Source organism: Saccopteryx leptura, chromosome 6 (genome assembly GCF_036850995.1).
Source record: "Saccopteryx leptura isolate mSacLep1 chromosome 6, mSacLep1_pri_phased_curated, whole genome shotgun sequence".
In the NCBI taxonomy this organism is placed as follows: Eukaryota; Metazoa; Chordata; class Mammalia; order Chiroptera; family Emballonuridae; genus Saccopteryx; species Saccopteryx leptura.
In genome coordinates, this window is record NC_089508.1 from 15,564,508 (window position 1) to 15,636,596 (window position 72,089).

Genomic DNA, 72,089 nt, shown 5'->3' on the forward strand with positions numbered 1-72,089 from the left:
TCCAAATTTGCAATTACATTGTTGGGTCTGGAGCCTAATTTCTCTGGGTTCAGATGTGAATATCTAAGTGTGTGCAATCATGCTGACCTGTGTGATTGAATCGTTTACCTTTATCTAATGCATTGGTGTTTGGTTTTGCATTTGTACAAGCCTGCAAGCTATTAAATGAAGAATTCTACCTCATTCCCTAAGATGTCTTAAAAGGTTGTTCCTTAAGGGACAAAAGTACAAAATAAAGAGAGAGAAGCGAATGGACTTAGAGACTGATAGATCTGTACTCAGTGCTTGGCTGGGTCACTAACCAGCTGTGTGATTTTGGGAAAGTCATGCAACCTCTCTGAGTTTCACTATCTTCTATGTGGGCAATACGGGAGCTATTCAGTAGAATTTTATGAGGATGTGAGATTATAGATCAGTGTCCAGCACAGTCATCAGCTTATAATAGACATTCGATAAATAGCAATTATTCATAATTTTTTTTTTTTTTGTATTTTTCTGAAGCTAGAAACGGGGAGAGACAGTCAGACAGACTCCCACATGCCCCCGACCGGGATCCACCCGGCACGCCCACCAGGGGGCGACGCTCTGCCCACCAGGGGGCGATGCTCTGCCCCTCCGGGGCGCCGCTCTGTTGCGACCAGAGCCACCCCAGCACCTGGGGCAGAGGCCAAGGAGCCATCCCCAGCGCCTGGGCCATCTTTGCTCCAATGGAGCCTTGGCTGCAGGAGGGGAAGAGAGAGACAGAGAGGAAGGAGAGGGGGAGGGGTGGAGAAGCAGATGGGCACCTCTCCTGTGTGCCCTGTCCGGGAATCGAACCCGAGACCTCTGCACGCCAGGCCGACGCTCCACCACTGAGCCAACCGGCCAGGGCCTATTCATATTTTTAGTTGATTATAAGGAACAAGGAAAAAATGAGAAATACCCTTTTAGGATTGTTGTGTTCTCTTTAACTTTAAATTCTGTCATTTAATACCTTAACAATGAAACGATTAGTAGCCATTGTGTGAGTCCTGCTAAGGGCAGAGTTTGTTCAGTCTTTCTCCTACCACACTTCTCTTTACTTTTAAGCAAATATTATTTTCTTCAGAATCAATGGGAATCACAGGCATAAAACAAAAGGTACAATTAGGCTCAAAAATTTTCTTCACTAGTAATCTCAGATTAATGTTATCCCAAGATGAGGCCATCTTGAGGTTTTGTCATTCAGAGTATGAACAATTAAGTCAGTAACAATTTACTCCATTTTGCCTTGGCCACCCAAAGATATCACGAAGGGTAGTTTCAGCTCCTGATGTCTTATGAAGTCCATAGAGACAGACACTAGTTAGCCCTAAGTCAGTACTCCTAATCTCTCTTTTTTTTTCTTTTTTGCATTTTTCTGAAGTGAGAAGCAGAAGGCAGACAGACAGACTCCCACATGTGCCCGACTGGGATCCACCCTGCATGCCCATTAAGGGGCAATGCTCTTCCCATCTGGGGTGTTGCTCCATTGCAACCGGAGTCATTTTAGCACCTGAGGCAGAGGCCATGGAGCCATCCTCAGCGCCCGGGCCAACTTTGCTCCAATGGAGCCTTGGCTGCGGGAGGGGAAGAGAGATATAAGAGAGAAAGGAGAGTAGGAGAGGGTGGAGAAGCAGATGGGCGCTTCTCCTGTGTGCCCTGGCTGGGAATTGAACCCAGGACTTCCACATGCCAGTCCAACATTCTAGCACTGAGCCAACTGGCCAGGGCCAGTACTCCCAAATTATATATAAGGGTACCATTTTTGTGGTTGGACATGGGTGTCCATAGCGACTGTAATGATTGTCAGATTCAACCCCTTTGCCACCTGACACTTTCAGCTCTCCCTATGGTGGGCTTACTACTGGGTTAAGTCCTTACATGCATATTTGCTTTAATCCAAAGGACAACTCTGAGTTATCTGTGAGGCTGGTGGGGACCTGGGTTTCCCCAGGCCACCCAGCTAGAGAATGGCAGGGCAGGTCCCCAGGCAGCCTGGCCCAGAGCCCTGTTCAGTGTGGCACTGCCAAGATCAAACCTACACAAGGGTTTTTCTCTCCAGGACATGGTTAAGAGCGTCGGCTCAGCCAAATCACACTGCTCTGCATTTAAAAACAGGGTTTGAAAATGCCACGTACAGCAAATCCCTTATTCTCAACAAAGCAAGAAGCCTGGCCCCAAAGTCAACATGAGATCATAAGGGGAGGTGGGGAAGACAGGCTCCCCATTCCTGCCCTGACCTGCAGGCTGAGGCCGCCTCTCCTCCCCCTGGTGCTGACTGAGGTGCACGCTATCTGCACAGAATAATGGAGGACCCGTTGGCTTCTCTACTCCTATTACCACCAGCCAACCATTTCAGGCTAAATCACGTCTGTGGGCCGACTGTCTACGTGTCTCAGCCGCCTCTCCTTCCGGTGTGGGAGGAGGACCCGGGAGAAAGCCTCTGGCCTTTAAGTGTTTGCACAGACGCCTGAGTGGAGAGAGGTGGGTAGATAAGGGAGTATTTCAGGCTATTTCTTCTGCTTGTGTGAATAGCACATGATTGATTTCAGAAAAAGAAATTATTTCCCTGCAGACATATTTTTATCATTTGCTTGAATTCCTTGATGCCTTACTCACCGTGTGTACAGAAGGGCCAGGCCGCCTTCAGAGAAGGATAGAGGGAAAATGGCTAATACCTCCAACCTGCACAAAATACATAGGGAAGGCTCTGACAGAGAGAGTGTGCTGTGACCTATAAGCTTTGGAATGGGTCAGAGGGATTATGCCGAGGCTGACATTTAGAATGATGAGATCCGCTGGCTGCTGGCTGCCCGTTCACAAATCGCAATCCGAAATACCGCGGCCGCTCCCCTTCCCGGGGAGCCAGGGAGCCCATGGAATAGCAGGCACTTTATCCCGGGGACGCGAGCCAGACCCAGAGGGTCGCTTCGCACTGACTTTTACAGGGTGAGAGGACTTTATTGAAAGGAACATATTCAATTTAGTTACGCTCTCAAATTTATGTGCTCCTACAAAAGAAGGTTTAGGAGAGGCTATTATCAACGGGAATGATTTCAGAGGCAGTGGTGGGAAGGGAGGAGGGTTGTTGGAGAGGAGAGGAGCTGAATTGGTAGAGAAATAAGAATTTGGATGCAACGACTTTCTTAGAGATGAACTCTTTTTTTCCCCCCTCGGTGTTTGAGATTTAGGTGGGATGGGTTAGTTCTGTGAGATAGGACAGTTTGGGCCATGTTCACAGCCACTTTGTTCCCTGATGGAAAAATGTTAGCATCGTGGCATCCCCCCTTTGACCAGGCTGTTCTCAGACAATAGTTGTCTCATGGAGATTTGCACCGGTGGAGGTCGAGCAGAGGAGCAGAAAACCATTAGGACTTTGGGAAGGTGCTTTTGCACGTACTGTGAATACTGGACCAAGGAAGAGGGTGCTCTGGGAATGCACTGAGAAGCAAATTCTCCAGAGGAGCAGACCTGTCCCTGGAGTGGTTGGCGGCTGCCTCGTTTCCCCAGCTGGCTCCTTCCTCGATGGTTCTCTGCTTCTCTTCTCGGGTCCTGCTGGGGATGGACCATTCAGGACTGACCCATGGTGCATTCCCTCTCAGACTTCCTCAGGAAGAGCAGAGAGAGCCAGGATAGAAATTGCAACAGGCAGTTTCATTAAATAATTGAGAAGCCAATTATCAATCAATAAAGATGAGTGCAACCTTATGCTTTGAAGACCAATTTTGTTTATAAACAGGGATGATCTTAAAAAGTCTTTGAGGGTAAAATGCATGGGTCAGTTCAGCTAGCATGCTATTCAACCTGTCCCCTGGTTTTTTAATTTAAATCAAAGCGATTATTTTGCATCTTTGATTTTATTCAAAATATTTGCAATTTTCATATCTTTCAAGTCTTTCTTTCTGGCTTCAACTCCTTTATCTGTTTTATCATTTAATTTTTTGTGAATTTATTTTGCTTTCTCCTTCTAATTGCTCTGTTTGTTCTAGGTCTAGAGGACTAATTGTCTTGTCTCTTTCATCTGGGGACTGTCCCTTGTTGTGGATCATGTCTTTGGTCTCTCCTGGATTTCACCCTTGCATCTTTTTTTCTTTGCTGATTCTGGTCTGTATCTTTCTGCTGTAATAAACCACAACTGTGAATGTAATAGCTTTTCTGAGGTCTGTGACTTCTTCTAGCAAACCATGGAAACCACTGGTGGTCTTGGGGCCCCTGAGGCCGAGGGTAGTCGGCTCCTGCCCCACACCCTGCACAGGTCTCCCTGAGGTTGTAGCCTCCATGTTGAATCACAACGATTCAGTTATGTGGTCTGCGATCCCTCTCATGGCCAACTTTCTTTTCTGAGACACTTACAGCATTCTGCTTATGCTGGTTTGAAGGACATACGCCATGGGCTCACATATTATCTGGCTCTAGTTCTCCTCCCCATTTTTAGAGATAGAAGCAGGCATGTTGACAGTTGAGATGTAGATGTACCTCTATTGGCCTGTTTGCAGACCCTCTGATTTCTTTCTTGGAAGCCCCTGTGTCTATTTCAGATTAATCTAATTTTCTAAGAGATGATCCTTTTTGGCCAGTATTTACAATTTTTTAGACCACTCTGAGCCTAGTACACAGTAGGCTGCTAGTACATGTTTGGGTTTTGTTTACATAAAAACCCTTTGGCCATTCAGTCTTTCAAATTATCTTTCTTGTCTCTCTTGGCTATTGAAAAAAATTTTCTGATTTATTTTGTGGCTCCAAGCCCCAGACTTTGATGCTCAAAGGAAGGTACAATGTCTGTCTTTCTCTGTGTGACCAGGACCCAGCACAGGACCTGGCATGGAGCCAGATCATCAGTGAACTCAGATCATCATTAAACTGATCCAGAAACATGCTGTAGACACTCTCCTCCCTGTTGATATATCTGTAAAAGCAGAACAGTGTTTATCCTCTAAAACCACACTCCCTTGAAATGTTCCTAATGGATAAAACAGTTGCTTACTGTTTTCCAAGTCAACTCAAAGTAATCTTGCATCTCTCTTTTTTTTTTTCTTACAAATGAAAAGTTGTCACTCCTCACAGTCTTATGTCTGAATGTGTGGTCTTACTTAGCAGCCCTTTCTGAGTCTCCTAATCATCCTTTATTACACAAGAGGTACAGAGCTGGCATTCAGACACTTGGATAAGGAGCTGGCTACAATTGAATGGAGCAAGATTACCATTTATGGGGTAGTAATCCTCCCTGTTCTGGAAGCATGGGACAGGAACCAACCTTATTTATTTATTTATTTATTTATTTATTTATTTAATTTCAGCTTTATTGAGGTACAATTGACATATATAAAATTGTAGGATAAAGAATCCATTATGGTGATTTTATATATGTATATATTGTCCAAGGTCGCCCCCACCCTAGTTCACTAATATATCTATTATCTCACATATGTATCTCCCTTCCTTTTTTTGTGAGAACATTTAAATTCTACTCTCCTAGCAAATTTCAGTTACACAATACAGTGTTATCAACTATAGTACCATGTTTTACATTATATCTTCAGATCTTATGCATCTTACAGCTGCAAGTTTGTACTTAAGCAAAATAAAAAATCGGAAGATCTATTTGAAGAATATTATAAAGACTGATAGAATGGAAGGAAGACTGTGGAGAATTGGTGATAAACTTCTTCCACATAAAAAACACTGTTAGTTGCTCCAGATCTGTTTTTTAGCTCTCAAGAATTTGGGAGTCTTCCCCACTAGATTTGACTCAAATAATTTGGAGGAGGAGCTGAGTCATGTGCTGAGCTTGAGTCATGTGGTCACTCCTGAACCAATCATTCCAGCTAAAGATGTGGAACCTTTTGATTGGCCAACATTGGATCACATGTTCCTCTCATTGGACAATGCCTATTATTAAAGAGAAGGAATGTGAGAGGGAGTAAGGTGAACAGGCCATTGGTATATGGAAAAGGCTCTGGAAACATCTTGGGTGGGCCCACAAGTTTGGTGGAGCTGGATCTCAGGTAATGAGCAGGGTGAGGCAAGGAGTGACAGCCAGGTTGATGGGAACTCAGATATGGAGCGAACTGTCAGCTCTGTAAGGAGAGGGCTTATCAAAGGAACAATGGCCTCTGCCAGCACGTTTGTCTGAAAGAAAGCTGCCCCTCAGTTCTCGCTCGCTGGATGCTAGACAGTTCAGTTTCTCCCAGCCTGTCCCTGTTAACCTTTTGAGCTGCTGTCCCAGGGCTGGGACTCAGAAAGAGTGAGCCAGAGTAAGTCTATATACATGGGCCCTTTAAGAGGAACTGCCTAGGACTCCAGAAGAATCTGTCTCCCTCAGCCTCACTCTCTCCTGGTTTTTACAGCTCTGATGTGCTGAGCTTGAGCCATGTGCTCACTCTTCTCTTCCTGCCACATCCTACCACCGGAACCCTGGGCTGGGCTGCTTGGTGTGGGGCTGGGACCCTTCACTCCTCAAGAGGGACCTCCGTAGCGGAAGTATCCTTTATGATTTTAATCTGTCACATACGAGTATGAAATCAGCCCGTTCTGACATCTCAATATGGCTTCTTTAAATTTCTTGTTGTGGGGTTTCCGTTCTGCTAGGTTACAGGTAGTTCTGAATGACGGTTGTTTCGAAAGGTTGTAGGTAGAGGTGAGTACTGTGTTTATCTGTGCTGCCATCTTGACAAGAAGTCCTATTTTTAATTATTTAGAACAAGGTCACAGTAGATATTTTTATTCACAGTGCTGTGTTGCTAATGTAGAGATCTATGTCTCACAATAAATATTATCTCTTTCAAAGTTATGATTTGGCTTAGCCAGTTATTCTATATGTTATCTTGGCCAAGTCTTCTTTGAATCACTATTGAATTTCATTCTATTTTGTTTAATGAGTTTCTTTTAGCTCATCGAATGCTCCCCTAAAGAATTGAAAATGAAAAACAAAAAACAAAAACCCTACAGTTCCTTCAGGACGAGAATTTGATGGTCATTTAACATTCCCCAAGTCTATGTGTTCATGATAAATCCATTCTTAATGCCAGCACCCTATTTTCTAAGTTGGAGAAAACTCCCTGCCATTTTTCACAAGGACATTTGTGGGCGGGGGACTCAGTTAACACTCCTTTGCTTATCACATCACTTGATTTATATGAGGGGAGAGGGAGTGGGAGAGAAGGTTTGACAGGCAGTGATAGCTCAGCCAGTCAGGCTCAAATACCACGGCATGAGGATAAGACCCTTAGCCAAACAGATCTTCTAAATACCACCGAAAAGCAGGAATAAACCATGCAGACAGGAATAAGGCTCCCATCCAAGCATTACAGAACCTCTGTCACACTTGGGCAAACTCAAAAAACACCCACGTATATGTATATATCATTTCCCGTTATTACTGGTAACCAGAGAGCTAAGGGTGTAAGTTTAGCATCACACAAACTCAAGTGCTGACAACTTATTTTTACAGGGCAGCCTTGAGAAATCCAACGGGAGGTAAACCAAAGAAGAAGAAAAAAAAAAAAGAGAGAAAAAATGTGTATCTTTCTATATATATTAAGGAGGAGAGGGCGCAGAATTTAATCCTAGCTGTTGGGATTCACTGGCTTTTAGAAGTCACCTCCTCTGTGCTCCCCCCACAACCCCCATTTTCAACTCTATGCTTTTCTGATACAATGAGAGGTCAAAACAGCATCGGCTATGAGGACTGAAAGTGGTAGCACGATTTTGTGTGTGTGTGTCGGGCTGTGGGGGATGATCTGGGGACACTGAGGGAGACACTGGGGGAGCAGCACTCTTCATTCCCACGAGGCCACCTCTTTCTGCTGAGGAAAGCAATCAGGCTGCATTGCCAATGCCCTAGAGCGTGAACTTCCAGACTTTCTGTCAGGTTCAATTCCGTGAACTGGTTTAGGATTTTCCTCACCTACTACAAAGCTAATAACTCTTTTTGGCCTCACGTGGCAGCTCAGCATTGTGAAAAAAACACTGAACCTGGAGTAAAAAAAAAAAAAAAATCTGGATCTCGTTCTTGTTTTTTTCTTATTGGCCATGTGACTTAACATTTGGGAAGCCTTCCTTCCCTCATTTTTAAAATAGAGGGAATAAGGGCCCCTTTCATAAAATCGCTTCGAGAATTCGAGGCAACAGTGCACAGGAAATCACTTTTGAGGTGTCTAGTACTTTACAAACTCAGGTGGTGATTGTTATTATTTATGGTCTTTTCCTTATCTCATATTTCAAACTCTCCTAAGAAGATACTCTTAGCAGCAACTTCAGCTGAAATTCTGCTCAAAACTCTTATATTTTCTTTCTCCTGGTTAATTTGTTTTTCTATATTACACCTAAAACATTCTAGAAGCACATGGGAGAGCCCTCCAGAATGTGAGAATGGACAAAAAAATCCTTAGAGAGGTGAGGTGGGGAGAGTATTTATTCTACAAATTAGACCAAAAAAAAAAAAAAAAGAGTATTGGTTTATTCCAGTGGTTCATAACCAGGAAGGATTTGGCCTCCCCTTATGCAGAGCCCCTTTGGTGATATCTAGAGATACTTTTTTTGATTGACAAGACTGAAGGGCTGCTACTGGCTTCTGGTGCTATTGGTAAAAGCCAGGATGCTGCTAACATCCTGCAATGCACAGGACAGCCCAACAAAGAATTATCTGGCCCAAAATGTCAGGAATGCCGAAGCTGAGAAACACTGCTTTATTTGGGGGAGAATCTTCCTTCTCAGTGTTCCCAGGTGTGTTTTTGTCAATTGGTAAGCTTCTAGAAGGGAGATAGCTACAACCACATCTCTACTGCAATTCCTGTTTTCCCATCATCTCTGCTATAAGTACTTAGTGTTTTGAATGATATCCTAAACCAATGTACTGACATGCATTTCTCTCTCAACTATCTTGCTTAAAAATATTGTGGATAGCTAGGAAAAAGTAACTGCTTTAATAAATCTGTCTTGTTTGCAATGTCTCTTAGAATTTCTTTTGTAACTTACATGTCTTCTAAGAAGGAAGCCTTGAAAGTCAATATGCTCTCTGCTTTTTTAAAAAAAATTAATAAAAAGGTTCATTTTAAAATTAAAAATGGTAATATTAAAATTTTACATAAAGCTTATAAGATTATTCACCTATCCTGTATTGTTTCCTCAATTATTGTTGACATTTTTTAAGGTTTGCTTTGTCAACCTGTCTCTTCCTCATTCTCTCTGAATACACACACACACACACACACACACACACACACACATTTTTTTTTCTGGCAGGACCACTGGAGAGTAAGTTGAATACATGCTGCCTTAGAATCCTAAATACTTTAGTGTGTATTTCCTAAAAGCGAAGACACCACTTCATAACTATAGTACAGACAACAAATTCTGAAAATCAATGTTGACAGATTACAACTGTCTTATCTATAGACAATGCTGTCCTTTATCAAAACAAGGATCCCATTTAGAATCACACATTATACTTAGTTTTCATGTCTCTTTGGTTTCCTTCAGGCTGGAAAAGTTCCTTTAGTCTGTTATGGTCTTCATGACCTTTTCATTTTTTAAGAGTAGAGTATTGTGTATAATTTCCTTCAATGTGGTATTGTGTGCTATTTCCTCACGATTAATTTCAGGTTTACATTTTTGGCAAAAATATCACAGAAGTGATGTTGAATTCTGCTCAGAGACCCTTATCACGTGGCCCAATTTCCATTTGTTCTGTGATGGAGGATGTTAATTTTAGTCGCTTGGTGCAGATGGCTTCCTCTGGGTTTCTGTACCATAAAGTTACTATTTTCACCTTTATATATATATTAAGTGGGAGGCAAGGAGGCAGAGAGGCAGAGAGACAGACTCCCGCATGCACCCTGACCAGAACCCACCTGGCAACATACCTCTAGGGGGCAATGCTCTTCCCATCTGGGGAATTGCTCTGTTGCTCAGCAACTGAGCTATTTTAGTGCTTAAGGCAAGGCCAGGAGCCACCTTCAGTACCTGGGTCAACTTGCTTGAACCATTTGAGCCATGGCTGTGGGAAAGAAGAGAGAGAGAGAGAAAGAGAGAGAGCGAGAAGGGGTAGAGAAGCCAGTGGTTGTTTCTCCTGTGTTCCCTGATTGGGAATTGGACCTGGGACTTTCACACACCAGGCTGCTGATGCTCTACAACTGAGCCAATGGGTTAGGGTCAGGGCCACCCCTTCATATTTAATAAGTATTTTTCATGGATATAGTTTGAAACTATATGATTATATTTTTACATATTAAACATTTATTTGCCAGTTTTAGCATCCATTGAAGGCTTCTTGTTTCAGGCAAGAATTATTCATCTATTACTGCTATTACAGAGGTTGAAAGGTGTTCTGTCTCATCTGTTTATATTTATTAGTGGGCTGTAAGAGAGAGCTTTCTGTTCTCTTTCATTTACTCATTTATTTATACCAGTAAGGACTGATAGAGTTTTACTTTATTTAGTATGTGATACACAGTTATTTGCTTTCTTATTTTTAATCTTAAAATGTCTCTGAGTGGGTCTGGGAACCTTTTCAAGTTGACTTCTGTGTTCCTGTGACACTGTTTTGGAGAGCACTGTCTTACTTTCTGGACACCTGGGTGTTTTGGGGCATCTCCTGTACTTTCCCAGACCCAGCCTGGAATCAATCATGTCTCCAAGGATTCAGGCTTTCTTTTACAATGGTGTTTAGAACCATGGTTGGGGCACAAGCTGTGCTTATTGTCACTGCTTCGGGGCTCCAGCAGCAGAGACAGTGGGTCACGTACACACTATTTTTCACCCACCTATCTATCATCTATTTACCTATTATCTAGCCATGTAACCTGTCATTACAATGAGTAATTCACACCCATCCCTTCCATTTGTACTTAATCCCAAAGATTCCCCAAAATTCTTTCTGTTTTATTTCCTTTCCATAGTTGTAACTTTCTCTGCCGGTGAAAACCCGCCTTCTATTATTCTGAGTATATTTATTTGGTTTGCTCAATCTCCCAGGTCTTTCTGGCTGTTGTCTTCATAAGTTACCTTCTCCCTTGGCCCCCTCCTTCCTTAGTGGCAGTAACTTTTAAGAAGCAGGTCCTGATTTTAAGAGAGATTATAGGTGTTCCTTCCCTGTAGAACAGGAAGCCAATGTCCATGCTGAGAGTGTAGGAACTACGGTCACAGCCAGAGACCAGATGAATTGTTTTAGTTGGCCCTGGGCCTAAAGCATGTACCCACTTACAAATATTCCTTGTCTAAAGGAGACCAAAAGTACACAACACTTAAATGTAATGTTTGATCTTGCATTGGATCATAGATCAAAAATATTGTTATAAAGGATATTATTGGGACTGTTGGTGAAATTTAAACATGAACTATTATAGTATTATATAATAGTATTGTATTAATGTTAAAATGAGGAGTTATACTATGGGGTGTAAGTGAACGCCCTTGCTCTTAAGAAATACACACCAGATTATTTTAGGAGTACGTGGGGTGATATATGTGCACCTTATTTGGAAAGGGTTCTCAGCTCTATCACTCAGCAGCTGGATGAAGTCAGAAAAATGAATCAACTTTTCTGTTCTCAATTTCCTCATTTGTAAAATAGAGATATCAATAATTGCGTACTCCTGTGGTCACCTTGGGAGTTAGTGAAAGTGTATATAAAATGCATGGCACAATGCCAGACACCAAGTTGGTGCCCAATAAATATTTGTCATGTACATAAATGTGTGTATGCTTTAGTCTGCTATCCATGAATAATCATCATCATCATATCCATTTTCTTTTTGAGCTCTTGTTAACGGTGCTGGGACACATCTTTATGGTTATAAAATGTGCCTTCTGGCTTCCTGTTTGAAAGGTCCTGGGGCCTGGCTTGGGCTATGTCCACCTCTCTGGGCTGCAGATGAGGTCCCAGGAAGCTGTGGAATAGCCACCAGCGCCAGAGCTTCTGCCTGGGGTGGAAGGGGCGATTTGTGCTCCAACCAAGAAAGGAAATGAGCACACAAAATAACAATAGCCACCACCATTTGCAAAGCAGTCTTTAAGGAAGGTACAATCCCTCCAGTGGCACACAAGCAGGGGACACCTGGAGGGGATAATGACCCGCTCACAGTCAGTCTCGGGATAATGACCCGCCCACGGTCAGTCTCGGGCTTGCTGAGTAGCTGAGTACGGTCCAAACCTTTCTCAGAGTGGTCTCACATGCCATGCCGTCCATGGCTATACTATTCTTGAACTGGTTAATCCTTTCTATAGTCTGGTGTTTATTTCTGTTTATGGGCAGGAAATACTGCCAGTTTACCACCTGCTGCGCCACGTCCTGCCTCAGTGCTTTGAGCAGAATCCCTTATTCATAGAGTCCTGTGGTTTCAGTGTATCTGTTCTATTTTTTCCCCCAAAATATTATATGGATTATCTTCTAGATGCTGAAGTAAATGTTAGTGATAATTAATTACATGCATATGAAGACAGAGTGTATCTTTTTGTAATGGTATCTATCGGCTGCGCGAGTTTGTAGCTGTCTGAACTCGACTCGTGGGTTTATGGAGCCAAAGCTGAGCCTGCTCGCTCCCTTCTCCAGTCCACAGTGCATGCCCTTCTCTTTGCCCGGGACACTCCTCTCCGTCTCACTCTCTTCAAATGGAACCCCAAGACGACTTCCTTGATATTCTCTATCAGAAACACGACCATTTCTAGGTGTCAGTAGCCATTAGGAGACAAAGATAAATGCTATGTAGGGTCTACTTTAACAAGAACAAACAGACTTAATTAGACTAATTATTATACTGTGCTGTGCTATCATAGTTAGACTTGGCTTTTGGTTCCTGGACATGTCTTTATGTCCCATTGAAGAGAGTGGCAGTATTTGTTTTTCTTATCCTCTGACTTGGAGCATGGGATGATGTCCTAACTTTGCTTTCAGTTGGTTGAGTTGTGAAAGTCTCCCAGTCCCCAAAGTAATTAATCCACACAGTCAAGCATTTGCACCTTTAGTTTCTGTTTATTGAGATTTTGCACAATTCCCTATATTACCATTTACAGTAAAGGCTAGGAAAAGGGCTGCGTTACACGTGTCTCACTTTACAATAACATAATTAGTGGGTCTCCACTGGAGACTACTTTGTCCCCTGGGGACATCTGAAAATGGAGACATTTGATTGTTGTGACAGAAGGGACGCTACTGGCATCTAGTGGGTGGAGGCCAGGTGAGCTGCTGATGCTTCGACAGTGCTCAGGGAAGCCCCCGCCACAGAGAATTATCGGGCCCCATGTGTCAATAGCAACAAGGTTGAGAAACCTTGATATGGGTTTTATAATGCATAGGATTGGACAGAGTCCCACATTTTAATCTCAACAATCACCTTAAGTCTCTCTAGAAGATGGTAAGACAGAAGCAGGGACCCTTCCCATCGAGAAGCTGCAAAGCTTTGGCTGTTTGAGTTTCTCCTCACGGCCTCTTGGAGAGACGGAGGACATTTCTGTTTTACTGATGAGGAACTCTGGCTTGAAGAGGTTAAGTAACTGTCAGAAAAAGCGTTTGCTTTTCCTTTTTCATGAAGTATAGCAAAGAGGTTATTGAATTTTTACTGAAAGGCTTACTCTGGGCAGCTGGGTGTCAGCACTAGCATTTTTGGAGGAAATTCAAGTCCTCTCTCTATAGAGCTGTCAAGTTATGACTTGTTCTTAAAGGTGGACCCAAAGTTCCCCTATAGTTTTTCAATTATGTGAGAACAATAGTTGAGGCATTATCTCCAAGGCACCTGCTGGCACAAGGATGTAAGCATTCGCCAAGGAATAAGACAACCGTGGTTATTGGTCATATTTCCCGTTTCTGTGAGGCTTGCTTTGTACAAATCTGCCTGCTTTGGAACCTTCCCTCGTGTAACTTTCTCTGATCGTCTTAATCGGGTTCCAAGGTCTCCTTCCCTCCAGATCTCCAGGCACTTAGATAACTTGCTCACCCTTTGCCTTCTATGCTCATTTATATATGATATAGGATTTTGTAGTTTTATGTGTGCTTAATTTGTATTAACAACCTGATTATAAGCTTCTCTCTGGACTGGAGACTAATAAATGAGATCGAATAACCAATGTTCTGTTGCAAAAGAGACTCATTGTTTACTCCATTCCTTCCTTTACTCTCTCTATTCCAAAATCGCTTATCTAGTATTTTGTGTATACCAGATTTTGTGTGAAGGAGATATAGAAACAAAACTATTACACAATGAAAAATAAAAGATACTGAAAGATATTGTGAGAATTAAAGGAAACAAAGCAAAAATGTCCTGTGACATAATGTTTGGTTCCCAGATACACGATTATAGTTACTATTCCCTCCAACACTTAGAGGAGTGCTATGGAAATGGTAGGTGTTTTCTATGAGTTTGTTGTATGATTGAAGGAGTCTACACTGGGACCCAAAATGTGTGACGAGATGCTGACAAGTATATTTATAGCTCTCAGCAAAGGGTTGAAGTGAGCAAACATTTTTATGGATGCATCATCCACCAGTTAAGCTGGCTCTGGGAAAATTTGACAGGAAAATACATTTTTACAAGTGAAGTAAACCACTAGGTCAGCACTGTGAGGAGGAGTCAGATTCAAATACATGTCTCAGCTCTTGGTGTAAATGGCATTTAATTTCCTGGGAAATCTGTCTGTCGGCTGCTCTTTACCAAGCTCAGAATACATTGCAGGATTCTGCAGAGCTAGATTTACAGTGCCTTTTATCAGAGAACACCCTTGTAATAATAATAGTTCTAGTTATGTCCAGCGGGGTCAGAGAAGCCCAGTAAACAAGTCGAAAATGTCAAAACCCAGAGTGAAAGCAATAGATTGTTAAATTGGGAAGAAAAAACTGTTTCACGTGGACACCCACCTGAGATACGTTTACTCCAGGGTTTATCATGAATGCTGAGGGTTGGCAAAGAACAACACATGAGATTCCAGCTCTCCCTACCAGAAGGGTCTCTGAGGTAGCGTGCCGAGCCTCGTGGGGTCTGCCTTTGCAGAGAGGATATCATTTGCCAAGATGAGGCATTGCCGCGAGAGGTCTGCACACCCTGTGAAATGGAGACAAGTCTTGGTCTAATTCCAAATGACTGAACGGATGTTCAAGTCATATGATTGTGAAAATGCTATCACTCTCAAATTTATACTATTACATTTGAGCTTTTTTTTTTTTTTTTTTAATCAGTTTTAGACTCATATTTTCAACCTTGGCTCAACCTGACATGTCAGACACAAACTCAAACATGCTCTCCGTTTCCAACTCAGCTTTCCTTCAGTTCTTATATTGTCTGTTCAAAGCTTTGATATAATAAATTTTGTCAGAAGGTTATCTTCTTTTCTCCATTATGAAGCACACTCATTATTGGTTCCCATACTGTTTCTCGGTTTATCTATAGTACCTGGCACTTAATAGTTTCCCATCTACTATTTGTTAAGTCAGTAGATTGATGCCTCCAACTTGTTACTATTTCTGATTCTCCCCTCAGCAAGATCTCTTCATTGCATTGCTCCTTTTGCACTCCTACTGCTGCTGTATCCATTGAAGACATCATCACAACCCACCTCAATTTTTGGAACCATCCTCTACTAGCCTTCCTGTCACTGCTAGTGTATCCTTTCCTCCATCTGTAATAACCCTTCTTCTTAATTATCCACCTGCAAAACAATGTAGCCATATATCTCCTCTGCACAAAGATGCTAATGAGCTCCCACTGCCGAGAGGATGATGTTAGAATTCTCCTTATGCATACAGAGCCTACCTGGGCTGTGTAAGCAGGATAAGACTGCCTTAGGCTACAAATCTTGGCTCTCCATTTCTACCTCCCTGTCTCAGAAAGCCAGTCCCTTTGGCTTCTTGTTCCCCTTCTGCAATTCTATTTCAGGCTATTTCCTACCTCCTGACTGACAAACACTCCTATCTTTATTAAATTTCCCCCTTTCTCTTTATTTGGCAAATTCCTACTAACCCTATCAAACTGGGCTCAAATGTTATCCCCTTCCTAATCAGCTAGTAGACCAGTTACTCTTTTCTTTGGTTTATGATAAGGTTTTTGTTTACAGAACCACTTGCTATTTATTTCGACTGTTTTCTTCACAGTACATTAAGTCTTAATATTTAGGGCTCCATAATTTATCAGATTGTTTGCATTTTGACAAATTTCTTAACCTGTATCCCTGTTATAGCGATGAGGAAGCTTTTGGTTTTATTTAATCACCATGACAGCCCTGTTGGGCAGTGTTATCATTTTATAGCTGCAGAAACTAAGGTCCTGAGAACTGAAAGGATTTGATTAAAGGTACATAACAGGTAGGCGGAAGAGCCAAGGTTGGAAGTCAAGTCTGTCAAACTTTGGAAACCTGACTTCCCCCAGCATACTGCGCTGCTACTGCGGGCTGCCCAGTGTGGCTGAACCGCAGCTCTCTGTTTAAAAACCTTCCTCCTCTCCGGACTGGACACTGAGGAAGTGCTGGCTGTGTAATGTCACTGTCTAGTATAAGCATCCAGCACACAAGAGACGAACACGTGAATGACTACATAAGCATCGTTAAGGTGTATTTTGGCATTGGGGCTGGACAGCATCACTCACTCATGCTGGGAGCTCATTCCCCTCAGGAGTACAGTTGAGTCCCTTCATTTCTACTACGCACATCTTAAGTGAGAGCTGGACCACAAGGGGGACCAGGCAGGAGGGTGGAGCTGGGAAGGAGTTGTGAGCTTCTCTTCTTTATCCTATTTTCCTGATGGCTACGACCAGGAAAATGAGGAATTGTGCATTGTATAATTCCAAGGAGAAATAGTATATTGTATAAAAAAAAGATCAGCTTATGATTTTTAGTCCGTAACTCTAAAGTGCAAGAAATGTCACATTCTTTCTTTCTCTAAATCAATTCTATTTTCCTGCTCTTGCTCTTGGCTCCTTATCACCAGGCTAGCAGGAAATTCAATCTCGGTCGGTATTGTGATTCCCTTTCCTTCTGTGTGGGAGCGACACTAATCTCAGGCTTATAAGGTGTGGAGAACAGGGGGTATTGCCAGGTCCTTTGTCTCGGTTGCTCTTCTCTATGTTATTTCTGGCAACCTTTATTAAGAGGGAGGCCCACACAGAGATACCCTGCCTTACACATCTGTGTACGTGTCCCAACTCCTGTAAGCATTCCGATGCTTCTTCCACTATGGCTATGGTAATACCTGTGGGAGAAGCCTGGCTCTTTGCTGTCATAGAAATCCTCATCTACAGCCCTCCTGTCGCAAGCTCCAACCCGCCTGCTGGTCTGAAATTGTCCTTGACTCCTTTGAAAGTGCCTCCTTTCTGTCTCCCCTCTGGACTGCTCCCAAATACGAACCCTCTTTTGATGGGTCCCAGAAATCCACTACTGGGCTCTCTTCTTTCAGAATCCAGTATCAGAAAGAGATGCCGACAAGAGTTAGTGTTTTATTTTATAGCAGACCTGTCTATCCAGGTGGCTGTGTTGCTGCGGGTGGGCAGGTAGCAGTCAGTAGCAGAGGCAGGGATGGAAAACGGGGGCAGGAAACCTGTCCTGAGGGATCTCTGTATTTCCCTGTCTCTCTAAGTCTTCAGTGCCTTCTCCGTGTCTCATTCTCACATGATCATCTTCCTCATATTGCAGACCAAAGGTGTGAGTTTTCTTAGACTCTCATGCCAAGCCAGGTCTGAATCCTATTTCCTCGTCTGCAAAGGGCTTATTGAAAAGAATAAATCATTTTTGGTCCACCTGTTCCCTCTGAGTTTTCTTTTGAAATCCCCTGTGCAATTTTGCAAGCTCCATCTAAGCAAAGGGAGCCTCTGGCATTTCTTGGCAGCATCCTCGCCATTTCTTCTGTATGGGAATGCAGCAAATAATTTAATTTTATCTCTTTCTTTACATCGCTTTTAAGTTTTCTGCCAAAGGCGCATGTTGCCTTAGGTGAATTTTGTAGGGCTTAGCAGACCTGTTCATTTTTCATTTTATTCACCACACTAGGTGGTATAAACACCTTTGCTAATATTTGGTACTTAAATAATGAGTCTAGCGCTGTACCTATTTGGCCCAAGTCTTCTAATTTTATCCCATATAAAAATGATGGATGATATTAACGAGAACGTTTGCTCTTGATCGGAAGAAACACCGTCACCATCCAGTGAAGTCTGCATCTTGGGAGGAAGTTTTCTTTTTTCATACGACTTCTAGCTGTTAAGCATCTGATGTAAAAAAAATTTCCTCAGAAAAACAACCCAAAAGCCTGAAAAGAAAAGATCTCTTAAAAATGATAGAGCTGGGGAAGATGGAAGTAGGAGCCGCCTGATCAGTCCGGTCCATTTCTCAGTCATTGTGTTCTGTCTCAGCTCAGTCCAATGTAAGATCCTCAATAAGTACCAGAGCCTCAGGGTTGCCGGGGTTTATTGCTTTGGTGGCAGGAAGTTGCTGACTACACCAATAATGACATCTCACCTAATGGAACTGTCACCGACAGGGAAGACCTCTGGGTCGAGGCTGAATAATCAGAACGAGTGTGGGACACGGACTACTCCGTGTCATGTGTCGTTGGCCACCTGGTAGGAATCAGCACTGAGGGCACCTCTTTTTACTAGCAGCTGCCTACTTGGGATCTGGGTCACCCCTGATGAGAAGCCTCATGTTTTGAATATATGTTAAGTGACATATACTGGGCTAGGCCCTTGATAAACGTGAATTCTTCAGAATGACTTAATATTGTTAAGTGCCCAGAATAGTGCCTGGCACATAAGTGCTCAAGAAGTAGAGCTATCATGTTGTCATTCTTGTTTATTGCAATTCCTTGTAGCAGTATTAAATGATTGCCTTTATTGTTCCCATTCTGCTGGTGAGAATTCTGAGGTTCAGCATTGAAAACTTGCTAGACTCAAAAGCAAAGAATGTAATTTTCAAAAACAGAAGAGGATGATCTTTATGCAAATATAAAGTGAACCAATAAGATGCTAGAAGTGGTCCAAGGGATATTCAAAAAGTCATATATATATGAGATATATATATATATATATACATAATATGTATATGCTACATATGCATATTATATATGTCATATATATATGTAAGACAAAATATATATTTAGGATAAGATTGCTGAGTTAGAGTCAAAACTGACTAATATCTCAAAGGACAATGAACAGAACAATTGTGGTTTTCTGTTCTCATGGCCAGAAATTATTGGCACCTGTATCTGCAGAAATCTACAAGTTAACTTCTGGCCCAATGAAGCCATAAAATATCCCTGTCAAAGTCCAGCCTAGGACGGCACAGAAACATTGGCCGCTAATCCCTTTTGCTTATTGCCATATTTAAGGTATTTTTGTTGAGAGTCTCTCTTCCATCCCTGATGGTTATAAATATTCTCTAAAAATTATTCTTGATCCCACAGAGATGCTGATCTTCTATGTTTAGCCTAATTATTTACAAAGATACAACAAGATCGTTATTAAACCATGGAGGTCTCTTGAGTTTGCTTTGCAAATCCAGATCTATATAGTTTTGGGAATTTACTAATGCCTGAGAATTAATTATGACTGACAATTTTCATAATGAATCTCAGACTGGACTATTGAGGATCATGGTATGGAGTCTTCTATTCAGAGGTGAAAAATCAAAGTCTGAGTAAAAAATCTGCTCCAGCCAATTTTAGTTACTATAAATTAGAATGAATTCCTTTCTGTGAGGTGTCCCAAAGTGGCTAAGGTCCTCTGCTTGCCTAAAAGTGACCTTCTTTACCACTCTGGGATTGGGACCCTCTGTGCAGGTTGTAAGCTAGTTTTCTCAGAAGGACTATGCAGGCATTGGCCTCACATAGGAAGTCAAACCTTGTTCTTCAATTTGGGCTTGTTATATCTGATTTAAAAGAATCATTCACAAATATGACACTCTAGGTAAAGCCTGATTCCATAATCTATTTGTCCAATGACATTCTGGAAAAAGCAGGAGAGTTTCATATTGGATATATTCGAATAACTGTGTTGACATGAAAAGCAGAGAGATTTAGCAAAAGTTTGATTTTCTGAATTTTGAGGAGCCATGAGAATCAGATACCATTTAAAAATATTTCAATTTAGTTTCCAAAAGCAGAGTCTGCTAAATGGAGGGTCAGAGATGGTTTAAGAAGAAAGAGAACCTGCTTCCTCACATATCAAGAGAAGTCAAGCCTAGGCGGAGCAGAGCCGACCTGCACCTGCTATGCTGTCATTTGGCTTTCTCAGAGCTCTTTAAGGTCGGGTGGTAGGTCCCTGCCACACAGTGCCAGGGGCGCCACTCACATAGATGCAACTGGGGCTGTGCCATGTGGCAATTGATGTTTATTCGATCTGGAGAGTGCAACAGGAATTTTTTGGCTTCTTCATGGAAAAGTCAGCAGGGAGGTGAGAGAGGGTGAGGCAAAGCCAATTCCTCGAAATTCATTTAGTAAGTACATTGAAGGACATAGGACATGAAGTCTAATACTCTTCATGTTTGTGCCAGTGTTGTTGGAGGAAAGCCAAAGCACCGAGTGACTTTCTGTTCCCACCCTGAGGAGGTGAAGGTCAAGGCCAAGTGCTCCAAGGAAGACCCAAGGACATGAGTGATTAGCCCAACCAGAGCTTTCTGTAGGCTAGAGGGAATCAGACAGACAGATGGTGTTTTGTCTCAGAAAGGGCAAGAGAAATCTAATCAGTTTTGCAAAACTAAGTAATAAAATTGTACACTGTATTCTGCTTGTTAGTTTCTTATGTAAGATGACATATTTCTGCTTAACAAATTGGATAACTGATCTCTCCAAGGGATCTCAACCCTGGAGAGATTGGGGTCCTCCACTTGCAATATTGTTGTTGCTGTCTCCTTCCTTAGTGGCCCCTCTTCATGAAACCTTGAATGTTAACAAAATGTGTGATAAAAAAAATATGCAACAGAAATGTGTTTATTACCCAGCGATTCCACTTTTTGGACTGTATCTGAAGAATCCCTAAACACTAATTCAAAATAATATATGCACGCCTCCATTCACTGCAGCATTATTTACAATAACTAAGATTTGGAAGCAGCCTGAATGCCCATCAATAGACAAGTGGGTAAAAAAGCTGTGGTACATTTACAAAATGGAATGCTACTCAGCTGTAAAAAAGAAGAAAATCTTCTCTTTTGTGACAGCCTGGGTGGGTCGTCAGCCTGGAGAGGACTATGTTGTGTTAAAGTGAGAAAGACAAGTATTATATAATCTCACTTATATGTGAAATCTAATGAACAAAATAAATAAACAAACAAAAGAGAAACAGAAAAGAGACTGACAGCTATCAGAGGGGAGGTCGGATAGAGAGAGCTGGGTGAAAAAGATGAAGTATAATGCAAAAGCCCCCCAAAATCTCAGACACAGACAACAGTATGGTGATTACCGGAGGGAAGGGAGTGGGGGGGTAGAAGAGGGTAAAAGGGATACATGGTGATGGAAGGAGACTTGACTTGGGGTGCTGAACACACGATACAATACACAGATGATGAATCATAGAATTGTTCACTTGAGACCTATATAATTTTATTAACCAATGTCACTCTAATAAATGCAATAAATTTTTTAAAAAGTGTTTTATTTTTTTCTTTCTTTTTTAATATCTGCTACTGGTAAGGCTGCTGCAGAATCTTATGGAAAATGAGCTCACCTTAGTCATTCTACTCATCTTAGCCAGCTCATGGCCAAAGTTGAATCTTGTCAAGACAAATATCGCATATCCAGTGGCAGAAGGATATTTCTTTCTGTTCCCTTTATTTTTCATTGAGTTTCTAGGAATCAAAACTCACAGTGGAATTATTTCCTAAGTAATTTAGTTACTCACCTAACTCTGTAGCACATGTAAACATTATCAAAATTTAGAAGTGCTTTTAGAGAAATAAGGACATGTGAATAGAAAATCAATTGACAAGTGGAATTTACTAGAATGGAGGGCAATACTCTGGAGTATTCCCCTGGTGGCAGAATGTGGCCACCCTCAAAGTCACGGCTGGCATTTTAAGTGTAATTACTGTGGCTGTCTATACTCTGTATTGTCTAGACCAGAGGTCCCCAAACTATGGCCCACAGGCTGCATGCAGCCCCCTGAGGCCATTTATCCACCCCCCCCCCCGCACTTCCGGAAGGGGCACCTCTTTCATTGGTGGTCAGCTCCTGGAGTACTGTATGTGGCGATGCTGCAAAGCATGGCATTGCTCTGGTACAGTACTACTTCTGGTGACCTGGGATGCACGTGTCATGGCTCTGGAAGTGCGTCATATCACTTGTAACGGTTAGCAGTGACAAATATGGAACCAGACATTGACCATCTCATTAGCCAAAAGTAGGCTTATAGTTCCTATTGAAATACTGGTCAGTTTGTTGATTTAAATTTACTTGTTCTTTATTTTAAATACTGTATTTGTTCTCATTTTGTTTTTTACTTTAAAATAAGATATGTGCAGTGTGCATAGGGATTTGTTCATAGTTTTTTTTATAGTCCGGCCCTCCAACGGTCTGAGGGACAGTGAACTGGCCCCCTGTGTAAAAAGTTTGGGGACCCCTGGTCTAGACTGTCTATACAAGGAGCTGCTTAAATTCACTGGGTTTTGCTATTTTCTTTTCTTTTTTTTTTTTTTCTGTATTTTTCTGAAGCTGGAAACGGGGAGAGACAGTCAGACAGACTCCCACATGCGCCCGACCGGGATCCACCTGGCACGCCCACCAGGGGCGATGGTTTTGCTATTTTCTATGTACAATTTTTCCTGATCTATTTACTTTGTCTGCATTTACTGTTCGAAAATTAGCTCAACCCACTTTTTATTGTAAGCTGCTTTTTCTTTTGCAGGGTTCATTGAAATACAGGCTGACATTCATTTTTACAGAAGCACTATAGAGTCTGGGGCTTCATTTCCTAAGACTTTTATTTGGTGTGTATGGCCTACTCCATATCCATGTTCACAAATAGTAACCTATTTCTTTTTAACTCTGTCATTTTATTCCTCTTATTGTAAGGTAGGTGAGAAATCATTTTGGATTCTAGTATATGGTATTCTGCATTGAAATAAACAAAACTCTGTTTGCCCATAGAAAACCACATTCCCATCACTTTTAGTGCAACGACAATAAAAGTGAAGAATGCTTCTATTTTGTCCCTACAACATCTCTTTGCAGAATTGGAATAAGGCTTATATACCTGTGTCTTAGGCAATGTTGATGTATAAAAAATTTAAGGATTAGGTTTCCTACTTACTTGCCACTACCAAAGAAATAAAAACATCCTCCAACTCTTCAACTTTTCCTTTTCTGAAGTATCTCGGGCACAGTGAATAACGGAAACAGACCTCTCTGAAACCAAGTGTACTCCTGGTGGAAAAATATCTCTGTCGTATGGCAAAGCTGCACAATTAACCTCCACTTGGCACCTGCCCTGCACGCGATTTTCACCTCTTGCGTCTGGGAAGGACAGACGACAGAGCCTCCGACCCCGCTGCCCAGCGGGGAGGCACTCCATCTCTCTGCTGGTTCCACCCTCATTAAACGTGGACTTGATGTAGACCGCAACCCAGACTTTTTATGAATTCATAATGTGCTGGCTTCATTCTTCTTGTCAGGCAGCAAAACTAGACCATGACAGATGAGTTTCTGAGCATTTGCTGATCATTCATCTACAAAACATAATAGTTTGATTCTTTCACTTAGGGCTATTTACAGAAACAGAAGGTGATTAATTGGAGCTCCAGCCCTGGGTAAATTCTCATTCTTTCTCTGTCCTGAATCCACTCTGGATGTGTCTCAAGGAAATGGCCGTTAATAATCCATTACTGAAGGAGGAATACTGTGAGTCATCCCCTCTAGAAAAATTATAGGATTTCATTAATCTCAAATAAGTGTATAATGTTTCTTTAAGTCTAGTCTATCTTGGTTAAACAAACATTTAAACATATATTTTCATGTTATTAGAGATTGTACCAAGTTCCAAAAATGTGGATGTGATCATATTTAAAAGTATCACAAAACACGGAGGCTATCATAGTAATAATAATAATAATTTCTGATATTTACTTACTACCAAGTGTGGGATAAGTACTTTAGATTTGTTATTCCAAATTCTGACAACTTTGATAAATAAGCCTTCCTATCCCCATTTCACAGAGTATGAAACGAAGACACAGAAAGATTAAGTGATTTATGCATGGTCAAGGCATTGCTAAGTGACGAGGTCAGGATTTATATCCAAGTACAATTGACTCCAAAGCCTGTGCTCTTAATTACTGTCTATATTACACTGTGGGCAAACAGCAGAAGGGTAGGTTGAAGCCTGGGTAGCCGACAACCAGGTCTATTAACTGTGTTTGAAGTCTCTGCTATTATCACAGACACCCCGTGACTGAGCATTGCTTCCTGCTACTCCATGTTTGGAGAACAACAGACATCTCCGTTCTTGAGCCACGTCTTCCTCCCTCCGTTGCTTTTCAAGTTCCAGACTCGGAAAGCAACAGTGTGGCAGCCATAAAAAAGTACAGGACCTATGGCTGCAGCTCCCTGCTTTGTAAAATGACAGAAGGGGTTCTCGTTTATTCTTCTACCTATAACCATCGGTTCTTACTAACCAATGTCAATTTCTAATTCAAGGTTGTTTAGCGAGGACTGCCAGCATCCCCCGTAGTTCACAAAATACCACATTTACACAGAGCCAAGCCTGCAGTAAAATCCTCTGAGGAATTCTACTTGTGGCAAGTCAGTCTGTTTTAAAAGGCTACTCCTAGGACTAGGGAACCACAAGGGATGGCTGCAAACCTTCTTCCTTCCCTTCTTGAATCTGTTAGCACAAAGTGTGGTAAGGCGCAGCAGGTCCTGCAGAGCAAAGCAGGAGGAGGATGAAGGAGAGAGAGCCCTTTAGAAATTTGTTGCTCAAAGATCATTGTTTCATTCCACAGGGCTGTTGGTCTGTACTGCAGACCTTGTTCTGACAGCTTTTCCAGGGAGACAGCATGATAAGGGGAGAAAACCCACGGAATGAGTCAAAAAATCACAGAGTGTGCCTCTGACTCCTTCTAGCTTTGTGGCTATCAGGTTGTCGCTTTACCTGCTGAACTTCAGATTCTTCACCTGCCAGATGGGGTTCCTGCCTGGCAGGCTACCTGAGACCCGTTGATGTCACGTGTGATGTGCGTTCTGTTGTGTGATGGTGGTGTTCTGCTGGAAGGCCGGCCTACCGGCCAGAGGCCTTGTACTCTTGACATTGTAAGGCGACATGGCAGATTTTCAGAGCTTTTGACATTCCAGATTCTTGACTTTGTCATATTTATGTATAAGTGCTATGAAATCCACATCAGAGCATCCGCCTGGGCTGCCTGTCTTCTGGTTGGTAGCTTGGGCCAAATTTTTATCCTCTGAAGCTCTCTGATATATTTAGCAATGAGATAAGTGTGGCTTTATCAAGCTTTCAAGAAGAAAGCAATGCCACCATTTAATTTAGCATTTAATTACAATATCCTGCCTCGCTGACAAGTTGCTAGGTTCTGCCTAAGTGAATTGAATGGGAAATGTCTGTTACTGTTGTGCCTTGAATTTCAAAGCTCATGTCCTTAGGAGTGGTTTAGCTTGTAGCTCCCTACTTGGGTTTGAAGGGGGACAGAAGATGAGAATGAACAGAGAGGTGTAGTACAGGTCTTCATACACACAGAGCTCAGGTCCTGGACCTCAGCTCCCCTGGCTTAACTTCATGCTTCTGACTCTTCAGGCTGAGCCAGCGCTTGGGTTCCCTGCTTGTATTCGGTTCCCACTGCTGATGTAACAAGTCACACAGACTTAAACCAATACAAGTGTCTGTTTTTACATATCTGGTTATCAGGGCTCCATGCCTTCTAGAGACTTCAGGGAAAGATTTGTTTCCTTCTCCTTTTCAGCTTTTAGAGGCCACCTGCATTCCTTGACTTGTGGCCTCTTTCTCTGTCTTCAAAGAGCATCACTCCCAACTTCTGCTTCCTTCATCACCTTTAGCTCTCTCATTATGATTCTCCTGCTTCCCTTTTGTAAAGACTCTTATGATTACATTGGGTCCGCGTGATTACCCAGGGTAATGTCCTCACCTCAAATTTTTAAATTTATTTTTTCCTGAAGTGAGAAGCAGGGAGGCAGAGACACAGACCCTTGCATGTGCCCAAACAGGATCCACCCAGCATGCCCACCAGGGAGTGATGCTCTGCCCATCTGGGCCATTGCTCTGTTGCAACTGGAGCCATCGGAGCTATTCTAGTGCATGAGGCAGAGGCCATGGAGCTATCTTCAGCACCTGGGCCAACTTTGCTCCAATGGTGCCTTGGCTGCAGAAGGGAAAGAGAGAGGAAGAGAGAAAAAGAAAGGGGGAAGGGTGGAGAGCAGATGGGCACTTCTCTTGTGTGCTCTGGCTGGGAATCAAACCTGGGATTTCCACACGCCAGGCTGATGCTCTACTGCTGAGCCAACCAGCCAGGGCCAAAGACTTTATTATATCTACAAAGTCCCTTTTGCTATTAAAGTTACATATTTACAGGTTTCATAGATTAGGATGTGGACATCTTTGAGGAGGGACATTATTCTGTCTGCCACACCACCTGCCCAGGGCCATTGGATGCATTTAAGACTCAACTCAATGCTGCGACTCTCCAATTCACCATTCTCATTTAAGATTGCCTGACTTCTACCCTTCAGAGGACCTTATATCTCTGCAACTCCAGCCCCACCCCTCCTACACCAATCTATCCATTTTCTTCTTTGACTAGATCTTAAATATGCAGTTTCTTCAGGCCAGAAGAAAAGGTAGCTGTCCTATCAGTTGTCATGACAACTCAATGAGGTAGGTAACACTATAATTCTCTTTGGACATATGATGAAAGTTATATACAAAGACACTTACTTGGGACCTCACAGCTGGTTGATGGCAGAGCTGGGATTTGAAGCCAAGAGTCTGTGCTTTAACTGTTGAACATATGGCTTCTTCATCACTTAGAGTTACTTCCCGCTGCCTCAACAACGTTTGTAACCTCTGTCCCAGAGTAAGAGAGATCCCAGCTCCTTTCAGTCTTAGCCCTTAGCTCTAGATTTCATCTCTTTCCCCCTCTTCTGGGACCTTGGACCATCATTTGTTTCTTCTTTTTTTTAAATTCTCCATCACCCTTATTTCATCATCTTCAAGTTACATATGTGCTCATCTACAACATATATGTTTCAAAATTACTCCTACTTTTCTTTCACCTGTCCTCTGTTCTTTGTCATATTTCTTGATAAACGAGTACCCAATCTCCATTTCTCTACCTTGTTCCTTAGTTTCCTACAATCTAGTTTATGCAAAAAAGTCCCAAGCCACCCAGCCTTTTTGCAGAATGTCACTATGTTGGAGCATTTTCCTCTTGTTTTTTAGGGTTTTTTTTTTTCTTCAATATATTGCAATCTATTGGTTTTTCTCCTGCTGGTGAGTCAGATTTGTGGTTGGATTCTTTTCCTCTCAAATTTTCTCTCTTCTTTCAAAATTTCATCATCCTTAAAGAATACAGCCATCACCTCAATCTTAACGACTCCCCAAACTTGATTTCCTGGGCTGAACTTGAATTGTGTATCTTCCCCTGAAGTCCTACCAACTGTTCAAGATGACTGTATGCAAATCTGAGCTCATTCATCCAGCAGGGTTGCTTGAATGTTTACAGAGTGCCAAGTGCCATGTTGTGAATGAAATGCAAACTTCGAGCAATCTAGCAGGAGAGAGAGATGTGCCTACATCGTTGTAATTCAGTTTAGCATAATCAATAGTATAGATGCGTTTAGGGACACAAGGGGAGCCTAGAGGGGTGTCCTCACCCCCTGAGCAGAGCTTTAGAGGAGAAATGTTAGTCAAGAAGGTGATGAAAGAGGATGGATGGTGGAGGGGCCAGAAAAAATGATTCACGCAGGGGAGCCTGTTTAGAGGAGTTGAGTGTAGGAATAGCTAGTTGCTAACCCTAGACAAGCTCTTGTTCCCTGGTTAGGTTAGTGGATCCTTCCTTTCCTCTGGGAGGTGACCTGATGCAAGTGAAAACATTCAGAGCACTGTCTGGCTTAAAGTTAGGGCCCAATGAATATTTATTGAAAGGAAGAAGAGGTAGAGTTTAGAAATGACCATTTCACAGAGCAAGGGCCTGCCTGGACACGTGGACTGAGGGTCTCCCGGCGGGCTTAAGGGAGGCCTACTCTCCAGTAGGGGGAGCTCCAGAGGCACTTACTCCCAAGCTCAGGTAGTTGCAACCCCATCTGCTTGCCTTTCGTTTATGTCTGGCTTCATTTGTAACCTAGAATTCTCTTTTATAATCCATTTTTTTATTCAAATCAGCTCTGAACACAAATACTTACACCTGTGTGTCCACGCCTGTCGGTTTTTACTCGTAAAATCATCTGGGAATATTTACTGAAAGCATTATACCCTATTAGAGGGATCCATGCTTTTGAAGATGAAGAAAAGGGTATTTTTTTTAAAGAGACAGTGGCCCGACCCCCCTCCATGATCTGACTTGCCTACGCCTGTGTTTGCTTAGACTGGCTCAGGCGTGTCTATCTTGCCCTAGACTTGAAAGGCCTCAAAGGCTCTTCAATTAGTAAATGTCTATTTGACAGTTTATTCTGTGCCACGTGCTCTTTTACTTTTGGGAACACACAATGAACTATTGTTCATTTCTTGCACGCAATCCAGTGTGCAGTGGACACCACATTCCCGAGGGTCTGAGTGAAGCGGGGGCACAGAGGGCTGGGATCGGACCTGAGTGGACTGCAGCACGGAGGTTTCGTCTGCAAGTTCAAGGGGACAGTTTCCCCTTCCTTCCCCACGGGAGCTCTCCTTGGTGCTCTGGGATCTGTGTATATGTGTGCATGTGTATGAGTTATATGTGTGTATGTGTGTGGGTATATGAGTGTGGGTGTATGTGCGTGGAGGTTTGCGTGTGTGTATGGTTTGCATGTGGATGAGTGTGTGTGTAGTGTGTGTCAGGGGAGGGATGTGTCACACACGTGAGACTGAGCATGCACTTGCATCTGTGTTGCTCCAGGATGAGTCCTCCCCCCTCTCCCCACTGGGCTGTGAAGTACTTCAAGCAAAGACAGGCCTTGTTCATCTTTATGTCCCCCTACCCGCAGTGCCATCTACATAATGAGTGCTTTGTAAGTATCTCTGGGATAAATAAATGAATAATAAAGTGCAGATTGTAACTACTGTACTCACCTTGGAGGCATTGCAAGACATCCTTAGTTAATGTGTGCAAAGAGTTGCATGAGCCTTAATTATTAACATTAGTTTATCTGCCAACCACCCACGGCTTACTTTCTGTGTAAGATCGTGGCCGTCCGGCCGGAACTAAACTTCCTGCTGTCCACTCCCAGCGTCCCCGTTCTGGATTGAATCATTTGGGCGGAGAAGGTGCTGGAAGGGCAGCATCAGGGATGCTCTCCGGAGCTCGGGCGGAAGGAGGCCAAGGCTGCTGTCTTCGCGCCACCCCAGGGTGGGGTCATGACAAATCCTCTCGCCTCACCCTCACGGAGGACCAGAGGGGATGGCGCGGCTTTCCTCATTTGATTTGCCATTTCTCGAATCGGTGCAAGAACAAATCGATGTCTGTCTTTTTCTTTTATTCAGGGCTTTATTAGGAGGGAAGTAACTTCAGGCCTCATGTGACTTTTTCCTCTGCCTTTTAAATTTATTCAGCCTGATTCCTTTTCCACTCCACCAACCCCGCAAATGAGAAATGCTGAGAAACTCGCCCAGGAGCTTACAAAGTGGTCAGGAAAATCACAGAACATGCTGCCGTGACCTGGACTTCCCATCCCATCGATGAGAGAATTTTCTCCATTCATTAAGAAATTATTCTATTATAATGCATGGTTAAAATTTGTTCTCCAAATTCCTGATGACGAAATAATCCTATAGAGGAGTGTGTGTGTGTGTGTGTGTGTGTGTGTGTGTGTGTGTTGAGATCTTATCTCTAAGTGGGAATGGAAATTGGCCTCTTGAGTTTTTATTAAATTTCCCCAATTTTTTTTTATTTTTGAGGGAGAGAAAGTTGAAAGCAGTGTATACTATCTTTTAACAGACTGCCTCTCTCAATCACAAAATACTGCTTCTACACTCATTGGAATAGTAAGATCTATACAGTATAAGGACAAGTTAATAGTACAAGACCATGATAATAATGAGCAGATGACTGAAATGATGAAATTGTACTGGGAATTTATTCCCAGCATTAGGAGAATCACTGAAAAATCTTCCTGGGCAGCTGGGACACTTGCTCATGGAACTACATACACTAGGCTTCCCTTTCCTACTCTGTGGCTACATCGGTTTCCCCCCAATGCTTTTCTTTTCTTTTCTTTTTTTTTTTGTATTTTTCTGAAGCTGGAAACGGGGAGAGACAGTCAGACAGACTCCCGCATGCGCCCGACCGGGATCCACCTGGCACGCCCACCAGGGGCGACGCTCTTCCCACCAGGGGGCGATGCTCTGCCCCTCCGGGGGGTCGCTCTGCTGCAACCAGAGCCACTCTAGCGCCTCGGGCAGAGGCCAAGGAGCCATCCCCAGTGCCCGGGCCATCTTTGCTCCAATGGAGCCTTGGCTGCAGGAGGGGAAGAGAGAGACAGAGAGGAAGGAGAGGGGGAGGGGGGAGAAGCAAATGGGTGCTTCTCCTATGTGCCCTGGCCGGGAATCAAACCCGGGTCCCCCGCACGCCAGGCCGATGCTCTACCGCTGAGCCAACTGGCCAGGGCCCCCAATGCTTTTCTTCTTGGGCTCTCATCCTGGCTGAACCCTTGGGGGTACTGGTAACTGCCGTCTGGGCTTTGGTGAATGTCCCTGAATAGGCCAGTTTGTGCTCAAACATTTGATGTACACTATTCTAACTGTGCCACCGTTGGGGTCTGCCAACTCAGATGCCTACAGGGCCCAGTGGTAACATAACTGTCCCAGTCTCTGGGTCAGGAAAGTGTGTCTGTAAACTGTAATGTGAACATCTTGCCTACAGAGGGCAGCTTATTTTAGGCTCCTGCAGATTCAAGCTGAACCACGGGAGATAAAAATCAGAATGCGAGCCCAGCGTTGCTGGTGCATTAGCGATTTCATAATTCTGTTATCTACGTGAAATCTTCCCAATTTAGAGACGTTGGCATCTAAGTTACATTTGTAAGAATGCACTGTGTAGACCAAACAAGATACATTCTGGAAGGTCCTACCCCTAGGCCTCCATTTTGCAACCTCTGATCATTAGCAAAGTCTTGTAGCCCAAATAGAAGAGGGTCAGTGCAAAATCTGTTATGTTGCAACCACCAAGAGAGGGCGCAGTGGAGTTAAACAGGCAACAACGATAGGAACTTAGTCCTTGAGACAGAGCTTGACTCAGGAAGCTTGGCCAAAGTACCTGTGGAGTCACCCAGTGCTCTGAGACAACCCAGTACGCCCTCCCAGCATGAGAGAGAGGCTGGCACCCCGTCCAGAACCAGAGATGTGAGGAGTGAAGGCATGGTAGATTGAGGGGCAGCGGAAACAGGCAACACGTGGGACCTCAAACTTGTCTGAAAGCAACAATGTTTTCAGAGAGGCCTGGGAGTGCTTTCAAAAGATACCAAGAGCCAACCCAGATTAAAGTGTCCTCTTCCCAGAGTGGGGGCTACAGACGACAAGTTGAGCATAAAGCAAGGGTCCCCAAACTCCGGCCCCCTGAGGCCATTTATCTGGCCTGCCGCACTTCCAGAAGGGACACCTCTTTCATTGGTGGTCAGTGAGAGGAGCACAGGATGCAGATACTGGAGTACTGTATGTGGCGGTGCCACAAAGCACGGTGTCACTCACATACAGTACTACTTCCGGTGACACAGGATGCAGGCATCACAGCTCCGGAAGTGCGTCATATCACTTGTTACGGCTAGCAGTGATAAATATGGAACCAGACATTGACCATCTCATTAGCCAAAAGCAGGCCCATAGTTCCCATTGAAATACTGGTCAGTTTGTTGATTTAAATTTACTTGTTCTTTATTTTAAATATTGTATTTGTTCCCATTTTGTTTTTTTACTTTAAAATAAGATATGTGCAGTGTGCATAAGAATTTGTTCATAGTTTTTTTTTTATAGTCTGGCCCTCCAACGGTCTGAGGGACAGTGAACTGGCCCCCTGTGTAAAAAGTTTGGGGACCCCTGGCCTAAAGCGTCGTCACTGCAGGTTCACCGCAGCCGCTGATGGGACTTGCCACAGCGTGGCTGGATCTCCTGGTTCTGAAACATCTTTGCTATGCCAGTGCCTTGCTACAGTCTAGGTTTACATCCCTTTGGAAGAATTTACACTAAAAAATATGTTTTTTTATTTATGGAATTTTTTGAAGACAATGATTTTTGAAGCAAACTCAGAATGTGGAAGGTCCCACCCCTGTGGGCCTACAAACAGCAGGGTAGTGCCAGAGGCCCTGGGCGGTATCTCTGATCTCATGTTCAGGAGTCCCTGAAACTGATTTCCCCTGAATATTTTTTGACAGTTTCATAAAGCGCAGCTTATCTTTAAAGAGTAATTCCTCAAAATAGGGGCCCTGGAGCTGTCCTCTGGTGAAGTATGTCATTAAGCATAAATTATGCAAAAACCTTACTTTGGATGAAATAATTTGCCTTTCAGACATTCTTTCCCTATTTTTGCATGTCAAAAGCAACTTACATCTTTTTGAGCAATCAATGCAATTGGTTTGTTTAGGGAGATATAGGAATAATAGTGTTCCTTGTAGAACTGATCTTATTTCAAGGGGAAGGATGGCCTGTGACCTATAGTCAAGCTACCTTTGTTGAAATGTCAGCCCTGACTCAAATTAAATGAATCACAATGTATTTATTCAAAGAATCTTCCCAGCTAGACACTCGGGTCTTCTCTGTCGCATCCCCACCCCATTCTCCTCCGTGAACTTCAGCAGCCGCTCGAAGATTTTAACAAAGCTGTGAACTCAGACAAAGGACTTAGCTGTGGCTAACTTAAGCGGAAGGATTTGTGGATTTTTTGGCCGATTGTAATTTCAAAAGCCAATGGCAGGTCCTTGAGTGCTTAGTCCTTTGCAGAAAGCAGTCTTTCTCCTGCCCGGCATCAAAGCAGACATATACCAGATGAAAATGAGCGGAGACCCCCAAATCGAAGGGCTTTAAGACAGAACTAGAAATGAAACACCGCTTCTTTTCATAGCACATTTTATCCCTAATTTACCAAAAGGGCGTTCCCAGTCACCCCTGCTTTTGGAAACTTCTCCGATGTCTCTAGAATGGATTGCTAAGGACGCAAGGAGCCTTTACTGTGGCCCTGCCTCTCTTGTCAGGAGTTGTCAATCTTGCATCAAGACGCATCTGTGTTCCTACAGACCGGAAGTTCCTGGAGGGCAGGAATAAAACAAGGTCTTGAGGTATCCCCTCAGCATGAAGGGCACAGGTGCACAGTCAAAGCTCCACAAAGTTAAAGTTATATTGACTCACTTGATAGGTAGAAAGCAAATGCTTATGTTGGTAGATATGAGGCTACATGCTCTCAGTTTTGCCATTCTGTTAGTACCAGCCCCATGCTCAGCTGCAGTTCCTCAGGGACCCCTCTCCCCGAACTCTCATTCACCCCTCTGGCCAGTTGTATGTTTCCTGGGAGATGCTCAGTATATGTTGCTGTTCTCTGCAGCTCGGACCTGCTTTCGAACTTCACTGGCCACAGCCATTGGAAGCAGACAGGTCTCTCAAAATCGCACTTTCTGGGACCCAGCGCCCTTCACTGTTCCAGCAGGTGCCACACTCACCCTCTGGTCACCAGCCTGGACCCACAGGGTGGCTCGCTACACTGCAGGGAATGTTTCGGTAAAATGAGACATTGGAATCAAGCAAAAATGGGTCCAACATTAAAATTTGCTACTTACTGATTTTGGGCAAGTTTCTGTATCTTTTTAAGTCTCAGTTTACCCAGCTATAAAATGGGTCAGTGGTAGCACTGAAAAGGTAGCATGTTTATGAGAATAAAACAAGGAACATACATAAAAGACTTAGTAGGATGACTAGCCCATATCATGAACATTCAATCAATATTAGCCACCAGAATTATTATCAACAGCTATTAATGTCACTAGGGTTATTATAAAGAATTATTGATGTCATAGATACTACTATTTCCTCTTCTGTCTTATACTGAGTACGTTGTCCTACCAGTGGTCGGCAAACTCATTAGTCAGCAGAGCCAAATATCAACAGTACAACGACTGAAATTATTTTTGAGAGCCAAATTTTTTAAGCTTAAACTATATAGGTAGGTACATTCCTTATTGAGGTAGCACCTGCTCATGGTATTTTGTGGAAGAGCCACACTCAAGGGGCCAAAGAGCTGCATGTGGCTCGCGAGCCACGGTTTGCCGACCACTGTCCTAGACCAATAGTCGCACAATAGTAATTTTTATCCTAACACCTTAGTCTGTTTCGGTACTCACTGACTATTCCTGGTGACATTTATCTACTTGCACATGGGGCTCTGTGTTTACTGGTGAGAGTGATGGGCAGAAGGAAGGAAACTTGCTCATGTTCTTTTATTTGTATATTTATTTTCTTACTACTCAAACACTCATTTGTTTTGTTACTTTGATGTGAAGGTTCAGTGTGCTCTCTTCCTACTACTTGAAACATGTACAAGAAAAACTATTTCTCTGAAAATCTAAACCAGCCAAATCTAACCATGCTTTTTGCTGATATATTGTATCCGATAGCTTTTTTATTTTATTAAAAGGCTCAGGGTTTTAAACTGAAAAGCTGTAGCTGTCCATATTGCAGTGATTAGCATATAAATGCTCATCTCTGTCATGGATGTGTATAATCATGAAATATGCTACCATCCAAGTAAGAACGTGTAGTAGACTGTGTTGCAGAACATTATAGTGTCTTATAGTAATGTAACGTTTATGGTTGAATGGTCTTTTTCAATATCAGCAGGTATAATAATTTCCCGCAGGAACTGTCAGGATAAACTTTCTTAGCCTTGGTCAAGAGCCAGAAGGAGATCCGTTTACCAGCATATGTGGACAACCATAGTAATTCCTTACAAGTAGTAATATTCTTTATGTGTTTATACTTTAAAAATGATACTGACTTCAACATATAAAATGGTTTGGGTATTTTTGACTGATTAACAATTTTAGGATTTCCTTTTGAAACTTAGATTTTTGAAATCTACAGATGCACTCATTTTCATCTTGCCCTCAATGTCTGTAGACCTAAATGGCATCAGCCTGGAAATTCTCGGTGGTGTCTCATCGTGGATGCAGCCAAAATGGTCATGAAGGTGGAGTCTGTTTTGATCACCATTGTATCTTCAGTGCTGCAACTTTTCAACTCACTACTTATTGGAAGAATTCATGGCTTCGTGAACATTGTGCAGTGCTGCTGTTTATCTCTGATAACAGCAGACCCTTCTTTTTCCTCTGTGCTTACCTCCATGAGCCCCTGAACTTGGGCTTCGTTGCCAAGAACACTGTGCCTTACTGCACTCCCTTACTCAGCTGTTCCCACCCGGGTGGAGCATGCACATGCACAGAAGTACCTGTGCCTTGCAGATCTGCAATTAACACGAGGCGGAGAATAGAAGGGTGGGGCTCTCACTGGTAAACTTTCAGGCATCGGCCAGCCTGATACGCAGATACACAATGATGAATGTTGTAGGTAGAGCATTGACCTAGCAGCTGTGGCTGACACAGTGCTGTGAGAATACTCCACCTCCCAGAACCCTCCTGGGCATACCCAGGAAGGGAGCTCGCCCGCTATATGGAAATGACTCAGCGCTTACCAGGCAGCCTCCTAACCTTTTTTGGCCATTTGCCCTGCTTTAACATCCTATTGGCTGAACCCATGTATATAAACTAGTTTACTTCCTGAATAAAGTAGATCTGCATCACTGAACCTGGTCTCCAGAGTTGGGTCATTGTGTTTCCATCATCCTCACCCCTGGCAGGCCTTGTCCACAACTGCTGCCTGAACAGGGACCCAGCCAGCACTCAAAGGACGGGTGAGTGACCCTCTGCAATAGAAAATCTTCTCCCTACAGGCTCGAGCCCTACAGGCTCGAGCCCTACATGCCCTATTGCAGAGTAAGCGAGTTAAAGTTTGTGAAAAGGATCCCTTACTGGGAGATTCTCTCTGGTTAAAATCCCTGGATTGAGGATATGCCCCTTTGGGACCCAGATACTTGGGCCTGAGCTCTCCAATGCATTCATTCGGCCGAGGTACATGAGGGATGGGCCTTCCCTCTCGGCCTCACTCCTGCCTTATTGGCAATACACGCCTGCTTGGCTGGTGCTCCTGCTGAAGACCCTCCACTGGTCCCTAAGGTCCTACAGGCTGCTCCTCTTTCAGGGGAACCCCTACCTCTGTATTCGCCTCCCCCTGTAGAGGAAGAAAAGGGTTGGGCCACCGAGTTTGGTAGACTTGCAGCCGAGCGTGCAGAAACAAAATTAGATATATTAGAAACTGCACCATCAGCTCTGCCACCCGAAGTAGCGGAAGTTACTATTTCTGCATTTCCTGCCAGGGCTCAATGCCACACCCCATCCTCTCAGATACCATTTTCTATCCCAGCTTTAACTCCAACACGTGTTCCTGCTGTAGACCCATGGGCCAGCCTATATGCTCCATGTGTCTTTTTTCTTTTTTCCCCTTGTTTGTCTGTCATATAGGAACGGACAAAGAGGCGACCCTGGGAAGGCAAGGTTAGTGGGGCAGGCTCAGCTGTTGGTAGCTAGGAGGAGGAGGGTTTGTAGACCAAGTACTGAGCCTTGGTTGGTAGTACCATTTTCAGCAAAGTCTCCCGTAGTATGATCTGTCTTGTCTATTTTTCTGTATCTCTCGCTCTCTCTCTCCCTCTCCCCTCTCTTTAAAATGACATTTGAAGACCCAGCCATGGCACGGTGGCAGGGATCACACCCTCTTCTAACGTAAGAGAGAGGTTATGCTTGTGTTTTTCAGCCAATTTGGATCCCAGGAACCCCCAACCTGCTTGACAGGGTTTCTTGGGCACCCACTAAGTGGTTCAGTCTTCACCCATCCAAAGCCACAGCCCTGGCCTTCTCCACACTGACTACGTCTGAGGGAAGGAGGTCCTCAGCACTCCAGAAGAAGACCTCATGGCCGGTATGCACACCCCATCACCTGGGGGGATGTGGAGGCTTTGGCGGGGCAGGCCAAGAAAATGGCCCCTGATGGGCCCCCAGGCCCTGATACTCTGTTCCTCCTCATCTGTGCCATCATCACAGCAAACTCCCAGGCGCGAGGAGACCCTCATGTCTGGGCGACTGTTCCCCACCCTGGCATAATTATGCCTGTTGAAGTTTCCAGCATTATATTCCAGTAACTGCTCCCTTAGTCTCCCTTGTGATAATAGTGGCTGAGAATCCCAACAGTGGAACAGCACTATATGGGGTAACCTCAGTGACCCATTGCTACTTAAGTTTAGTCTGAATAATAACACCGTCCCCTCGGAGGGGTGGGTCCTCCTTCGAAATGATACTACGGGAGACTTTGCTGAAAACAGTACTACCAACCAAGGCTCAGTACTTGGTCTACAGACCCTCCTCCTCCTAGCTACCAACAGCTGAGCCTGCCCCACTAACCTTGCCTTCCCAGGGTCACCTCTTTGCCCGTTCCTGTATGACAAACATCTAAGAACACTCCCGAGAGAAGGAATTCCCTGGAGAGACTGCCGCATTGCCTCTGGCCCAGATGCGCAGACCATCAACCTCAGAGTTTGGCATTGGAAGCTGAGAGACAGAATGAAACCATATGCAGTATGCAGCCTGCAGCAAGCCATCCGTTCCATGTTTGGACGCTGGGACCTTTGTGGGAAGGGGGTGTGCATGGACCTACGTCCATTTTTTACAATCAAAATGGAACTGTGTTTAATGGCACCTGGAAGATCTTTGTAACACAATGGGAGGGAAGTGACATCCCGACTCCTAGGAGGAATCCCCTGTAGAAGACCCTTGTTCTATTTCCTAACTAGTCAAACATTACAGAAGCTTGCCTCATTGTCTAATTATAGTTGTTTTAGTTCTACTAGGGTTCTGTTGCATAATGCGTAGCATTCAGAAGCTACAACAGCAACAAGCAGTCATCAACTGGCCTTAATTAAAAGAGAAAGGGGATATGTAGGTAGAGCGCAGAGCATTTACCTAACAGTGGTGGCTGACGCAATGCTGTGAGAATCTCCAGCTCCCGGAATGCTCCTGGGCACACCCAGGAAGGGAGCTTGTCCGCTATACAGAAATGACTCAGTGCTAACCAGGCAGCCTTCTAATCTTTTTTGGCTATTTGCCCTGCTTTAACATCCTATTGGCTGAACCCATGTATATAAGCTAGCTTACTTCCTGAATAAAGTAGATCTGCATCACTGAACCTGGTCTCCAGAGTTGGGTCTTTGTGTCTTCATCATCCTTGCCCCTGGCAGGCCTTGTCCATGAATGTGACCATTGGGGCCTTTCCAGACCCCTAAAATCACACATATTTATGGTCACTTAATCTGTTTATGCCTAAGATTTCCCTGTTGTGTTCATAGAATAGCTGAATTAAACTTCCCAAATGGATTACTATCTTTAAAAAACTACTTTCAATTATGGACAGAATTGGGTGTTTTCATATTACAAAGTCATGGGTTAACCTGCGTATGATCATATACTACCTCTTCTTTTACATATTAACTATAGGTTACTTCTTAATGAAGAGCCTAATTTTTATTAGCTGTAGTAGTTCATGTCAGCATTTGGAGCAGCATAAAGCATTTATTAGTTTTTTGGTAAAATGCTGCTGAGAGTTGGAGTAAAATAAATCATGCTACTACTTTATTTTATATTTATGTGTTAAATAAATATACATTTTTAAAATAAAAAATTTTTGGAATTAGATTCCTTTATGAGTACTAAAGATTCCCAGAACAGTGACTTAAATGGATGTTTGCTTCTGTCTTACATAAATGAAGTCTAGAGATAGTATTACAGAACTAGTTTGGCAGCTCCATGAAATCAAGTCTATCTAATGCAAATTTGTCAGCTCACTGTCCCACCTAGCATGTAGCTCCTATACTCACAGTTTATGATGGCTGCTGGTGAGCCAGCCATCACATTCTCATTTTAGGTAGTAGAAAGAAGGGTTGAAGAAGACTGCAAATTCTCACTTAATGCTTCTGGAATATCCCAACATAATTTACACTTCTGTCTCACTGACCACAACTCAATCACACACCAAATTAACTGATATCTACACCCACTTCAGATAAGTTTGGAACATGTAGTTTTCAGCTGTGCAGCAAAGTTTCAGCTAGAACTACAGATTGCACTACAAAAAGGGAAACACTATTAGGTAATGCGTTTGTTTTATATTTCTGTATATCAAATTTTCACACATTTAGTGTCTTAGAACAACACCCATTAATTGTTTTACAGTTTCAGAAGTGCAGGTATGGGTTAACTGAGTTCTCTGCCCAGGGTCTCACTAGGCTAAGATCAAGAGTCAGTGGGGCTTCATTCTCATCTGGAATCTCAGCTGGGGAAGGATCTGCTTCGAAGCTCTCTTAGGTTGTTTGGCTGAATTCATTTCCTGTGGCTATGGATTCATAGATGCTTGCTTCTTCAAGTTGGCAACAGATAAAGTCTCTCAACCTCAGGGAAGGTCTGGACCCCTTTAACAAGGCTCACCTGATTAGTTCATGTCACCCAGGATAATCTCCCTTTTGATGAACTCAAAGTCAACTGATTATGGACCCAATGACAATATTTTATCTTTATTCTATTGGTTAGAAATGAGTCACAGTTCCTGTCCACACACAAAAGGAGGGATTATATAGGGAGTGACTCATTTAGTATCACCCTGGGGTGTGTATACCCCAGACAAGCAACTAGTTACCTTTGCCACACACTTGTATCTGGTTGTTCTTTTGGCTACAATCTTCCAGTAAACAATAGCATGTTAGACCCAAAAAAGCGTTGCCTGAGAAGTTATCTTATGGATTAATGCACCATCTTCCAGCTCATTGCTACATAAGCAAAATGTAGCAACTGTCAGTTAAACCACTGCCCATCATTTATTTAAGATATAGTTTGTCTTATAATTTCAACATATGTTTATGGTGTTTTATAAAATGATTTACCTTTCCAAATGTATTATTTCATAATGAAATTAAAAACTACTTTTGCTGTTTAAGAGCACATTGCCATTTAATAGTGCCAATTCATCATGCCATCCAAACCTTGTAATTAAATATTATCTCAATGTTGAAAAAAATTTGAGAAACACTAGCCTTGACAATACAGATGGATTTTTCTGTAGAGTTGAGGGTAAGAGTTTAACTATTTCCATCAAAGAAAATCTGTTCATAGCTCTTTCACTTCGAGAGGATGGTTGAATAAGACTGCTATGTCTGAAACAATAAGGTTACCATTAAAAATAAGCAGTGTATCCACAGGCCCCCCTGGCTCACATCTCTAGCCAACAAGAACAAGTACAAACAATAAAGGAGAATAAATAGAAACCTGGGTGGTCAGCATAGATTTTAAAAAGTTTAAATACTAATGACCATGTGTGTACTCAATGGAGAGATGTTCTCAGAGGCTTTCTCATTATCTTAGTAATTCTTTTCTGTCTTGGTTATCTCGCTTCTTTGTTCTTAGAAGAGATGTAATGGGAAGAAATAGACTACTGGAAGTCAAGACTCCAAGAGTGCCAAGAAGTAACCTCTTTGGATAAGATAGAAAAAAATGTAAAACAGAACCAGAAATTCAAAAAGCATAGAATTGTGTGGCTAAGTTCAGGGACATATAATAACAGATGTCACTACAACCATCTTTATAAAGTCTATATGGTTCACAGGTAATCATAATAATGACCTTGGATTATCAACATACTGAATACTGTTTTAAAAGTTTCCAAAGTTGAAGAGAACTTCCTTTCTCTTCACAATCTTTTCTCACAAGGAAATAATGGACTGATACAGTCAAGTGCATGACAGAGGAGCTGGTAGATCCTCACTCAGTGATGGTGGTTGTTATTCATGACTAGTTACTATTATATATAACCATTGTCATGGCTATTTCTGGTGCATGACAGAGGAGCTGGTAGATCCTCACTCAGTGATGGTGGTTGTTATTCATGACTAGTTACTATTCTATATAACCATTGTCATGGCTATTTCTGTTAATACTTGGCTTGCCTCAGCCTTAACTAACCTCAGTCCTAACCTTTTCCATTCCGTAGCAGGGATCCTGTTTTCATTCCTAAGCCATGTTTAACCTTGGAGATTAACAGCAGGTTTGAGTTCACATTGCCCCAGCTGAGTTCTTATCCTCTTATTTTTGTAGATAAAAGTCTTTCAGGTAGATTGCTCTAGATGTGGCGCCAAACCACTTCAACTCTGAAAGCCTTGCATGATCTCATTACTGGAGCTGCTTGGTGATCGAACTCTTATTTTTCCAGGTATGACAGAGCCCATGTGCAGACATACAATTCAACTAATAAGTGTGCAAGGACAATAAGTTGTTATAGAAGCCAGTATTACAAGATCCAAAGCCATGTAGCTCTATAACACAATGATACATTAATAAGATGTTTCAGCAGTCTGTGTGCTCTGGGAGTGTGTGTCAATGTAAATCTAGGGTATGTTCTCTTAATACTTTACATACGAATCCCATTTTATGGTAGTTACTTGTACATCATCATGTGAGATAAAATGACGGTGGATATTTTCATTGTGCGTTTTTTTAAAGTAGATATTGCAAATGCATCACTTTATTGTTCTTATTATATATCCTGTGGGTTTAAGAATAACGGTTCTATTAGAGTTTTATGTATCTCCTGAACCAGGGAATGGTCAATTATTGGCAACAATCACATTCCCCACACCTCCCTAATGGCTGGTGGCCCACATTGTAAATTAAGTAGGAAACATAAAGCAAACAGAAAATGTGGACCCCTGCTTTGGCTAATTTAAAAGGTGTTTCATAACATTAACCCTGCATGGAGAAATCCCTGCCAACTGCCATGGTACCATAGGAATATGTGTGGAGTGTGGATTTCAGTTCGGGGTGCTGCATTTTGAGGCCGCCATTAACTGTCTGGATGGTGACCAGGATAATGAAGGATGTGAAAACCATATTGAATGATTGAAGGAAATGGGATGATTTTCCTTGGAGAATGTGAAATTCAGGAAAGCTTAATAGCTGTTTTTAAATATTTGAAGGCCCGCATAAGGGAGTTGACATATTCTGTTTGAAGGGCTCATAATGACAGCCAAGTTTAGAAATTACTGGTGTTCAGGTTCAACATAAGAAGCTCTAAAATAATTAGAGATAGCTAACAAAAGAATGGCCCACTCTTCAAATAAGTACTTTTTTTTTTTTTTTTTTTAGAAATGTGCAGACAGACCCTGACAAATGTGGTTGTAAATGCATTTATTGTGTAGCAGGGTGAGTTGGACTAGATAATATCTTGAGTTCCTTCTCTCTCAGGAGTCACCCATTTTGTACGATATCTCTGCTGTCTTCCTGTTGCTTCATATTCTTAAATGGGAAGAACATTGAGCCCAGAAACCGAGAGAGAATGACGATAACACCTCATTCATTCAATAGTCATGATTGTGTGTCTGACATGCACAAGCCACTTCTATTTGGGAGAAATGCATAGAGGGCCTGGAAGCTTGTTTTTATAGGTTGTTTCTGCACTGAGATACTCAGGATTACTTTTTGTGCATCGCCTGATGGAAGATATATCAATAAAAGAATGCATTAGAATGATACCGAATGGTCTCTTAGAGTTGTTCAGGCCAAGGTGGCTATATATATATTTTTTTACCAGATAGTGCAGATTTACTGCTAGATGTAGCCTGAAGTTATCTACTCTGTTTTATGACACCCCTCATACACCCCCCCCGCCCCCGCTGCTGCCAACCTTGGATTAGCTCTGTACACCTGGTTGATAGCATGGTATACACCAATTCAACAAAAACAAACAACTGCCATTGCAAAGCATTGCATTTCAGAAATTAGCCTTTTAGTTCTGGTAGTTCAGTTTCAAACCTTTTGGGTCTTGGAAGTGTCAGATTGGTTTTAATCAGAAAGTTGATTCCAGCGTGCATTTCTTGGTGAGCTCCTATAATTGGAAGTGTCAGGGGTCACTTGTAAAAGAAAGTTGTAGAGCTGAGCAGCTCTGCTCAAACCTCTGCATAGATTTGCTGTTTGTAACTACATCTTCACATTCGGTGGAATCTCCACCCGTGGCCTCGGGCCAAGGGCTCTGTGAATACTCACTAATGTTCGTCGGCAGAAATGATTTTTCAGAGGCTGTTTCTGCATAGTAAGTTCAGACTCACTTACATATAATTGGCTTAGCAATTTTTCTGTTTGGGCACCAGAGATGCTCTCTTTAGGATAAAATGCTAACTTTGTGTTCCAGTCTTCATTATTTGGCTAACGACTCAAAATTGCAAGCTTTTCTGAGGGAATCATAAAGATTATTCTACAATTTTCTTAAATTCACTTCAACTTCGAAAAGAGAATGTATTTTACACCAAAAATTTTGGGAGGACCTACCAAAATATATACTAGCTAAAAGAAGACCTAGATATTAACTGAGAAGTTATTAGGAGACATATGTTGAACTGACTAAAAAGCTTGAATAAAATCAATAACAATCCTGTCTTTTCCCTACTGCTTTTGAATGAGAGAGAAAAGAAGTGAGAGAAATAGGTTGATGTCTGCGTGTTTGGTCTTTCTGCTGGCAGAGGCAGAGAGGAAAAAGACGGACTTTACCCATTCTTTTTTAACCAACTGACTACCCTAGGAATCCATATACACTATTTGGGAATGACGTGTTGAAGAAATTCTTGGTCCCTGTCAAGAAGGGGGAAATGTGGGAAAGGTCTGCAGCATTGGACTATTTAAACCTAGGCTTCCTTTTTTACTCCAATGGGGTGTTCTTTTTCCCATGGACCTGCCAGACCCTGTCTTTGTGGGTTGACTCAATGTCAACATGATCCAAACCAAAGTTGGCCGGTGTCAATCCCATTTGACTTCAGCTTTGCGTGAAAGCCATTCCCTTCATTATTTTTGACACACATTCTTAGATGAGGTCCATATGTTTATTAATTCTAAGAGAAGTCCAATGGAAATCATATCTGGGCAATTTATGACTCCTCAAACCCCGGAAAGATTATGGAAATCTTTTTTATTAATAAAATACCAAATGCAGTTATTTTAAAAATTTGTGCTCACTTATCTTTATGATCATAAATTATTATATAGCTAATGACCAATAGGCAGACTGAGTAATTGTCTTCAATGAGGAATGCTTGACACTGAGAAAATATAGCCTTATTTTTATAAACCTTTTAATGTTCAGACTATAAATATGTCTCAGCTAAGGAGCACTGCATCTTTAAGTATATTAGAGTCACTCATGTGTAACCAAACATAATGGGATTTTTAAATGAGTTATAACTAAAGTAGTTAACGAACAACTTTTGAAACTTTTGACATGTGTAAAGCTATTTGAAACTGTTCGTTTCATACTATATGCGCCAAAATGTATTTCATTCTTATCCATTACAAGGGAAAATTATATTGGTGGTGGCATTTCCAAGATATAGAAGATTTAATAGAAAGAGAATGATTTGATAGGAAATTTAATACGTTTTCTCCCTCATATGCACAGGGAATCCCATTGCTGAAATCTTACTGAGCGGTTCATGTTTGGGAGTGTTTTGGAGCAAGAGAAGTCAGTGTGTGTGCATTTAATTTAGTAAGAGGATTCTCCACTTGTATTCTGGTGCCTGGGAAATGAAGTATTGAAATAGTAAAATCATGAACGCGTTCCCTCTGTTTGAGATCTCAATTCACACCACAGTCTGGCTGGCAAGCCCTTGCAAAGTAAGAGTTTGTACCTTTATTCAATCATTCATTCACTGTCCTATGTTTCTTATTTCATAATTCTTATGACAGGCTGTAATGGCTGGTTTATATAACTCTTGAGCTGATATTGAGATTGGTTCCTAAATTTCAGCAGAGTAAGATTTTTTATCTGTTTCCATCACCACTACATTCTAGGAAATAATAGTTCAAGGAATTTTTTTTTGAATGAATAGAGGAACAAGTATGTATTGAAGTCTTGCTTGTTAAAGTTGGGAAATAGAAGGGCTAGCAAAAAACTTCTGCTTTCGAGGAAACTACTCTTTTGGAGAGAGGATGGTTCCAGAAGCTTGTGAATCTGGAGAGACCACAAGAAAAATGCCGCCAATCAAAGCACCATTTTCTGTTTTGCTTTGGTGCTTAACAGGCAATGACGTGACTTAGTGCAGGTTGTACTACCAGAGTCTAAGGGAACAGCATTTGGCCTGATGGCTCCAGGGCGATGTTGACCAGTTTTGGGTCTGATTCAAGTGTGGATGGAAGAACTCAATAACCTCATATTTGTGGGGAAACCACTGCCCTGCAAAATTATTGAGAGTGGAGAGAGGCTGCTGTCTCCACCTAGAGCAGCGTTGTGTTAGCCATCTCCATCAGTTATTGTGGTGGCACAGTCGTGACAGGTGGCAGGAGGGACAGTCTAAACCTTATTGTAGAATTTCTTTGTAGTATCTGAGCACTGGTTTCAGAATAGAATGTTTTCTATCAAATTCATTGTAATACCAGTAACTGAGATGTATCCCCAGTGAGTGCCCTCCTATGTTTAATGTATTCCAAGTCCAGACCAGGGCCCTGGTTGTAATCTGCATGGATTCCAGACCAGATGAGAACACATTGCTGAGCTTGGCTGGTTCACGGGTTTCAGCCATGATTCCAGTAAGCTCAGGAATGCTCAAGCCTAAATTAGGTGAGTAACTGCTATGTCAGTAAGCATTCCAACCATGAGGACTAATTTCCCACATCAAAGCAAAGCCTTCCTTACCACCAGGAACATATTACAACAACTGGAAAAGAACAGGAATTTTTTTCTTCCTTTCTTCACCTTCCCTGATGATATGCTGTAAATTAAGAGGATACATGTAAGTAGCTTGTAAATATTTCCACAAGGCAGTTGGTGGGAGGAAACGTCGGCTAAAGGCAGAAATTCTAACCAGAGCAAAGGACGACCTGTGTTGGTTTTCCCTCCCCCTTGTTCTTCGTAGTTAAGCTGATGGTGTTTTTTTCTTGTCACTGACATCAGGAAATACAGAACTGAGGTGGACTGGGACCCATGCATTTCACCTCATTTTTCTGATATCACTTCTGGGAATGTGGTTATGCTGAGAATGAAATTCATCCTTTGGTCCAGATGGTGGTGGACGAGAGTGCTCCACTCCAGCCATTTGGGATCCTAAGTTGTTATCAGGGGCTAAAGAAAAATTACAAAACAGGGCAGAGCTTACCAAGCAGGGGACATTGTACTGGAGAGATGGCCTTCTGCTATCTTTATTTCCAAGTAGGTTTCCATAAGGACGTTTCATTATATGGGGAGTTTTGCTTAAAAATATGCACGTCCCTTTCTTCTCTCATCAACTTTGCCCTGTTATCTCATCGACTCATTTCCAATTAAGTTGATCATCTGCTGTTGCTATGTTTCAGGAAAAGCTAGAGACCTCTGTAGACGTTTCCTTCTGCCTTATTTATGATAGCAGGAGACTCAACTGACAGAGGCTGTCAGATTTATCAATGAGAAGTCAAGAAGAGTTCATTTTAAGCTGAGAAGAAGGCATAAGTCTTTATTTTTTAATTTAAGAACTGAATATTTTCCCTCTTCTAAAACTCAATGGATAAGAAGTGACGTGAGTAGAATTCACTGGGCTAGCGGAGGTGAGCAAACCTAAAGAATGAGTCTTACCACAGCTGTTATCATTTGTATACATGTGTGCACATATAACCACACAGAACTATAAAAATTATGACAGCAAAAGGCTCCCACAATATTTCTGAACCCTTGGGCAACTCATGGGAAGCTCCTATTGGGTTGCAGATTTGACTTAAATTTGATCACCACTTTTTACTAATTCATCATATAACGATGTCATAAGCAAGAAGTCTGGAAAGGAAGCAGGGGTGATTCTGTGTGATTGGGCTCTGGGAAAGGCCTTCATTGTTATGGAATTGTGGGACCAAAGACCTTGCATGTTTCTTCTCTCTCCCACGTACATGATGCAAAGGGCAAGTTGATTCACTCTTCTCTGCTAAATCCTTATCCCTGTGCAATGGGAATCTCCTGCTTTCTGCTTCTAGAGCATAATGTGAGCACTGAGTCAATGAATCAAGCCTCTTTTGTCTCCAGTGGCTCAGTGTTGGGGTTGGGAGCAGAAAGCCTGAACCCAGTGTGTTGGCTCCAAAATCCCGGGCTTTACCATTTAGGGCAGCCCGTCAGGAGCACTTATACTATAAGGCAGTGGTCCCCAACCTTTTTTGGGCCACGAACCGGTTTATTGTCAGAAAATATTTTCACGGACCGGCCTTTAGGGTGGGACAGATAAATGTATCACGTGACCGAGACAAGCATCAAGAGTGAGTCTTAGACGGATGTAACAGAATCTGGTCATTTTTTAAAAATAAAACATCGTTCTGACTTAAATATAAATAAAACGGAAATAGTGTAAGTTATTTATTCTTTCTCTGCGGACTGGTACCAAATGGCCCACGGACTGGTACCGGTCCATGGCCCAGGGGTTGGGGACCACTGCTCTAAGGGATAGTACTAAGGTGTACCTGAAACAAAGTAGACACTATATGACTGATGGTCATTGGTATTATTATCATCCATCCATCCATCCATCCATCCATCCATCCATCCATCCATCCATCCCTCCATCCATCTTTCTGTTTCTAATTTCATTAAATATTCAGAGTGCCAGCTCTCTGCGAGGCTCTGAGGTAGACTTTACTGGTAAAAATCAATAAGGCTTTTCTTTCTTGGAGATTCCAATCTGGTATGAGGAAGCAATGTATAAAAAAATGCTAAATATATTTTCCAGAAAATTTCAGATTATTAAGGAGTGCTAGTGATAGTTATCAGTGTCATAAGCAGGGGATAAAAGAGGGTAACTATTGACAATATGCGGTGGGGATTTCTTTGAATCAAAGTGTTTCTTGGCCCACTTCTAAGGCCTTTGATCTGTTTTAATGTGCAGTTGTGTGCTCCTCTCCCAGCAGGGTCTTCCCTAATTGTAGGAGCATCACAGAACCTGAATGTGCCCTTGCTGAGGAGGTGAGTAATGGGACTGACTTGTTTTAGTAAGAAGGGGCCGGCCATGTAAAGACCCAGGGAAAGTGCCTTTCAGATGGAGGGGGCACAAGTGCAAAGGCAGCAATAGCTCTATCAGCTCGAGGGATGTCATGATGGAGGCCAACGGAGCCAGGGAGCGGTGAGGTAGGGTCAGAGAGGTGGGTAGGGGTCAGATCCTGCAGCAACTTGTCAGCAACTTGTCAATCAAGTAAGGTTCTTGGTGTTTGTTCTAGATTAATGTTATGGGTTAAATCATCTCTACCCACCCTCCACCCCCCATGTGATATGTTGAAATTTAAAAATTTTATCCTCCAGTACTTCAAAATGTGGCCTTATTTGAAAATAAAATCTTTACCGGTTAACTGAGTTAGAAGGAGGATATTAGAGTGGACCCTAAACCAGAATGACTGTGTCCCTGTACAAAGGGGTCAATTTAAATACAGAGACAGACATGCATAGAGAGAAGACAAGTGCAGAGGTAAGGAGAATAGTATGTGGAGATACAAAACTGTACTGATGCTTCTACAGGCCTGGGAATGCCCAAGATGGCTGGCAAACCTCCAGAAGCAAGGAGAGGCAAGGAAGGGTGCCCCTGCAGGTCTCAGGGGTAGCGTGGTCCTGCCGACACCTTGATTACAGACTTCTAGCCCCCAGAACTGTGAAGACAATAAAGTTCTGTCATTTCAAGCCATCTAATTGGTGGTGCTTTGTTCTGGCCACCCTGGGAAATAAATACAGATGGGAAGTCATTAAAAGATTTTAAGCCAGTGAGTGACACATGTTACGTTATAAAAGATGACTCCGGCTTCATAATGAGTCCATGGAAAGTGACCAGAAGGACGGAGACTAGCCTGGGGCTCACGGGGATCCAGGTCTTAGATGATGTTGGCAGAGACTGTGGCATAACTGTGAACGTGGAGAGAAGTAGGCAGATCTCTAATGAATTTTGGCAGCTAACCCAATGGGATTTGCCAGTGGCTTGGATGGGTGAGGGAGGGGCCTCAAAGGATGGCTGCGTTCCTGAGAGTTTCTCTCGGTCTCTAGCTGAGAAATCCTCAGTGCCTCCAAAATCCTAGCTCACCAATTTCATGACACCATTTCACTTAACGATCTCTCTTATTTATTAACTTTAATAGTGTTGTGGCATTTAGTTACCATGCTATGGGGGAAGCTATTATGCCAGATGATTTCACAAATAATTATCTTCATACTTATACGAGTGCTCTATTTATTTTGGCTGATTACTGGTGCATTTTTGGACCCATTAAAGCCCCAATGCTCTACCAGAAGGCACCTCAGTGAAGGTCTTCTGATCTTAAAGAAGAATTTAGTACATGGTTTCTGAGCTCCTTCACTCCCCAGCTACACTGCTTCTTCGGTCATTGAGAGTTTAACGGAGGAGAAAATCAGAATGCATTGCTTTTCTCCCATGCCCCTTGCAGGAGCCATTCCCAGCTCTTTCTGTGATGTTTGGAAGCACACACGAGAGTGCCCTTTACAGTATTTAGAGAAATCCAAATCTGTGGGGCAAGCACCAGCTTTCGCTTGGGGTCTGGCTCTGTGTTGACGTCAAGCTGTGTGTGAGAAACTAGAGGCAGAAGGATATGGAATAGCTCCTCTCTTCGGGGAAGTGTGTATACGCCAACCCCATGTCAGAGTCAGGAACTGAGATCTGCACACTGATTCCAAGGACTGCATCCCATCCCTGTTAAAAACCAGTCCACATTTGCTCACCACTCCTTTTGATAGTTTTATATGTAAAAGTTCACCAGGAAGAGTCCCTGATGGCTCTAAATCCTCCCAAGCCAGCAGCTGGACACCTCTTTCATCCTCCCTTTCAATGAACTCAGGTCAGAAGATTATATCTGAGGAGTCATGGGTATTAATGATTACAAAAACTTATGCCCAGGCAGTAATGGGTCCAGCGGTCCCAGGACAGATTTAATATGTGTTAGTAGACAAAGACACTTTGTTGGCATAAGGTGCTGGGGGTGGGAGTAGCTGGGTGGGGTTTTACTTCTGATTTTGACAACCTCTCTACCTTCAGATTCTTTGTGTTTGAAACATGGGTAATGAGCCATGTCATGAAGGTTGGATGAAGCAATATACATGAAAAGACTCTACAAATGCTGAAGGGCTAGACATATGTGAGGCATCCCGGCTAACTAGGAGTGTCTAAAATAAAAGATGGAGGATCTCTGTACACAGGCACGCCTCAGAGATACTGCGGCTTTGGTTCCAGACCACTGCAACCAAGTGAGTATGGCAATAAGCGAGGCATCATCTTTTCTGCTGGTGGAAGGTTTTGCCCTGAGTTTGTGAAAACATGCACTACCTATGAGGAGGAAGAGAACAAAGCAAAAATAATAGGAGGTCTGCCCGCATTGACCTGGAAAGAATTACAGGACTTAAAGCACCACAAAACAGTATGGATGCTGTGCTTTGCACTTAGGTGACTTTGTGTACAATCAAGCCAAAACTATCAGAGAAATGTGTCTATTTGTGCCCACAGGGGAATGTCAGCATGCAGGAGAAAAAGAGAAGGAGGCACACAGATGGTAGATGTGGTTACCACACCTGTGGGGAGGGAGCAGGCTGGGGAGAGAAATGGAAACTTACAAGTATTGTGCTTCTGTGTTACTGCACTTACTGTAGTCATATAGTTCTATGATATTAGAATTAGCGGTAGTAACACAGTGCTTCTTTATTGCTAAATTATTAAATAAAACGAAATAAAGCTTTTTTAAATTAAAAAATATTACCATTGGGGGACCATGGTTAGCAAGAGAAGTCATGACAATAAACTCCTCTTTTTTGTTGATCTCTGCCACGTTTTTTCATTCATTGTCTCAGTCAGCAGCAAATACTTCTTCAGTGCTTGTAAGTTTTATACCAGGCTGGGCATTGGGACTCTCCCCAAATATAGTAAAATGATCTCTCCCTGGTTGGCAATATTACACTATTAAAGTTTTGGGAAGTCCTGGATTATAAGGGGGACAAAGATACGTAATAGGATGAAAATAAAGTTCTATTCACAGATAAAGAATTGTGGCTGACTCTCACGGGGACCTATTCAGTATTCATTTCACCTCCTTTCCTGGGAAGAAGACCTTGACGTTGTTCAGGCAGTAATGTATCTGGCCTCAGGAGATGGATCGTGATGGGTCTAAGTCTTTCATGAAATCTTGTTGTCTCCTTTGCTGTTCTCTTTCTAGCTAGGAGTACCCATGAGACCTGGACTGACCAAGTTGAGCCGAGAGAAGCTTTTGCTTTCCTAAACTAAAAGACACGCGGATCTAACACCTCTCCTCTCTTTCTTCTTCCCAGAAGGTGCATGTGGGGGCTGGAGTTGCAGCAGCCATCCTGCTACCACAAAAGAAAGATTCAGAGAGCAGAAATATTGACTTCAACGTTGTTGAACCACTGAATCAAGGCCAAGAACAATGTATTCCAAAATGTCTTGTCCTGCAAAGAGATAAACCTTTCCTTAAGGTGGATTGTATATTAATTGCAGGTGAATGAGTACCTAACTGATACAGGAATGCATTAAAAATATCTGTATACACATTGAATATGATAAAGAGAAAAGCAAACTAGTAATTGCACAATGCATTTAAATACAACTTTACATAAGCAATGAAATCTGGTAAACTTATAGAAAACAATGTGATGCCTAAGTGTGAAGCATGTCTCCAATAAGAAGTTGGGAAACAGAAAGACACAGTGACAGGCACCTAGCTATGGTGCTCAGCTAAATTCTAGTTAGAAGACAGTGGAGAGGACATGCAGAGAACTTTGTGGAAGAACCAGGCGTGGGCAGGAACAGAGAGGAGTTGTCCACCGTGGGTGGACTTAGTATGATTAGCAATTATTTTCCCTTTTTTTTCTTTACAGATAGTGTTGCCAGATTTAAAACACGACTATATAGGGTGCCCATTTAAATGTGAATGTCAGATAAACAACAAATAAAATATGAGTGTAAGTATGTCCCAAATATTACATGGGATATACTTATACTCAAAAGCTATTCATTGTTTATCTGATATTGACTTTGAACTAGGTATCCTGCAGTTACTCAGGCAACACTATTTATAGGCCTGGGGCATAACTATATTTCTTGATCTCCCTCTAGTTCAGATAATTGATTAATCTCTTCCTCAGCTTCTGTCTTACGAAGGAGGTCTTGTCCTCCTGTGCCTGGGACAGGAGCAGCTCCGATTCTCTCTGAAGCTCTGCTCTGATCCGATGGTGAAACCATGGAAGTGTTTTTACCTTTCGTGCCTTAGCTTTCCTTCCCTGGGTTTAAACTAGTTACTCTCTAATATCCTGAAATAGAGTTTTTAATCATGGATACATGGGAAATGTTGAGTTCAACTTCAAAACAAAACTTAAATCAACTTACAGGGCCTTACACTTGGGTTATAAGCAAATGTTAGGAGCAGTTCTTAAACGTGAGCTGAGCAAAGTTTCACAAGGTACCCAGTTAGGTAACGGGAAGGGGTCTGGAACCTTCAGGTATTGTCTTCACAACGACAGACACATAGAGGTCCAATTAAGTGAGCAAAGCAGCGCCAAACAGGACGTTTGGTCTCCAAAAGTAGGTTATCTGCTTGTCAATTAGTCCTTCCAGGAGCGCTCCTTTCCCTTAGTGTGTGTGCTGATGTCTTTTCACTGTCTGCGCTTTCTCCGTATGTACTCAGAGATAAAGAAGTGAGTCATGACATGTTAGACACGCTCAAACCCGCTGTGAGTTCTCTGGCATGCTTTCTCTCATTCTTTCTCTCAATTTGGGCGGAGACTAGAAGCAGAGAGGGGAAGGAACAGGTCACCACAGGGGGGACAGGCAGAGATGGGGCTGGCGTGGCATGGCACTTCAAATTCGAGCCCCAGCCGATGCCATAGCTCTTCCGCTGGGCAGCTGCCAGCACTTAGTGAAAATTGAATGCCACCGTAGTTATCATACGAGCCGCCCATCAGCACTGTGCTTGATGCATTCTGGTTCCCCAGACCCTCTCACGTAAATCTCCACCTAAATTAGAGCGAGAAGAGATATTCAGCCTCAGATTTCTGCCAGGCTTTCATTAATCCTCCAGACACCGGCAGGATCTGTCTCGCTGTCTCCTTTTCTCTTCCAGCAAAATGACACTTAACGAGGAAGGTATCTCCGAACACGCTAGTACATCTCTGACAAACTTGCATAAATATGCCCAGCTGTTTCCCCAAGCTCGGCTCCGTGTCGCCTGCAAATCACTGATTAATTTGCACACAGCTGCTCAGATTCGAGGGAGACAAGCTCCTGAGAAACCGTCGCTGTTGCTGGTATGAAACCTCTAATTTCCTTAAGTGAAAAGTTTCTGAAGCTGTTCAGGTTGTCTGAGAAAGCCATCATCAGCAGGGCTCCCGGGCTTCCTCCATGCTTGTCTGACAGCCCCATGGCCATGCTAACAAAACCGCAGCTGCTTTATGATCTTGGAAGCACCACGCCTCTCTTGAGCATTTTTTTCTTGAAGCATTTTTGGACTCCTCATTTTACACAAGGCACAACAGGAGATGTGATGCTGTCATAGGTGGGGCCCTGAGTAAACAGAACAGGGATATTATATAGGCTCTACTTCCCTTTTTGACTTGAGTCTGGCGCCGTGTCCTTATAACAACTGAGTTGACATCCAATGGCCCTTGGAAGTATTTAATGAGATAATATATTGAACAGGAAAAATTAACGTGTTTTTATAGCCCATCTCTTTCTTCTCCCTCTGTCTGAGGGAGATCTGGGGGTCCTTTTGCTTGCTTTGGTTGTGCAAATCAGGCCACTGGGTGGAGAAGGCAGACTTGAAAGGTCTGGAGGACCACTTGATACTCCACCGGGCAGGGCAGAGATTCACTCTTGAATGGAAAGTTCTAACTGCAGACTGATGAGAGGAAGAAGCAGGGTGCCAGAATGGGCCGACTGTGGGAAGAATCTTTTGGGAATTTGGGAAGAGAGAAAAGGAATGATGGATGACTGATGTGCTCTGCCTTGTGAGATATGAAGTAGAGAAAGAGGAGAGAAAGAAAGAAAACATTTTGTATGGGCTATGAATCAACCCTATGGAATTGCGTCACTCCTTTTGAATGTTGGAGCCACCGAATTGTTTTGGGTGTGAAAATGACATACATGCCCATAGCTTTGTTTTAGGCAAGGTAGAAAATGCTCTGGGGAAGAGGTCCTGAAAGAAGGTGGAATAGCAGAAGACTGGACTAGACTAGAGATGGACACTTATTAGTATTTTGTATTCTGTAAGATATTCAGCAATACCTTGAGATGGTGGATAGAATTGGTTCTTTCTTCTTACAAGTCTCTGGATCTAGAATTTTTCTTTTACTGTTTTCTGACCAGCCATGTTCCTCTCATTCTTTATGATCCAACCCAGGTATGTCCACTCCTAGGTCTCTCGACCACTCTCAACTTTATTACTTCTGAGATTCAGATTTCTGACTTGCAGCCTGTTCCATCCTCTTCAAAGCTCTCTACCACCATTCCTCTCAACTTAACCATTCCTGAGCTTGACTCCTCTTTTTCAATTCAATTATAAGCTCCTGCAACTCTATTTAGTCCTTGGTTCCAAGCACACTGCTATAAACAAATAATAGATATTGAATTGGAACCAAGTTTGGTCAGGGTATCCCTTGCTGGGTGACTGATACAAAACTAATAGGGTAAGTATAGAGGAAAGAAGTATTAGAAAAACAGGCGTTATTCACAGATAAACCATTCTGACAGGTGTGAAATGCTATATCTCTTTGTGGTTTTGATTTGCATTTCCCTGATGATTAGCCATGTTGAACATCTTTTTGTTTGCCCATTGGTCATCCTTGTGTCTTCTTTGGAGAAATGTCTATTCAGGTCCTCTGCCCATTTTTTTTTTTTTTTTTTTTTTTTGTATTTTTCTGAAGCTGGAAACGGGGAGAGACAGTCAGACAGACTCCCGCATGCACCCAACCGGGATCCACCCGGCACGCCCACCAGGGACACGCCCACCAGGGGTGAAGCTCTGCCCACCAGGGGGTGATGCTCTGCCCCTCCGGTGCGTCGCTCTGCTGCGACCAGAGCCACTCTAGCACCTGGGGCAGAGGCCAAGGAGCCATCCCCAGTGCCCAGGCCATCTTTACTCCAATGGAGCCTTGGCTGCGGGAGGGGAAGAGAGAGACAGAGAGAAAGGAGGGGGGGGGGTGGAGAAGCAAATGGGCGCCTCTCCTATGTGCCCTGGCCGGGAATCGAACCCGGGTTCCCCGCACGCCAGGCTGATGCTCTACCACTGAGCCAACCGGCCAGGGCCCTCTGCCCATTTTTTGATCGACTTTTTTTTTATGTTGAGTTGTATGAGTTCTTCATATATTTTAGATATTAACCCGTTAACAGATATCATTTGTATTAAATTACTTCTCCCCTTTGGTAGGTTGTCTTTGAAGTTGGTTGATGGTTTTCTTTTCCATGCAGAAGCTTTTGGTTTAATGTAGTCCTGTTTGTTTATTTCAGCTTTTGTTGCCCTTGCCTGAGGAGTTTTATCTTAATTTAAATAAAATTTTTATCATTCTTTGATTTCCCAGGTTGAAGCAAGAAAGCAGTGTCCCTAAAATAGCAGAAATCAAAAGTCTGATGTGACCTAAGAGTAACAAGGGTGTGGTCTATATTTGACAGTTATAAAGAAGAATGCAGAGGAGGAGGAATTTGTGAGAGAAAACAATTGATTTGGCAAGGTATTTGATCTGAGTGTGCTTTCGAAGAACTGAAATCACAGAGCCTGAAAAGACCAAGATTTCAGATGATAATGTTGGTGTTGACAAGCCATCATTTCCCCATTTGCGTGTGGACAAACAGCCATGCAGAAAGATGAGGCCACTTAAAAATAATCAGTTTAAAAATGCTGCTTTGGTCCCTGAGAGAATTTATCTTTAAGAATATCATATGAAAAGTGAAAAGATCTACACATGAAGGAATGTCTAACTTTATAATAAAGAAATTATTTTCTTTACAGAAGAATTTCTATAATTTCAAGTTTCTTTGAAAATCATGCCATCCAGTGTACTTGAATTTCAACTTTATTTTTAGGTATTTCATTTACCCACAATTTTCAAGGACCTTTCAGTTGCATCAGAACATATTGAAATTCAGGCAAAACCAGGCCAGTTCAGTTTCAACTTGAATTAGAAGTGACCAAAGTGTCTGAAAGGTGCTATTTCTTCCAGATCTGCTTATATCTGACTTTGTTTCTTTACAAAATAGAAACAAAAATTTTTGTCTTTGTGTGACTTTCTACCAGAGATATATATTCTTAGGTGTGATTCAGCCTTATCTCCTATTTTCTTATCTTCCTAAGAAGATGCACTTGCTCAAAAACCAATTTACTTGGCTAATTCTTTCCTCTGTCATCTTTGTAATTATTTCCAATAGTACTTGGCCAAACAATTCTTTCTCTATCATGTGGTTTCATCTCGGTTAAAAGTTTGTGTCCGCAAAGTCTGTTGCCATGACAACAGCTGGGCTATTACCAGCTCAATATTATGGTTTTACTGAAAGAAAAAAAAAAGGGGGGGAAATGAGTGAAAGTGAAGGAGAAATGTGGCCATTCCCACATATCTGTTTTGAAGTAATTTATCTCATCATCACTGTCACAGTTAATTCTCTTGCATAATCCTCTCCTTGCAAGGATCTTCAATTCTACTCAATGCATTGTCTTAAGCACATTTGTAATAATTTAATTAATATGCATTGAGAAGAAACTGTGAGTTATGGTCTAGCACAGGCACTGTAATTCATTAATTAGGGCCAACGTTCCATGAATATGGATTGAGCAGCGACCCCGTGCCAGGGAAGGTTTCGGGAGCTGGTTCCAGCTGTGGACACGTTGCACAACGGCATGGCTTCCCGCGAGCCCAGGTTCTAGTGGCTGGTTCAGGCAGTGAACAAGTGCACGCTTGAGGCGCATTCAGATGGTTCTATGTGGCATGAGGAAGATAAAATAGAGTTCTATAACAGGCTGATGGGCGAAGACTGGGTAGGGAAGTTTACAGAGAGCTGATGCCTAAATGATAGGAAGGAGTAAAGCATGTGAATATTGTGGGAAAAGGCTTTCCAGGCTGAGAGAACTGCAGGGACAAGGATGTAAGATATGAAATCGCTCAAAACGTTTTAAAGAACAATGGCCAAAGCGTCTGGAGGGTGGTGAGCAAGGGAATGAACAGCAGGAGGAGAGGTTTCAGAGTAGGCAGAGACCTCATGACGGGCAGTGATAACCACGGCCGGCCGGCTTCGTGGGTGTGTGATCTGTGCAGGAACGTGAGGCCTCGAGATCATAAGGCCCAGAATTTGGTTTAAAGGGCTACTGTCGCTGTCTTGAAGTCCTTAATGGTTTTATCTTTGAACTGGTGTTTTGCATATGAAGTCTGATGTGATAACAGAGCGTGTGTGCAAGCAAAGGCAGCACACACTGTGTGTCTGTCTGTCCGCTGTCCCTCACTACCCGTTCTGCATGTAGCATTTGTGATGGCCTGTGCACACTGAGTTCCTGTGGACCACCATGCTGGAGGTTTCAGCGAGACTCAGAGCGAGTATAGTTCCTGGTGCTACATCAACAACTGAGTAAGGCTCAGAGTGGCTAGGCACTGTGTTTGTACCAGTCACTTGCTGTGAAAGCAGAAAGAAGACAGTGGCATTCTAAGAAACACTGAAGACTAACCATAGCTGTTGTCCCTCATGTTCCTTCCCTGTATTAGCCAATCACTTACATTGAAAATGATGACATACAACAGGAAGAAAGAGAGAACATTTTTCATTCCATCCTCCCTTACTCAACAGTCAGCCAAAGGCAAAGAGTGCTGGTAGACCGTGCGTGTATCTAGCAGTGAAATAAAACCATCAGGCTAGTTTTGTGCAGAATTTCTACTATTCCGGTAAGAATAAAATACATATACTTGTATGAGTTATTGAATACAGACTGTATAATTTTTGGTGATTTTACTTACAAATAAAATGCATTTGTATTTGTATTAATACCTGCACTGCATAGTATAAAGATGAGCAGAAAAATTCATGCTAAGGGTTTACATTTCTCATTTTCCATTGCGGAGAGTGACACTAACTAGCCAATAAAGAAGGTTATGACAGGTTGAGGAGTGTGTGTGGAGGAAAGGAACAGACCTTATATTTTAGTACCATAACAGCACTCATTCTTTTTCACGCTCTTTGAATAAAGATTCTTAGTCCATTTGGGTTGCTACAACAGAATACTATAGACTGAATGGTTTACAAACAACATAATTTTATTTCTCACAATTTCGGAGTCTGGGAAGTCTGATACTAAGGCATCTGCAGAATGGTATCTGGTGAGGACCCTCTTCCTGGTTTATAAACAGGGGGCTGTCTTCTTGCTGTGACCTCACCAGGCAGAAAGGAGCTCTCTGGAGTCTCTTTTCTGGGAGCACTCACGCTACTCAAGAAGGCAGAGCCCTCATGACCTATTTCCACCCAAAGGTCTGACCTCCTAATCTTATTACCTTGAGGGTTAGGTTTTCAACACATGAGTTTTGGGGGGACACACATTCAGTCCCTAACAAGAGGCCCTCCATTTTAGTTTTTTTTTATTAGATTCCACAAAGTATGTTGCCGGCCATGGTGATAATGTAAGTTCTGCAAGAGATATTATTGCATATAAGAACTTGAAAAAGTTAGTTGCTTATCATTTCCAAGCCTTCATTTTCTCAGCTCTAAAATGCAGGTAAAAATACCTCTATGAATGAGGCCGTAATGAAGATTGTTTCACAGGATACTGCACATGCCTCACTGAATAGAATCCTTTATATTTGGCAGGCATTCAATAAGTGGTCGATGTGGTGCTTGTAAATGTACTCTGTAAAATATGATGTTTTCCACGGTTGAGAATTATCCTAGGGTTGTAAAGATGGGAATGGCCCTTCCAGGTGAAACAGTCTTTACATTTCCATAGAGAAATTCCTGCTTTAATAAAATTGAAGAGAGGGCATACAGCTAATCTACCCTACGATACCTTGGCTTCCGGAAAGCATTTGACAAGATATTTTATCTTCTTTTGTGGAAAAGGAGAAACATAGGCTAGATGGTAAGTCTGATAGATTTGTATCAGTTCAGATACTTGACTCGGAGAGTTTGAGTAATCAATTATGGTAGCTTGGATCCAGTGATATGCCAGAGAATTTGTGATTGACTCTATCCTGTTTAATATTTAATTTAGTGCCTTCATGGAAGACATCATGCTTCATTGACAAATATGTTATTTAGAAGGAAGAGCTAAAACTTTTTTAAGTGATAGTTGGCACCTCAAAGTTATTTTAATAGACTGGCATCATGAACTGAATCTAATATAATGGAATTTAATATGATAAAGTTAGTTAAAAGTAAAATTAGAGGAAGTACTCTAGGCTTACAAGAGTATCTTGTGACAAAGGGCTAAGGGTCAGAATTGGCTGAGTCATTCATTAAGCACTTTTGCTTAACATCTATTAAATGCCGGTCAACAAGCTGGTTGCTATGAAGGATAAGAACATTCTAGGAATAGGGAATTCAATGGTGAACATTGCAGATATAACACAAGCCGGCCATGTGAGGTCCTCATGGAGGGTAGCAATGCTGCTGTCAACTGAAAGTGAAATTTATTCATTATTTTGTTTGGATTGTGAGAGTATAGTTTCTACATAGTCCTATTGGATTTGGGGACTTATGATTTGTTCTTGAAAAAAATATTCCAAGGTGTTTCCAGAGGAAGATGCTATGGATAATAATATTTGTTAAAAATGTTGTCATGTGAGAAATGACTGGAATGATTAAGGGCTTCCCATTAATATTGTTATTGTAATTGATAATACTTGATTATATTAAAAGCAAACCAGACCAGAAGAATCTCTGAATCAGCTAATTTTATATATTTGACTTGGGAAATGCTCATTTGCTATCTTTAAATATTTAACAGACTTTTATGTGGAAAATAAAATTAGGCTTTCCCTGTGTTGAGCCTTATTTAAAATTAAGACAAATGAGTGGATGTTACAGGAAGATGAATTTTGCCTCGGTGTACAGAAAGTCTTGGTGCTTAGAGTTGATCCTCCATTGAAATTGTCTTTTGGGGCCTGAATGGTTATTTTTCAGGAGTGATACTGAATTAAAGATAGAGCCATACAGCGTCCACAGTTTTTTCTTATGCTACGATTCTGTAATGCTGTTATGGAATTTAATGGAATGCAATAAAATATTTGGCCCTTTCAATATGGGCCAGCCACATTATTAGGAACTCCAGAAGTTATGCAAGCACTCAAAAATATATTTTGCCTTCCCCAAATTTATAGTCTACATGACTGATCAAAAATATCTAAGCAAAAAAAGTATCATAAGACACTCAATTTGAGTTAAATTTTGAATGAGGCATGGACTTTAGTTTCAGAACTGAATGAAGAAAATGATAAACTAGAGAAATATTGGAATATAACATTTTTATAAAAAATTGGCTGGTATTTAACTTTACTACTGGTGGAGGTAGGTCTTGAACTGTCTACCACACAATGAGTTTCAGGTAAAGTTAGAAACAAAAGACTTTAGCCTGACCTGGCAGTGGCGCAGTGGATAGAGTGGCAACCTGGGATGCTGAGGACCCAGGTTCAGAACCCTGAGGTTGCACCTTGAGTGTGGACTCATCAGCTTGAGCATGGGCTTATCAGCTTGAGTGTGGGATCATAGACATGACCCCATGGTCACTGGCTTGAGCCCAACCAAAGTCGCTGGCTTGAAACCTATAGTTGCTGGCTTGAACCCATGTCGCTGGCTTGAGCAAGGGGTCACTGGCTTGGTTGGAGTCTCCCCCCCCTTGCCATCAAGGCACATATGAGAAAGCAATGGATGAACAACTGAAGTGCCACGACTCTGAGCTGATGTTTCTCATCTCCCTCCCTTCCTGTCTGTCATCTCACTAAAAATAAATAAATAAATAAAAGACTTTAAAATATGTACTTCCATATGCCATGTTGGATACATGAAAGGGATGCAGAAGAGATAGTTGTGGAAATGGCTTTGGGGACTTTGTCTTCCAGAGATGCCCAGTGCTTACCACACCCCCACCCTGTTTCAACCGTTCCTTACACATAGGTCACCATTTTTGACACCACACAGCCCTGGCATCCTGGCCTCAGTTTATTGGGACAAAGACCAGTGCAATGCAGGGCAGTGTGGTCTAAGTGGGGCTGGTGTGTGAGCTCTGGCCAACGCAGGCTCTCTGTGGGAAAATGACCAGCTGCTACCAACATTCCCTCCCACCCCCTTTGCAAGTGTGAATATAAGACATGCAAAGGAGCCAGTGCAGTAAGATGTGGCGAAGCCAGGACGCACGCAGAGGGCTGGCAGGGAACAGATTGCGTGAGGCAATATCATGGAGAGGTTGAGCCAGGGAGAACCAGCAGAGCAAGGCAGGTGCAGCCGCGGTGGAGATGGACGTTATGTCACGTTCAGATGCCGGAGTGCTAGATGCCCAAGCAGTGGCTGCCAGGACCAGAAAACAAGATACACACACAGGGTGCACGTCCATGCTAACTACTGTGCTAAACATACAACTCCTATGGGAAATCCGGGAAGGGAAAGACCATGGGGGTCTTGGTGGTGAAGGAAGGGGTGCGATTTGATCTCAGCAAGGGTAGAATTTGAATTGCCAAGGACGCTGTGGGGAAGTGGAAATGGAAAGGCTTGTGTTAGGCATGCAAAGGCAGCACTACCGAGGTTATGCTTGGGAAAGACGGAAAAAGTGTATTTGTGCCAATCAAGGGCAGAAAGGACTAATTTCCCAGAATCCACTGCCCTTTTAAACAATGTAAAAATGGTCTTTGTGTGGGACTTGTACATTTAATACTATCTTTCGGAGAAGATCAAGGTCCTACTGGGCAGGTGGGGGGTGGGGGACCGACGTCGAGTCCCTCTTGAACGCCCTCTCAAGTCTCAAGGTCTTGCCCACCGTCACCCTGAACCCACGCGCTGGGGTTCACCTCTACTGTGACAAGGTGACAGGCTTGTTCTGACTCTGCCCACCAAAGTGTAAATTGTGAGGGTGACTTGGGGACCGTGGACAGCTGACTGTGGGACCCGGGTAGAAGGCTTCTAACCATTTTCTATAAATAACTGAGCTTTACCCCCAGCGGGTAATGATTTTCTGTCTTTCTCAGCAAAGCCTGAACTTGAACCAAGAAGCAAATTGTTCTGGCTCTTTCCACGGGTCCTCTTAAGAAAAAATGAAGGGAGGCCAACACTCAGTGTGGATGGCTAAACGAGAAAACCTGAGTTTCTCCTGCCACTGAGGCGTTTTAAATATATTTGGTTCCCAGGCTTGTAAATCAGGAGTGCATCACACAGCCCTTCGAGGGCTGGAACGGAGCTACAAGCTCTGCTCCCCGCGGAGGGTCGGGCAAGCGGCTTCTGCGTTTTTATGAATAGAACATTTTAGCTGAAGTGCAACGTCGGGGGTAGGGGTGGGGGTGGGGAGTGTGATCGCAAATGCACACGGTGCAAAACAGGGCCCAGTCTATTAAAATCCTATTAACTGGCTCACAAACTTACCATTTACCCACCCTCCCCCCCACATACACACACTCACACACACACACCTGACAAGTATGCCTTTTGGCTTATTATTCATACGTGGAGAGATGCTTCTCGGAGATTATTAAGACAATTTCCGTCTGCCAATCAGATTGAGCGTTTCCGAGGCAGGGGCGAGCACAGTGGTTAAGAGATGAGGTGGAAATGAAAGCTGAGTTTTGGTTCTGTGCGTTGTGTTATGTGAAGCGCTGTGGTGGGGTGCAGAATACCTCAATGTCTGCACGAACCCCTGAATAGGAGGACACCCCATGCGCATACCAGGGAGGGGATGAAGCGTAAGAGCTGGAACCACTTCCCAGCATCTGTTGGACATCACTCACCCCCTGCCCAGCACCAGAGAAGCCTGAGCTTCCCAGTGGCCCGTTCTGGCAGGGAATCTAGAAGATTTAAGGCATCAGGTGACATCATAAGTGGTCTGCATTCTTACTGAAATCGCTCTGAGTTCTAGAATGTTGGGTCCACAGAAGGATGGTGGAGAGGGGTCACAGAAGGTAGAGCGGCTCTCTGTCACTGTGAACTTCGCTATCTTCTCTGGGGTGTTGGGGCAATGGGCGTTCTTTGGGAGTTAGCAATAGGCCAAGGTGCTTCAGAGTCTGTTTCTGAGAGCACCAGTCTCAGAGAGTAAATCTTGAATATTGATTCTGACATTTATTATACAGCTGGGTTACTGCTTTTAGGTAAGTTATTTAATTTATTTTGAACTTCTCAATAAGACAAAAGGAGGGTTGAGGTATGCTTATCATAAAGGGTCACGTGTTAGAAAGGCTTAGCCATGTTCTCATATAATTTCTTTTTTAAAAAAATTTTAATTTCTTTTATTTTTTAAATTCATTTTAGAGAGGAGAAAGTGAAGAGGGGAGTAGCAGGAAGCATCAATCCCATATGTGCCTTGACCAGGCAAGCCCAGGGTTTTGAATTAGCGACCTCAGCATTCCAGGTCAATGCTTTATCCACTGCGCCATCACAGGCCAGGCTTCATATAATTTCAAGATCCAGTATGTGACAAGAAGATGGATATTGTTTGGACCTGAGAATATCCTAAAACTTTTTTATTTAATTTTGTTGAAACAATTAAGTTTAACGAGATGACATTAGTCATCTAGAGTACATTGATTTAGAGAAAACATGTCTAGATCATTTTGACATTCGATTATGTTGTATACCCATCACCCAAAGTCAAATTGTCCTCTGTCACCTTCTATTTGGTTTTCTTTATGCCCCTCCCCTCCTCCTCTCCCTTCCTCTCCCTCTGGTAACCACTGCACTCTTATCTCTGTCCATGAGTCTCAATTTTGTGTCCCACTTATGCATGGAATCATATAGTTCTTAGTTTTTTTCTGATTTACTTATTTCACTCAATATAATGTTCTCAAGGTCCATCCATGTTATCCTAAAACTTTTAAGGTCACACCTGTCACCTATGTGGCAGGTCTCTGGGTTGAGTGTGACCACTTGTTTATTGACTGTGATGTTGTCTCTAGAAAAGAATTTTTCTTTAACTACCCGCTGCTGAAGAGGAGCACAACCACCCCCTCTCCTGCACTCTGTGCACTTGAGAATTCTCATCCCCGCTCGGTGTTCTGCGTGACCCCTCTAGACACAGCAAAGATGGGGAGCTTCCTTTTCCTTGTTTTTTCACTTACTGAAATAGTTCTACACTAAGACAACATTGTTTCCAGGGAGACAGTAAAAAGCAAAAGTTAAGTCAAAAAAATCTAAGGAGAGATGTTGACAAAGCACATGAGATATGCTCCTGTTTTAAAGAAAGCAGAAATGTCTCCAACGTGTTTGCAGGAACATGGAGGACTTTTGACAAGGCCATAATAAATATTCAAAAGTCTTTCTAAAAGCCAAAATATATTTAATGATTATAATAATCAACTAATGTTTACCATTAGAGAGCCTATTTATTACTCATTAGTTAGAAAAAAATACTACACAGCTAAGAAGTAAATTACAGAGGATACATTTCTTGCCACCTATCCTTGAGTAGAGTTGAAAGTGACCCACCTTTTTCAGTACTCATAGATCAATTTAACAACTCTTGTCATTTACTACAGGTCACTCTTCTATTCTCTCTAGTTCCTTTAATTTCTTTTAACGCTGCAGAAATTTTAGACTTCTTAGAAGAGATCAAAGACAGTCATTATCATCACACACTTCCGTGTTCCTTTGTATTTAAACCAGAACGAGGGATTGTGAGGCACTGTTAGATAGAGTCTAATTGCTGTTGAAAAAGCTACTGGAGAGATTGCAGGTGCACAAATCAGCATGTGAGTGGGCCAAGAGCGAGAGCCAGGGAAGGGACAGAGTAAGGGGAAAGCTGAAGTGGAGACTTATAGGAAATGGAAAGTGAAGGCGGCAGGTTAAGAAGTTCTTAGTCATCTGAATGTGTCAAATGGACGTAGAAGGAAAATTAGCTCAAACCGCTGCGCACCCCCCCTCCAAAGGACTAAAAACTCCAAACATTGAATTAGTTAACAGTGATAAAAGGAGGCAGAAAAGACAATGTCTTGTATCTTATTTTGGTGTGTGTATACTGAAATAATAGCTATTATGCACTCGGCCAACTGCTGGGCGGTAGTCTGCATTCCAGGAAAAACAGTGTGGCCAGTGGCCACTAGAGAGCAGCAGAGAGCTATTCTTAGACAGGACCTTTTAGACGGGATGCTCCTTACGGAGGGAGTCAAGGCCCCAAGGTTACCTTCTCCATCCACTCCACCATGAAAGAAAGATGGGCCTTTCTGTTGCTTAAAGAAGATAGTCTGATCAAGGATCAAGACTTTGTTTCAAGATGTAACTCAGCTAAGTTCCTATTTCGGGAGTTTTTTTTGCTGTGAAACCTCTCTGAGCCTCAGTGTTCTCATCAATAAAATGGAGATAGTGACAATATTTAACTTACAGAGCAGTGAACACTAAGCATGAGAATACTGGCATTCAGTAGTTACTCAATAAACACTGCCATTACAAAACTAATAACTATTCTCTGTGACTAGGCTATTTCATGAAATTGGGGGATGAGCGTTTCCTCAGATACCTGGTCTGGGGCAGACTTCGTGATCAGTCGTAGTCATGTTTCCTTCTGAGCTCAGAAGCAGGTTCACCATGGGCCCGGCCAGCCAGCTTCTGCTGTGGGTGGGGACACCCCCACAGAGCATTTCACAGATGAAGGCCTGGCTCACTAAAGATGATATAGCCCATTAATGGTAGAAATGAGGAGAGAAGGAATCAACTTCTTAAAGAACCCCTTTCCTAAATGAGATCTTTCTTCTTGAAAGTAGAGAAGGCTGGTTAAAATAGTACAATTAGAAAATATGACTTCATTGACTTCAAACCCAATGAGCACTTTAACTGGGCAGGCACAAGTTTTAGAGTCTTGCTGTTCCCAAAATGTTGGTTTTCAAGGAGGTTAATATTATTGCAGGGAAGGTGAATTTCAAATTGACCCTTTATTTGAATGTTGCAGTAAAATAAGGGCTTCCTGATCCCCCGCTCAGGGCCTGGGATTGTGTTGGATCCTGTAGGAGATTCAGACAGAGTGGAAGCATTTCCAGCCACTCTGCTACAATAGCTATGGCAGCGTGGCTGGGCAGATTCAAGACACCTTTCTGTAGCTTTTCCTTCCTGGTGGAGTTTTCTGCCCAGAAAAGTGTCTGGAAGATGTAACTCACCAAAGTCTTCCAAAGAGTGAGTCATAGGGTCACAACCAGTGTCATGATGCTAGAGACATCTTTCTTTTTTTCCCCACACTGAGGAGTGTCGTAAATATTACCAACTATTGACTTCTTATGACCTATTTTTTTCTTGGGTTAATGCTGCATCCAACTTGGACAAAGCGACTCACTAACCACCAGGATAGACAAATAAACAAAAATGATCTACACTAAAAGCATACTGTGTCGAAAATAAATTGGAGTTTCAGTTAAATTAGCTAAATGTAAGTCAGTGTGGTAGGCAAAAGAAATAACGCAGTCGGAGATTAGTAATGCATTCTCTGCAAGGGGGAGGTGTTAGACCAGTGGCCCTTGGTAATCATACCGTCACTGATTTCCCTGGAAGTATGTAAGCTATGAAGGTCTTCGCAGAAAAAGTCATGTACAAATAACAACTCGAATCGACTGTGACGGAGAAAAGGTTCTTACCTAACTGCTGTATGCTGTTAATGTTTGCTTTCATATTCAGCACTTCCTGGGTACTGAGCACTGTCCCTGCCCGTGAAAGGCCATCACTCCCTGTCCTCTCAACTTACCTGGGGAGTAGGTATGTGAGTGGATGCAATCAGCACAATGGCTCTAAATGACCCTCAGTCAAGGTTGCCATTGACTCCTCTCATGAGAGATGAGGAAATTAATTCACTTCCAATGACTCACAACATAAATACTACCCCTTTTTACTTTCTGGTTTCTATTGGGAGACTCAATATTTTTTCTTATAGTTCATTGTAATTAAAATAATAAAAGCTTATGATGAACTAATAAAACTGTAATAAACTATAATAGTACATAATAAATATTATAATAAAATAAAATATTATAATAAACTATAACATAATACCATAATATAAAACAATAATAAAATATTTTTATTTTAAAAATTAAGATATTTATATTTAGTCTCATCACCATAGTCAAAATAGCTATCTAGTTTAAATTTTCTGCTGGGAGAATTTAAGGTCTTTTCATACAGAAATTTGTCCATTTGTGATTTGTTTATTTTGACTTTTATCTTGATAGAAGTTATATAGTGATAATATTTTTAAAATATGTATATATTAATTATACTTGCTGAATCCCTGAATATTAGTACATTTTTCTGTTGTTGCAAAGAATGAAAACTAACTTGGAGAAAGTCCTTGGATCAACTGTTCCTTTATTTTTCTAGAATTTATTAGACTGGATTCATTTTTTTCTGTAATCTATATTTGCTTGAAGAAATCTGGAGCTACTTTTAAAATTTTAATAGCTTATTCAGGAATGAAGGTATACTCTTTAATGTTTATAAATGTTAGGTAGTGCATGATGGGATATTAAATCTGCATACATAATTTATTTCAATTCAAGAACATCATCTTCCATGACGTCTTTGAATCTTGTCTGTGCGCTAGCCACTCTGTCCTCTTTCTCTCCAGGACCACGTTGCTTCATATTGCATATCTTCTGTGGGTTCCCCACGTAGGCTACTTCCTTCTGAGTGCTTTGAATTTTTTATTTTGTTTTTATGTGGGTGATTTTTTAAAAACCAGTACCACTTTTCCCCTGCGGTGCTCATTTAGCTTTTGCTGCTATTCAGTTTATTGTTTGTTTGTTTGTTTAGTGTGTGTGTGTGTGTGTGTGTGTGTGTGTGTGTGTGTGTGTATGAGAGAGAGAGAGAAAGGGAGAGAGATGAGAAGCATCAACTCGTAGTTGTGACACCTTAGTTGCTCATTGATTGTTTTCTCATATGTGCCTTGATGGGGGGGAGACTTCAGCTGAGCCAGTGACCCCTTGATCAAGCCAGCAACTTGGACTTCAAGCCAGCAACCTTGGGCTTCAATCCAGTGACCTTTAGGCTCAAGCCAGAGACCATGGGGTCATGTCTACGATCCCACGCTCAAGCAAGCGACCTCAGAGTTTTGAACCCGGGATCTCAGTGTTCCAGGCTGATGCTTTATCCACTGTGCCACCGCTTGGTCATGGGCAGCTATTCTGTTTTAATTCCTTCTTCCTTTCCACTGAGAACTGTTTTGTGACTTCCTTTCACCTGGATTGACAGAGTACTCGTTTCTATAATTTCTTTGACAATATGAACCGTTGTGGCTAAAATAGTTCTTTTCTTTCCTGGAAGCAAGTCTTCCCAAGGTTGCTTTCTTTTTTGTTACTTCCACAGTCTTCTTTCTTTTCTTTTTTTTGTTGTTGTCCTTGGAAGCAAGCATCTCCTCCCCTCATTTAAAAATTTTATTAGTCTCTTGAGTGTTTACTGTTCTATCCAGATCTCCCTTTTGATCCTTCAAACTGAACTCAAATTTATCTTGGTTCGCGTCTTTGTTTTTGTAGGCAGTGGTTCAAATTTGTCCTTAGGGCACAAGCATGGAGGGTGAGAAACCATATTTGGCCATTTCTTTCCCACATTCTGTCATTTGCCTGCTTGATGGACATATGAGCTAAGTTGGGTGCTGGGAAACGGGAGGAGACACAGACGGTCACACATGGCTAGAGAAATAGCACTGGGTCCAGCCTCTCATTTTTGGTTTTGGATGAGAATTTAACCATTATCTTTTCCTCAGAGCTTTTTCTATCTGCTTTTTTATTGTTTTGAATTCTTTTTGTTTTGTTTTCAACACACACAGACACACACACGTGTTTGTGTGAATTATATATATGTAAGCATATTTGTGTGTGTATGTGTACATAGAAAGAGAAGCAGAGAGACAGAGACAGAGAGAAGAGAGAGAAAGAGAGAACACAAGACAGGAGAAGAGAGCTGGCGTGGAGAGGGGCACGGGCTCATACTGGCCATTGGGCAAATTCAATTATATCTTCCCTGACTGGATTCTACTCTCTTCCACTTACGGTTGAGCTCAAGGAGGCAGGTTAGGCTGGCCCTTCCTCCCTTGGCAGGGAAAGATGAGGAAGATGGGCTGAGCCTATGCCCTCCAGGGGGTGACATCTTGCTGACCACGTTTGTGTGTCTCAATATGGTGAACAGAGGTGCTGCGTTAGTCTAAGCTTTTTATTTCCATAATTTCAGAATTCTTAATATAGAAAGTTTAGAAACTGCATAAATACTGTTAGGATTCTACTATCCAGAGATACTCATATTCCTGTTTGGATGAATCCCGTGTTTCACCATTTGCATATTTGTGTATATTATGTTTACCTAACACAGACAGAGCATGTGAACTAGGATTATGTGTCAATGAATCTGTCAGCCAGTTTCTTTCTACAGCTTACTTTTCAATGGATACCTGGCATTCTATTATGTGGGATTGCTATATTTCTGGTACCAGCTTGTATCCATTTCTTGGGTCAGTATAAATCATTCCTGTTAAGGGAAAGGGTTCTGATTAAGAGACACGAGCCATGTTTCTCAGACCTTGGCTTTCTTCCTTTGACCTTCCCATTGTACTGAGTTCCAAAGTGACCTTCAAGGCAGCGTTGCCCTGGCACCTTCAAGGAACAAGGTCTTTCCCAGGACGTCGAGACTGTAAGAGTCAACAGGGGATATCATGTGTGTAAAATCCTGAAGGATCAAAGCATTAAAAAAAATGGCAAGTCATTTCACCTAAATCCATTAAAAATAAGAACAGGAAGGGGAGAATGAAAGGGAGGGAGGAATGGAGAGATGGAGGCTGAGGGAGAGAGAGAGGAAGAGATCAAGACTTCACTTGTCATCCAAAACTTTCTTTAAGCTCCACACAGGCTCAGGAATTAAAGCTCTGTTCAGGGCAGCACATAGGAGTGATTTAATACGAAGGGAAGATAATAATGGAAATAATTGCTCACACTTTTATAGCACTTAACAGAGGTGACATTTCCTTTGCAGTAATCCTTGGTGATAGGTCTTATTATTATATCCCCATTTTGTAGTGAGGAAGTTGAGGCACACAGGGACAGACAGTTGCAGGGACGGACAGTCGTGTTCCCAGAGATCAGAGTGGAAGAGTGTGACCCAGCCCCCACTTGATATAGAGCAACTGAGGAATGCGCTTCAATGGAACTAACCAAACAGTCTACCATGCCTGCAGCTGGAGCTGTTGTGTCTCTAGGACTGAGTGTTCCCGTCTGCTGCCTGTATGGCCGACATTCCAGCAGCGTTGGGCTTGACAGCACATGTCATTCAGAAATGGGGACCAAAATGCCTGTCATACTTCAGAAAACCCTTAACATTGCTCTCAGGGAAGAGTGGCAGAGCCATTCAAGGATCACTTTTTAATAATTCATATACACTTCTGTCTCCTTGATGACCCACCCCTCTCTTCTTCAAGAAGTAATTCTCTTAAAGCTTTGTCAAGAAATCAATGTCTGGAGTTCAAGCTGTGATTTCAGAATAGCCACTCCTTCTCGTAGCAGGTAGAGTTTGAAGTAGACTGACATGGGAATGGGCGGCGGCAGAGAATTAAGGTTGCTTTGATAAAAATATTATTAAAATATTTAATATTATATTAATATAAAAATATTAAATATTATTTCTGTCCTTGAAGGAATGCTTGGGAGACCTTCCTGTGTGTGTTATGAGAGATGCAGGGACTTGGAGCTGTGATTAGGTCTAATCTCATCCTATTTGAGGTCCTAAAGCTATGAGCTGTTAGGCATTTAGTAATGTAAGCAAAATGGCTCAGAGGAGTGGGAGCAGTCCTGTCTCCCATGAGTCAGGCAGGTATGGCTTCCTTGTAGAACTGGGCAGTGGTTGTGGGAGGAAGAACAATTGTAAAAAGTGACTGTAGCCTCACGACCTCAAGAACTCTCAACAAACTAGGATAGTCATGCAAAGGAGTATTTTGTTTAGTTGCCTTTTCTAGTTGACAGAAATTTAAGCAGAAAACTATATTTATTTCAACTTGTATTGAGACCCATTTTTAAAAGCAAGGGAATATTAAGAGTCATAAATGGATTTTGTTCTCGAATAGTTTTGTTCTTGAAAATTTATAGTATCTGAGGGCCATTGTTCTGAACTTAATTTTTATTAAATACTAATATGGTTATAGAAGGCTTAAGATACATGGCTGAATGTGCACAAATTTCAGATTATCCCTGAGAACTTAGATTATAGATAATTTCTGACACAAACCTGATTGGCTGCCATTTCTTTTTTTAAGGCAATGTTTATGAGTTTGGAAAAAAAGAAAGATGGAAGGAATGGAGGAAGGAAAAGAAGAAAAGAGGAAATAGGTGAGATAAGAGGGAAGAAAAATGGAGAAGAGAGGGGGAAGTTAGGGGTGAAAGAAGAGGGAAAGAGGAAAGAAGAAAGGATGAGGGAAGGAAGGAGGGAGATAGGAAAGTAGGATGGGAGGGAAGAAGGTGGAGGATATTAAAAGAGATCAGGTTCAAATTTGTTGGCCCTCTCTTCTCGGCGTGTAGCAGGGACAACACTGTTTACTACATAGCCATTCAGACCCCCTGTCCTTCTGCTTCTTACTGAGGCTGAGTCCTTTGATACTTAGCCAACTGTCTGGGCTGAGCAGGGTGGATACCTAAAACTGCAGAATTCAAAGTGGCTGAGAAAGACTAGATTTATCCCTATTAGGA